The sequence below is a fragment of the Pleurodeles waltl genome, chromosome 7, assembly GCF_031143425.1.
Source record: "Pleurodeles waltl isolate 20211129_DDA chromosome 7, aPleWal1.hap1.20221129, whole genome shotgun sequence".
Lineage (NCBI taxonomy): Eukaryota > Metazoa > Chordata > Amphibia > Caudata > Salamandridae > Pleurodeles > Pleurodeles waltl.
The window spans coordinates 1,121,136,176-1,121,208,264 of NC_090446.1; the positions used below are offsets into that span (position 1 = coordinate 1,121,136,176).

The 72,089-nt window shown below is 44.1% G+C and overlaps 1 protein-coding gene across 2 annotated transcripts; it reads left to right on the forward strand.

The window, feature by feature from the left end:
- Positions 1 to 3,945: 3,945 nt before the first annotated feature.
- On the forward strand, positions 3,946 to 57,770 carry MRPL58 (mitochondrial ribosomal protein L58). 2 transcript variants are annotated; one of them, XM_069200107.1, is made up of 6 exons: positions 3,946 to 4,208; positions 13,194 to 13,227; positions 22,063 to 22,122; positions 41,633 to 41,715; positions 55,499 to 55,668; positions 56,698 to 56,872. In XM_069200107.1, exons 1-6 carry the CDS (start codon positions 3,960 to 3,962, stop codon positions 56,780 to 56,782), a joined length of 681 nt encoding a protein of 226 aa, XP_069056208.1. In that variant the 5' UTR covers positions 3,946 to 3,959; the 3' UTR covers positions 56,783 to 56,872. The 2 variants fall into 2 exon arrangements, with proteins under 2 accessions (XP_069056208.1, XP_069056209.1); XM_069200108.1 differs by having other exon boundaries at positions 3,980 to 4,182; positions 56,698 to 57,770.
- The last annotated feature ends 14,319 nt before the right edge of the window (positions 57,771 to 72,089 follow it).

A 72,089-nucleotide genomic window follows, 5' to 3' on the forward strand; every position in this document is an offset into this window, starting at 1 on the left:
ACTTGGGCAAGGGAGAGGGACTCCTGGGGGTCACTTCTGCAGTGAAAGTCCGGTCCTTCAGGTCCTGGGGGCTGCGGGTGCAGGGTCTTTTCCAGGTGTCGGGACTTAGGTTTCAGAGAGTCGCGGCCAGGGGAAGCCTCGGGATTCCCTCTGCAGGCGGCGCTGTGGGGGCTCAGGGGGGACAGGTTTTGGTACTCACAGTCGTAGAGTAGTCCGGGGGTCCTCCCTGAGGTGTTGGTTCTCCACCAGCCAAGTCGGGGTCGCCGGGTGCAGTGTTGCAAGTCTCACGCTTCTTGCGGGGAGATTGCAGGGTTCTTTAAAGCTGCTTCTTGAAACAAAGTTGCAGTCTTTTTGGAGCAGGTCCGCTGTCCTCGGGAGTTTCTTGTCGTCGTCGAAGCAGGGCAGTCCTCAGAGGATGCAGAGGTCGCTGGTCCCTTTGGAAGGCGTCGCTGGAGCAGAGTTCTTTGGAAGGCAGGAGACAGGCCAGTGAGTTTCTGGAGCCAAGGCAGTTGTTGTCTTCTGGTCTTCCTCTGCAGGGGTTTTCAGCTAGGCAGTCCTTCTTCTTGTTGTTGCAGGAATCTAAATTCTTAGGTTCAGGGAAGCCCTTAAATACTAAATTTAAGGGCGTGTTTAGGTCTGGGGGGTTAGTAGCCAATGGCTACTAGCCCTGAGGGTGGGTACACCCTCTTTGTGCCTCCTCCCAAGGGGAGGGGGTCACATCCCTAATCCTATTGGGGGAATCCTCCATCTGCAAGATGGAGGATTTCTAAAAGTTAGAGTCACCTCAGCTCAGGACACCTTAGGGGCTGTCCTGACTGGCCAGTGACTCCTCCTTGTTGCTTTCTTTCTTCCCTCCAGCCTTGCCGCCAAAAGTGGGGGCCGTGGCCGGAGGGGGCGGGCAACTCCACTAAGCTGGAGTGCCCTGCTGGGCTGTGACAAAGGGGTGAGCCTTTGAGGCTCACCGCCAGGTGTTACAGCTCCTGCCTGGGGGAGGTGTTAGCATCTCCACCCAGTGCAGGCTTTGTTACTGGCCTCAGAGTGACAAAGGCACTCTCCCCATGGGGCCAGCAACATGTCTCTAGTGTGGCAGGCTGCTGGAACTAGTCAGCCTACACAGACAGTCGGTTAAGTTTCAGGGGGCACCTCTAAGGTGCCCTCTGTGGTGTATTTTACAATAAAATGTACACTGGCATCAGTGTGCATTTATTGTGCTGAGAAGTTTGATACCAAACTTCCCAGTTTTCAGTGTAGCCATTATGGTGCTGTGGAGTTCGTGTTTGACAAACTCCCAGACCATATACTCTTATGGCTACCCTGCACTTACAATGTCTAAGGTTTTGTTTAGACACTGTAGGGGTACCATGCTCATGCACTGGTACCCTCACCTATGGTATAGTGCACCCTGCCTTAGGGCTGTAAGGCCTGCTAGAGGGGTGACTGACCTATACTTGCATAGGCAGTGAGAGGCTGGCATGGCACCCTGAGGGGAGTGCCATGTCGACTTACTCGTTTTGTTCTCACTAGCACACACAAGCTGGCAAGCAGGGTGTCTGTGCTGAGTGAGAGGTCTCCAGGGTGGCATAAGACATGCTGCAGCCCTTAGAGACCTTCCTTGGCATCAGGGCCCTTGGTACTAGAAGTACCAGTTACAAGGGACTTATCTGGATGCCAGGGTCTGCCAATTGTGGATACAAAAGTACAGGTTAGGGAAAGAACACTGGTGCTGGGGCCTGGTTAGCAGGCCTCAGCACACTTTCAATTGTAAACATAGCATCAGCAAAGGCAAAAAGTCAGGGGGCAACCATGCCAAGGAGGCATTTCCTTACAGCAGATCTGCAGAAAGGTGGAAAAATAAGGAAATTGCTACAGTAGGGATTGAAACTGCTAGTATTCAAGCCCTACTATGGTAGTAGCCCTGGCATAATCAGAGAGGCTATTATCAGAGCTCTTACATAATGAGATAGCTGCTATAATTTGGCGCCACACTACATGGCACCAAAGGGACAAGTAGATCTTTTTACAGGACAAGTAGATTTGAGAAGCAACCTGTCCCGTGGACAAGTAGATATTTTAATAAATTCCACACCCCTGCAGTGATCGGGAAAATAGGCCACCATAAGTGATTCATACAGACAGACAGACAGTCCAGCCCAACACTGCCATTTTATGAGGCCTCATGCAGCCAGCAATGAAAACGTACAATAGCATTTAACCTGAGATCGCCACCCTGAAAAATGAGTCCACAAATTTCGATAAAAGCATAATTTCCATACACCTGAGTTGCTAGATAACCATTTTAAAATGATATGTTCAAGGTTATTTTGTGTGCAAGGCCATATGAGACAGTGGCAGTGAAAATTGTAGAGGGTGGTATCCAATAAGAAGAAATAAAAAGTCAAAACAGCAATCCAGCAAATGGCCTCCGTGCTTAATATCTGTAATCAGCTTCTTCCTATGAGGGGAAAGGGATATCAAGGACATTGTGTGAGCTACATAACTAAAGAGACATTTTACCTACCTGGGAATTCCAGCCACCTCGCATCCATCTAGTGAAAAGTTTGACAGTTTGGCTTTTGGTGTCTAATATGTGATTTACTGGTTTTAAACCACTGAATCCCAGGCATGTAAATCACTAAGACTTGTATGTTAACTCATACATTTGTCACAAATTTAAAACTTAGTAAATGCACTGCTAAAAAGAGAAAATAATAGATGACCAAAAAAGAGGTTATGGTCCCAGTGGCTTGTGAAACAGGGCAGGAATGAAAAGCTGCAACTTGGTGTCTTTTTCATGCGGCAGACAGATGTACTAAACCAACATTTTGGACAACTACCATAGGTCGTGAACAGCAAGATGACAACAAATTGAACGAAAAAAATGGAAATATGGAAAAATGAACACAACCATGATTTCAGAACCACTCATTTACAGGAGCTTTTCTGGGTTTCAGTACAGATACATACTATATTTAAATGTAGATATGAATGTGCAAATTACTGGGTGAAAAGGATAGTAAAGGGATTTCTATTATCAACTTGTATAACCACTACACATGCTGTTTAAATATTTTAAATCTTTTTAAAAAAAACTTTAAATTGAACAGAATGTTGTTATTTCTGTTTAGCATCTCATTACATAGATATTACTGCCTTTTCTCCTTGAGATAAAGTGTCACTAGAAGTATCATACACAAGATCTTGAAATGTCACACCTAAGGACACTATGAACATGGAACTGTCACACATAAGCATTGATTTAAATGGGTCGATACTGACGGGTACTGAGTACAGGCACTTTTTTATTTTGAGATGGAGAGTATCTGCACTTCTCAAGAAAAACGTAATACTTTTCATTGGAGAGTACCTGCACTTCTCAGAAACAAACAGGTTCTCTGGTACAGAGTACCAGCACTTCTATTTTTCCATTTCAAGCACTGCACGTAAGCAAAATGAAAACATGGAAGCTATTGTCTCCATATTTCTTTTTCAAAATCTTCCACTTTCCTGTTCTACAATGTTGGGATGTATGGTTATGTACGGTGGTATCAATCTCCCTTTGCTGTTTCCCTTTCCCCCCACTTTCCATGTAATGGAATGCTGCGAATGAGGTAGAATGTGAAGAGATGTGACCATTTAACAGCTGTCACTGAGAGGCCTCTCTAATCTGTGGCTGGGGTGTCTTCAATAAAGCCTGAGTTCTCCATTCATTGGGATCTTGTGGTGTTGCCTACTACCTCACATATACATATATACATATCATAAAAAACGACCTGTTGGTATTGCCATTGCTTGCTATTGTTCAATTCGACCGCTGTCTAGGAACAAAGTTCTGGACCGACTTTCATAGTACTCAGGAACATCTCATAGCGTACTGCTACATCCACAAAAAAACGTTTGCTTGCCTGAGACAAGTTAGTTCCGGAAACTACGTAGTTGAGGCTACCAGATCCGTCAGAAGGATGTACGTAAGCACACCGCGCCGTGCACCGGAAGTTATTGCCCAGAGATGTTTCAAACATGGCGACATTGTTAAGGTCTTCTTTTCGACTGGGCCGGGTGTTTGCAGGACCAGCGCGGCTTCCACGAGTTTCTCTGCACAGCACTGGATTTACTGCAGAATACCGCAGCATTTACAGTCTGGAGAGGCTCTATCCGCAGCGAGAAGGCGTGGGGAGAGAGCAGGTGAGGACGGCGTTCAACTCTTACGGGTCAGTGCTTGTTCCGCGAGGTCATACGGCATACAATCAGTGTTCAGTTCGATCACCAATAAAGGTTTTCAATGTGTGGTCCGCCCGGCTTGCCATGTGTTTTGAGTAACTGTCAGAACGATGTACACTGAGAAAATGTTTGTCAACTGGGGCAGAGTTTTGATTACTGGTTAGTGAGAGGTCACCTGCCTGTCTTTGTGCTTGGAAACAGTGTTCACACTTTTACTTAATCTTGAGGTGCGGTGAAATCTGCAAATGTGTATCATCAACCCGAAGTTTCAACAAAGAGTCTTAACGTTGACCTTTCTAGTACGTTTTAAAAAATAAGACTGACTTTCTTTTAGTACTGCCAAGTCAGCGATGCTTGCCAATGGCGAAGAATGATTGCATGCAGTCTAAAATGTAGTTCTTCCACATGTAGTCGAATAATATTGTTTATGTAACTAATATATAACCACCTCGGAAAGTCATTGACAGATCACTATTTTGTGAGTTTATTCCAGATTTTAAGCTTGTGAATAAGCTAAGATATACATACACTTGGCAGGCTTTTTCTGACTGTATCCAAATATTTCAAAGTATCCTCCCCACCCCACCACCACTCATATTCATGTGATCTGGTGGTTGTGAGCACCCGCACTTGTTCACAGCTGATTTTACCCCTGCAAGCACACATCTGATTCCAGTCTGAATTCGCACGTACTGTATTGACTGCCCACAAACCAGCTACATTTCCTATCACTTATTGGTTTTATGATTGTTGTTGACCCTTTACGTCGCTCTGCTGCTTTTTGACTGGGTTTGCACTGTAGTATGCCACATATAAGTATCTGTGGTCCCATACTTTTAACCCACATGGCACGATTTGTTAATAAGGCCATTTATTATGGATCATGCAACTGTAACCAACATATCCATGCTGTCATAATACTCAGGTGTGCCCCGTATACATCTACATTGACCCCCTGAGTCTGCCAGTTGTAGTCGTGCTTAATTCCTCCTCTCCCATATTGTCTCATAAGGTCACTTCATTCTCCTAAGCCTTCCCCCCCCCCCCCAAAAAAAAACACTGACGTCTTGCTCTCGAGCATTCTCTATAGTCAGAGCCTACCAATGTAGGCATGTGCTCTTGAGCCCTCCAACCAGTGTTTTATTTTGAACAGAGACTCGGATCTATTCCCAAATTGTAATTTTACTTCGGACCGGTCACCTGTCTTTAATCAGTTTTGGGATTATGTAATCATTCTTGTATCCTTGCTTCTCGCTCCTTAACCACCATCATCATGAGGCGAGTTATTCTTCGTGAGCATTTTCCTTCTTTCATTTGTTACCACTCAGCTTCTCTGTTTAAGAAAGAAACAACTGATAATGTTGAATGATTGAACGAAACGTGTTTCTTTATTTGCCAACTCTGCCACTCCAATTGTGAGATTTCAACCATTGCCTTTACATGATACCCTGCTAAATTTTCACATTTTGTGATGTTTCTCACTTGCAGCTAGCTAATATGCGCTCATTAAAGGCATTGGAAATTTTGCACTTGTATCGTCCTATACCAGTGTTTCCTCTTTTGTGTGGGTCAAGGCGCCTTTTTTAAGACACGGTTATTTGTTATGTAGCATTAGTGAAGGGCTAAATAATATTTAACAATTCAGTAGCGTGATCGAGTTCTGGTGCAATCAGCCATTCTCAAAAAGTTGAGCTGGGTTATTTGTTAGAAAACATGGAGTCGCCAAGTACTTGTCATGCTGAAGGAGTGTGCATGTCCATGGGTGTCCGAATCGTGCTGCACAATGAGGCAGGATGGCGTGCAACTCCCTTTTTCCCGTGTTTACGATAGTTGAGGAGGTATCTCACCCTGAACTGCTGTGATCTGAGACATTCTGCTACTTTACGAGGACGCTGTACCATAGACTGAAAGGAAGTTGCTGACGGTCATGTACAAGAGTTGGTGCTACTCCTCTACAAACCATTTATTTATGGAGTGTTTTTTTTTTTTTTTATAAAGTGTTTTACATGATGCCAAATGGCCACTTCAGAGCACTATGAAACCAAGAAAAAAGGAACAAAACCAAAAGGAGCGCAATGTGAGGATAATACAGAACCCAGATTGAATAGCATTTTAACTAAAGGAAGCAGATAATGGATTAGCGCATACTTTTTTTTTGTTTGTTTTTTTAACACCAAGAAAGAGGAGGTGACTATTCTTTAAGTGGTGATTTTCACATAGGCTCAGATTTATGTTGGTGGGTATGGCAAAGCAATGGCAGAAGGTAGCTGAAGCAAGATTTGTGAAGGGCTTGCTACATAATACATATCATATTTACTTGAATTCTGTGTCGTATTGGGATCCAGTGGAGTTTCAACAGGGCAGGTGACTTCAAATTTAATGAGGTGAAGTTAGATTCTCACGATGTTACCAATATTCAGCCCAATCATTTAAAAAAAAAAGTCATAAGTCCTGTTGAAGGTACACACAGACTTTATTTAGATTTCTGGGCACCTGCTAACGTTTTTGTGCAGTACTACAGACTATACTTTGCTAGTTCACACTAAATTTCAGGCCGCTGCTGTGATTACTGTCTGGCGTTTATTTTTAAACTTCATTCCTCATTGCTTGAAATAGTCCCATACACAAGATCTGTGAAACGAGGGCTGTGATAAAACACACGAGAGTAATGACCAGATCACATAATTGTAATATTCACTCCTCCAAGATTATACCTTTCCTTCCACAGTCTTCATTAACCTCTATCCCCACTTGGGACCATGGTGCCCTCTGGTATTTATAATGCTTGATTCATACAAAGTGCATCACTACTGATGTAAACATATGTTCGTAGAAATTTAAACAAAAAGAAGGCTGAATTGCTTTCTTTTATAAAAGAGGAAGCAAGAAACGTGCCTGTATTCTAAGTGATGCTGTCCTTCTATGTAACAACTGTGAGGAGGAAGCCATAACTCCTTGTAATAAAGAGTTCCAGTAAGTAGTTTCCATTTAATAGCCATAAAGGAAATGGGTCCAACTAGCATGTGTCCCCTGCACCTGCGTTTTGCTGAGCAAGAAGCCCTTAGAATCTTTAAGATGTTAGCAGAACTACCTTTCCTTAATTTATTCATGGTATCTATTAGCAGGGTCAGCGATTTGAGGATGATAGTGTTCCAACCTGAAATAAAAAGTCACCAAAGGATCCAAATACCAACAAATCCCGCATCTCGAGAACCACCCTAAATACCACCTAGTTCTTGCCTTAGTTGGAAGAAAGTTGGGCTTTCTTAATGTCACACAGACAGACCTAGTCCTATGCAGAAAACATATCATTATTGCAGTAGCTATTGTGATATGTGTACTAAAAAGGAAAATTGTTAAGCCTGTCCAATAAACCTTCCACTGTCTTCCCCCTGGAGCTAATAATCACTTTTAGTGCTCTGCATCGTATAATGAAGATTCTGGGTTAAAGGCCTCCTGAAAATTAGATAGCACTTTTCACCTTAATAGGTGTTTGCAGTCTGCTACCATGAAAGCTACAACAGGCTGTTACAAGTTGTAAGGTCCAGGAATGTTTCTTTGTCCTGAAGGGATGTACCAAGCTGTATTTAATAACATGTGATTACAGACTATTTTCTGGGTTGCTGATTTACAATTGGTGGTAGCAGCGTACTGAACTGCCACCAGTAGTTCAAGGAGCTTTCAGCTGGTTAGCTTTTCTTTAGCCCTGCCGCTTGGTAGATGATGGGAGAGGGACTGAGTCAACAAATTATTTTGTTAATGGTGGGGAAGTTCGTAGGCAGGACCAGCCCTTTTGTCTTTCCCTGATTGTTGCATCAGGAAGGCTGTTGATCGCTACCTGCAGTCTCTTCAAACTTCATTGTGCCAGCATCATCACTACATGCTATGAGAGCAGTCCCCTTGAAGAATGGCTGGCTGTGTGTAGTGAAAATACGTAGTTTGACCACCGACTTTGTATTTCACCACTGTGCATATTAGTTGTTCAATGTTCACCAGTTGCAGATTACGTTTTGTATTCAGTTTAGCTGCCTATTGGCTTTATCATGGTATTAGATATTGCAGTTGAGACATTGCAGTTGAGCTGTGTTTTTCCACATGGTAAACTAAGTTTGTGTTCTTCGTTTTTTCTCTTACCGAACACGATAGCATGATAAGGAAGCACATATTTTTTTGTTTTTCTTCAGAGCAGGGAACAGGTTCCTCTTGGAAGAGGGAGCCTTGAAATCTTGTCCAATTTTCAACATTTTTCCTTCCAACTCTGACCGACAGTAGCCAGCATGTTTTGAATATTTACATCTGAGAGGGAAGGGCCTTTCAGAATGTTTTTTCCATGATTGGTCAAGCTATAAAAAGTGGCCCTGGTCAGTAGCGAGGGGAATTTCCGAGACCTCGGTCAGGATTGGACGTCAAATGCCTGGCACAGACACTTGTCCCATGAGGGTGGATATCTCTTTCTCGCAGTTGAACAGGGGTCATCAGCTTGCTGGCATGAGAAAGATGAAGAGCCTTGGCAGGCCCTACGGTGATTACTTTTGACTTTATCCTTTGTTTTGCATTTATGCTATAATATAATCACACATATTTGCTGTGTACATTGCAGTTGAGTCACTTTGATATATTTTCCTTTCATTGCTGTGACTAATTTTAAACGTGCCTCCAACCTTTTAATCCCTTTTTAGGAACCTCGTGGTGGAATAATAATAAATGTCTTCTTTAAACCAAGAAGTGCATTCCAGAGATTTTTGTCAGCTCGGTCATTAGTGAAAACACCGAGCTACAGACAGTAATACGACTTCTGAAAGAGAACCACCCCCAAACCAATTCTGAAGCCTTTCACGGTGTATCCACATACACCTGTTTAGAAAATTATTGTAAAAGTGGACCCAAATCCTCCCAACCTTCTTGCCCAAAGAAAGAAGTGGTCCACGAGTACTCAGCTGAGGTGAAAATGGGGCTGGTGTCTGCATGCCAGCCAGTCTTCCTGAGGTGAGGGATACATTAAGTCTGCCTAGCACTTAGAATTCTGCTTGCCTGCGCAGAAGAAACGAGCAGCTAATGAAGAGAGAAGCAGGACTGCTGTTGTGAATGAAGACTCCACCCAAGATGCGGACACGCACACTGGCCGCTGCCTGCCTGGCTTTGCCGAGCAGGTAAAAAAGTGATGCGCAGCATTAATACCGAGATAAGGTTAGCGTGAGCAAAGCCAGACCACAAAAAAGATTCAGCTTTCACAGTAGGACAGTTGTTTTTTTTGTGCTGAAGAACTACATGATCCATCTGGGTGGTTGCAGCCGTTTAGTATAAACTAGTGGGGAGAGAACATTTAACCATGAATCTGACACACATACGACTGTGTAGTATCTAGCACTGTTGTTATATTCAAAATACATTCTGAAAAAGGCCAGCTCTTGCCTGAGCAGTGATATACTGGGTCTGCTGTTTGTTGGGGTTTGAGTCTTTGCCCCCATGCTAGCTCCCTTTGACTTCTGACTGGAGTGCTGAAAGGGGGGTACTTGGCCCAATTTGCAAATTCTTTGAAAGACTGACTTCAACCACTGTTGTGCCCCAGTAGCCCCTGTTTGTCCTTTGACCCTGGAAATGGGATCTCACACACTGAACGGTCATCAAAATCTGAACAAAACTGAGGCTTGTCTTGAAAGTAGTCCAAGAGGCCGTCCTTTTCAGGGGTTCTCAGATGTAAGGAACATATGGGCAAATGATCTGGCCACAAGCAGGTTGCAGACATTCTGGTGTGGTTACATCCTGATGCAAGTAATGTGTGACGCCTGTATGGGACCTAGATGTTCTAACCCCATCGGTGGCCCTAAGAGATGCTGATTCTATGGGAAAGATCTGACCTCTCCACTGCTGAGATTCCCTCTGCAGACAGCTGGATTGCACTGTTGGATTGGGCTGTTCCTGAGGCAATGGAGGGACACAATAAAGGCATCAAGGTTCTTAGGATTTCAAGTCACAGTGTTGGTGCAGTCTTGCAGGTATTGTGCAGTTGGGAATAAGTGAACAATGGAGCCAATAAGAGATCTGTAGAGAGACCGTGGTTTCTCGTTTTACACAATTTCTGCATTAGTCTTCAACAGCTGTTAAAATGTTGCCAGGCAGCATGTAGCACACTGGAGGCAATGGTGGACTGTTTCCTCCCCCCTCTCCATCCCCCTCCCCCAAAATGCAGGACAGAACGATCTGCTAAACAGGTGATACCTGCAGTGTTGCAATAACTTGGTCCTACAGTAGGAGTGATGCTTACCTGGCTGGACTGATGGAAAGCATTCTGAAGCTATAAATAAGTATTAAATTTGAAGATGATGCAGGACAGCCACAGATAGTCATAGGCTCAGGCTATACCAATTCATATTTTAAAATGAAGGACATCTGTAGGCATCTTTTTCACCAATCTGTGAGTTCCCTCTCGTGAGAGAACGTATTAAAAATTTGGCTGGAAGGTACCCTGCACAAGTTGCAGTTAGATGGCTTTTGAACATCACTATTACACTGGATACAACAGTGTTAATTAAGGCTCTGAGGCAGTGAGGTGGGCGTACACACTATAATCTGAGAAGAGCTGTGAATCTCTCTGAGGTATGATGTGACGTGAGTGCCGTGAGGGAGGTTGAGGGGGGAGTCTGGCTGCCAAGTTGTGGATGGTTTCTAGTCTTCTTGTGAGTTGCTTGGTGATTATGGTATAGAGAGTATTCCTGTAGCCCCAACTTGCTGGTGACTAGGGCCTGAGTGACAGTTTTTCCTAGTGTAGCCTGGGAGCAATTTGAAGATGTTCCTCAGTCTAGAAGCACGATGCAGTGACTGCGTTGACTTGTGCTGTCATGTCCAGTATGCTGTCAATGACTATTCAGGTGTACTGGTTGTGGGTGCAGGCCAGAGTTCGACTTGTCATCGGTTGGAGTACCATGGTGAAGTGTTGAACTTGACAGTTGGTTTTGATCTAGTTGACGACTTCAGTCATACCAGCGGCAAACTTATTTCTTGTATTGGGAGTTTTGTCCGAGAGGGAGACTGAGTTGCATGTCATCGGTGTAGAGAGGATGTTGATGTCATTCGTGCAGATGAATTTGGCCACAGGGATCGTGTCTGCCATGAAGAGGGTGGGACCAAGCGATGAACAACAAGGCTAATCAGAAGATGAGTTTGAGGGCTGCTGAGAAGTAAAGGGCTAGTCTGACCGCTTGTGTTCTGTCCGTTAAGGAACAGATCCAGCAGGGAGAGTTTTGTGCAGGCACATAATGAGGAGGGGGGTATGAGATACTGTCAAATGCTGCAGAGGGATGCAGGAGAATAGGAGCTTCCATGTCTCCTTTGTAATGGATCATGCAGGTGTCATCTGTAGCAGTGATGATTTCTGTTTCTGTACTCTAGTTCGGCCTGAATCTAGACTCCATAGCATTGAGGAGCTGACAGTTGCTGGGGCAGTAGATGAGGCATTGGGTAATTCGTTTCTCTAAGACCTTTGTTGGGACTCAGTCAGCAGACTTTTTTTTTCATTTTTTTTTTATTTTTATTTTTTTTAAGAAGGGGTGCCACAGTGGCATGTTTCCAGGTGTCCAGGGATACGGCTGAGTCAATGGAGTTGTTGAAGATGGGTATTAGTCCTTCACTAATCAGGAGTCCTTTGGTGAAGGCGTGGTGGGTGCAATGGTGAGATGGATGAACTTCATGGTAGGGGTGATTTGGATGGTAGTAACAGCGGAACACAAGGTCGGGGTTCATTCTTCATCCATGATGGGAAGTTGAGTTGTTACAGTGACGGGTCCGCTTGAAGTCAAAGTTGCCATATATGGAGGTGATTTTGTTGCACAAGAATTCACAGAGCTTGTTGCAAAGGTCTTGTGAGGGGTCGATGTTGCTGTACGTAGCAGAAGGTGCAGCAAAGTCTTTGATGGCAAAGATTTCCTTTCTCCTATTACAGGTGGTGTCAGTGTGATCTGCAGGAGTTGTGCACTTGGTGTCCCGTTTTGCTGGTGGTGGCCTCTTAGGGCTGGGGTGAATATGTCTTTATCTGTGTTGTCTTGACTTGTTCTCCATCTGCTTTCCTGTTGCTTATAGTAGTATTTTGTCAGCTAGAGTTCCTCTGTGTATCAGCTGGCCTGTGGTCTGGTTCTTGCCATTGGGCTGCGCTCGAGGGGAGTCAGGGTGTGTGTGCATGCGGTGATCCTTCTGTTCAGGTTCTTGATGACTTTTGGCAAGTTGCTTGTGTGCCAGGCTGGTGTGCGAAGAAGGCGGAAGCCTACTCTTTCTATGAAGCTTTTCCAGCTGCACCAGGTGTTTCTGGTGGTGTGGGGGGTGGTGGTAGGTCTGTGGTGGTGTGTGTTGGGTACGCTGAAACTGACTAGGACACGGTCTGTCTAGGTAATCTATGCTGGGTTGTCGACTGATGTTGCCGATTGAGGCGAAAATAAGGTCCAATTGGTGTCTGGTGGTGTGGGTGGGTTCCAAATAATGCTAGGTGAGGTAAAGGCTTGGAAGGTTTTCTAGAAGGGTCGTAAAGGTGGGTCAGTGTTGCCTTCTAGGTGAAAATGAAGGTCTCCAAGGAGTATGAAGGTGCTGGTGTTGATGATGAAAAGTGTTAGAATTTTGTTCCTTGTACATTCGTGCTGTTTATCTTTAAGTGGTGCCACAACCAGCAAATGGCCAGCTATAGTTGCATAATGTCACCCAGGTGTCTAAGCATTTATCTGTGAAACTCAATCTAGTGGCCTTTATATAGTGTGAACGAATAGAACACTTGGTTTATGGAATTAGATCACAGCACTGCACTATGCTAGCATTTTAACTCTGCTTGCTGTGTCCCATTGCAGGAGTCTTGGCTGTTAGAAGAAAGGCTTATTGCTTGTTTTTCCCTCATATGTAAATCATTTTGCAAAATATTGTGTGTTGGGGGTGCTTGCTTTATATATTCTCTCTACCCCGTCACTAATCTGTTCGTTTTTGTTATTATCTTACAGGTTGGCCCCAGTTCTGACTTTGAGATTCCAACAGGTGAGTCTTTTGGTATTTAGTTTGAGGATTTTTAACCTATTTTGATTCGTGACTATTACACAGAAAAGATTTTTGGGGGGCCTGGAAAGTTTCAACAATTACATATGTTCCTAACATTCTCTCTGTCAGCCTCAGTTTCCTTCTTTTTCATGAAACTGCCATGCTTCTTTCGACATACTAGGCTGACTCCTTCTGAATGCTTCACCACACGCCTATGCCAACACTGGCTTGCCAGTTTATAAAGTGGCCCTAGCAGTCCAATGGCACAGAGTATTTACCCACTTTAGCCATCAAATTAATTTCTATTCAATCAAATTGTTTTTTGTGAATATAGTTGTATCTAAACAATTGCCACTGCTAGGATCATGTTGTGTTGCTATAATTGACAGCTCAACTTAAAGGTTATGTATCCCTCCAAACTGGTTAACAGTCCATATGTAGCACATTTTGAAGCGATGTAAGGCAATTCTGGTAGAAGTACCAGTTTGAAACTAAAACACCACTCTCCCTTTAGGACCATGACATAATTTATCCTGACTGCTACTGTGATCAGTGGCTTTTCATATGCAGAGGACAACTTTTTCCCTGGAATTGTATTGTTATACTTCTCATCGGTTACGTTTTTTTCACTCAAAGTACAGTTATAGGTGATCTTGGGAGGCATAGCCAAGATGGTTGCAGTATAAGGTTGATTCTTTAGAGCTCTGCTGCACGGAAGGCATATGGGGCAGCCTCTGTAACCACTGCCCGCTCCTTGCACGCTTGCCTCCATCAGAGGCCACCACTGACAGAGGGACACACACCGTGTGCTTGATTTACCTCTGGACCCGCCGGAAGCCAAAAGAGAGCAGCGCTGACAGGCGACCTCATGATTAAGATGGTGGCCACGCTAGAGTGATGAGACATCTGTGATCTGTCATGCCTTGCTGGCACGCAGGCTCAGGTGACCAACTTGGGTGCCCAGAGGAGCACTGCCACCGCTGACCTGCAAAGAAGCCTGGCACTCCCAGCGAACCCTTGCTTGCAGAAGCCACTACTACGAGCACCACAGGGGGACTGAGTTGCTGACCGGATCCTCCGAGCGACTCCTTCAGACCAGACTGCTTTGGCCTGCAGAATCACCCCCACAACGCCTAGCCACATAGGTGTAGAAAACCGCAGACCCTGGACTCTTCAGGCGAATATATGTGGCAGGGCTGATGCTACCTAGTCCCACTTTTGGTACCTTGGCCAGCTGTGCAGGGCTGGCCCTCTCAACACATAGACTCCCCTGTGGTCTGCACACACCCTCCTCTACTGCACATCTGTCTGCACCTCCTTCTACACTGACAGCAGTAGTGGGACCCTGATTGCCCCAGACCATCGGGAGAGCACATGGGTAGCTGAGGGGCCAGAGCGCATGGTGGTGTGGTCTCCAGGGGCCCTCCTGGTGAGACCTACAGCACTTGGAGGCTCCACACTGGCTGGTGGTTCTGCAAGTTGTGATATCCCATCCCCCAATGTAGCAGGATCTGGGCATTTCAAGAACTAGTCGTTGCCACTCAACATATATCATACCTCATCTCATATGTTAACTGCTGACAGTTTCTTCCGGGGGGGTCCTGAACAACCATTCCACTGCACATTCCAAAACCACGTGCCCCTACAGTGGCTCTACACGCATGCTATTCAATGGACTGCCTGATGACCAGTACGGGGAGATAGTTCAGCCTCTACTCATTTGCCTCAAGCCATCATCTGCAGACTCTGGGCCTGACTACCTGCGATCACTGTGGGGTGGCGCAGTCTCCTGATGGCTTTTCCCAACTGTGCCAGGAGAGCGGCTGTCTGGCAATCATACTAGCTTACCATCTCCTACTGCAAACTGGGCCGACAAGCGGGGCTACCATGACTTCACTACGCAGAGCTAAAATGAAGGCAATGCTTAAGGACATCTTTGCCAAACCCTTATCAAAGAAACTGGGCCAGAATGAGGAGAAGCTCTCTCGTGCAACTCTGCCAGTGGAAGTGGCTACGGCTTGCTCCAAGAATGACGAGGCGTCTGTTACAAGACAATTCCTGGAGAGCCTTTTGGGTCCCTCTGGATGACATAGAAGCAATTAAGCAGGACATAGCAGTGGATGTGAAGGACATTTGTCAGGACCTTGGCGAGCTAGGCCAACGGGTCGACTCTCTGGAACAAGCAACCGACTCCTGTGCCACAGAGCTGTAGGAACATCGTCAGGAGATTCTTGAACTTCAGGAAAAGAACTTGGAGCTCCAATATCAGCCAGAGGGCCTCGAAAAATAGATCCTGCCGCTCCACCGTTCTCATCCTGGGAGTCCCACTCAAGCCGTGTTGGGGACCCTGAGGACTTGGTTGCTCATCAGTTTCGACATGTTGCTCTGAAACTCGCAGACCATACAATTCTACTTGACGGCACTCATAGGGCAGGCCGTCCGGCTCTCTCTCCAGGCCAGCTGTAAGATATCCTTACATGTCTCCACTATTATAGACAGAAGGAGACCATCATGCCTACAGCCTGGGGCAGGAATGCCATTGACTTCGAGGGTCTTACGGTCAAACTCTACCAGGACTTTTCTCCCATTACACTACATCACAGCCGATCCCTGCAACCCTTAACTGGCTTCCCCGAGGTAAAAGGATCAAATACTAATGGGGTTCACCCCTTCAGGTTTCAATTTGTCTGAGACATTAAGACTAGGATCACCTGGACCTCAGACGAGGCACGCTCGATCTTAGACATGGCGGCTTTCCCCGGAGAACCCTCTAATCTGTTGCTGTCACACCGTGCATCATCTCCCAACTCAGGGAAATGCAGATCCACCTGTTCGATGAAGAGACCAGTCTGCAAGCCTACAGAGAAAGAAAGTCGTACAGAGCATGCGCCGTTGCTACCCAAACTAACCCAACGCAACAGCGTATCAGATCCTCGTAGTGACCACTGATTACTTTAATATTGTACCTGAAACTCACATCGCTCCATCCAGGGTGTAGGACAGACTGGGGCTCTCTCTGCGTCCTGCAGTCAGTAGCTAGCTGACGTGGGTCTGGTGGATGTGTGGCAACAAAAGAAGCAGATGACACAGGACTATACTTTTTTTTTTTTTTTTTTTTTTTTTTTCTCCACTGCCCACCAGACCCACACCAGAATTTACCTTTTTCTCACACCCCTTGTATTACTGTCATGACTGATCCAGTAAACATTGGAGTAGCCGCTTTTTTGACCATTACCCCATCGCTCTTCGGTCCACCTTCTCTAGCATTACACTTTCTCCTCATTCAGGGCATTTTACTTGCAAGCTCCTTACCTACGACAAGACAGTGACAAAAATCACAACTGCACTTGCCTTGTTTTTAGTTACTAATGACACCCCTGAAATAGCTATAGCTCTCCTGTGGGACACATTAAAGGCAGTGATGCAGAGTCACTTTATTGCGATAGCTGCCTGCGTCAACAAAGAAAGGCGCAACACTTGTGCTAAGCTAGAATCCACCGTAAAGGACCCTGTGGCGGCCCATCAATCAATCATTTGTAAAGTGCGCTACTCGCCCGGTAGGGTCTCAAGGTGCTGAAGGAGAGGGAGAACTGCTACTGCTCGAATAACCAGGTCTTGAGGCATTTCCTGAAGGTCAGGAGGTCCTGGGTCTGTCGTAGGTGGGTGGGGAGGGTGTTCCAGGTCTTGGCTGCAAGGTGGGAAAAAGATCTGCCGCTGGCTGTAGTTCGATGGATGCGGGGCATGGCGGAGCGGAGTTGGCGGGTGGGTGTGAGAAAGGTGAGCTGCTCGCTGGGGTAGGCAGGGCCCGTGTTGTGAAGAGCGCGTGTGGGCATAAACAAACTGGCTGGTACGCGACACAGCGCCAACTTAATGGCACGCAAGAAACGCAAAGCTCTTGATATGGGCATGGAGGAATACGACCTGCCCATACGCACTGCTGCAAATGAAACAAACGTACTATGCCAGCGGAAACAAAGTGGGGCGGTTATTAGCTCACCATCTGCGCACCCAAGCAATGCAACAATATATGGACCCTGACTGGGCCGCAATTCATGAAGATGGGTTAATAACAAAGGAATTTAAATGCTTCCACACCGCCCTCTACACAGCAGAGGAATTAGACATAGGAATGGTCAAATCTTATCTGGTCCAGGTTCCACTGACCTGCAACTCTCAGGGGAGGCCGCCAAGGTGGATGGGGACATTTCCTTTAACGAGGTCCTCATGGCCATAAACCGCCTTCAAACTGGCAAGGCACCTAGACATAATGGCTACATCTCTTGGACCCTTATTGGCCCCTATTTTAACGCACCTTTATAATTCATTCAGTTCCTCTGGTGCCCTTACGGACACTGTGCAACTTGCAACAATAACAGTACTCCCTATGCCTGCTAAAGACCGGGCGCAGTACTCCTTTTATCATCCTATTTCTCAACTTAATCTGGGTGCCAAGATCTTCAGTGGAATTTTGGCTCGGTGTCTCACCCTGTATATGCAAGACCTAGTAGACCCCTACCAGACCTGGTTCCTACCAGAGCGAAGCTGTAGTTACAGTACAAAACACATTAGCTCTTTGCTGGATTAGGAACAATGTTCCTGTATCCTGGCCCTTCTCCTCTCCATAGATGCCAAGAAGGCCTTTGATCAGGTCCATTGGCCGTACTTGCGCTTGGTATTGGAGAAGTTTAGCATTGGTCCACGGTTTCAGCAGTTGATTCAATGTAGTTATGCCTCCCCTAATTCAGTGGTGCGAGTTAATGAACCTCTGTTGCAGCCTTTCCTATTTACCATATATATGGAGCCCTTTGCAGAGTTGAGTACAAAGCAATCGAGACATCACAGGCATACTCATGGATGACATGGAACATAAGGCTGCATTATATGCCTGATGATGCCTTGTTGGTCCTATCCAACCCACAAACTTCATTACCAGCAGTGATGCATGAACTAACTGCCTTCGGCTTGGCTTCGGGCTTCAAAACAAATTTACTGAAACAATTGGTGCTCAACCACTCCATTCCAAAGGCCGACCAAGCATTACTTGAAATACAGTTCCCATTTGTCTATGCCCTACTTAAAACCTACAACTCTACCGCACATGCTGCTGATCTTAATTATGCTGCACTGTTGGTGACTACCCACTCCGACCTTTCCTGGTGGAAGGAACAGGGTCTCTTTTGGCTGGGGTGACTGGCTGCTGTTAAGATGACCTTACTACCTAAGATTCTTGGTTATGCAGACACTACCACTCCAACTGCCCCCACATGTACTCTATAAACTACAACCCCTAGTTGAGGACTTTATTTGGGAAGGGAAAAAGGCATGTATAAGGAGAAAACGGGCATATGTGTGCTAGTCTGAAGCGGCCTGGGCATACATACTTGCGCTATTGTTATTGTTAGAAATTGGGTTTTTGGTTGGCAGTCAGGTTACCCTCTGTCCGTGCAAGAACCCTCACTCTAGTCAGGGTAAGTCACACACAGTCCAAAATCAGCCTGTGCCCACCCTCTGGTAGCTTGGCACGAGCAGTCAGGCTGAACTTAGAAGGCAATGTGTAAAGCATTTGTGCAATAAATCATACAAATACCATAATCTAACACCACAAAAATACACCACACAGTGTTTAGAAAAATATATAATATTTATCTGGGTATTAGCAGGTCAAAACGATCCAAGATGCAATATGAATTTGTAAAAGATATCACTGAAAAGTGATCTAAAGTGTCTTAAGTCTTTAAAAAGCAAACAAAGTCTCTTTCAAGCACAAAGTACCTGGTTTGGAGTGGAAAATCTCCGCAAAGGGCCGCAGAAGAAGAGATACGTGGAAAAATAGTGTGTGTGTGTCGATTTCTCCCCAGCACACGCGGACTTGCGTCGTTATTTTTCACGCGGGGAAGTCGTTCGTCGTTTTCTGTCGCGCGGGCCGTCTTTCTATGGGTCGCGTGGATTACCAGATGTCCCGGGTCTGTGCGTGGATTCTCCTGCTTGTTTTTTGGCTGCGCGTCGTTCCGCGGGCTGTGCGTCGAAGTTTCGATCTCACGGCAGGCGTTGCGTCGATTTCTCCTCTGGAAGTCGGGCGGCGTTGTCCTTGTGAGGCCGCGCATCGAAGTTCCGGTTGTCCCGAAGGCGTCGCGTCGGTGTGCGATGTTTTTCTCGCCACGGAACAAGCTGTGCGTCGCAAATTAGGGGGTGTGGCAGTCCTTTGTGTGAGAGCAGGCCCTCCACCCTCCCAGCCCAGGAAGACCCATTCAAAATGCAGATGTATGCAAGTGAGGCTGAATACCCTGTGTTTGGGGTGTGTCTGAGTGAATGCACAAGGAGCTGTCAACTAAACCTAGCCAGACGTGGATTGAAGGGCACAGAAAGATTTAAGTGCAAAGAAATGCTCACTTTCTAAAAGTGGCATTTCTAGAATAGTAATATTAAATCCGACTTCACCAGTCAGCAGGATTTTGTATTGCCATTCTGGCCATACTAAATATGACCTTCCTGCTCCTTTCAGATCAGCAGCTGCCACTTCAACAGTGTATTAGGGCAGCCCCAATGTTAGCCTATGAAGGGAGCAGGCCTCACAGTAGTGTAAAAACGAATTTAGGAGTTTTACACTAGCAGGACATATAACTACACAGGTACATGTCCTGCCTTTTACCCACACAACACCCTGCTCTAGGGGTTACCTAGGGCACACATTAGGGGTGACTTTTATGTAGAAAAAGGGGAGTTCAAGGCTTGGCAAGTACTTTTAAGTGCCAAGTCGAAGTGGCAGTGAAACTGTACACACAGGCCTTGCAATGGCAGGCCTGAGATAAGGTTAAGGGGCTACTGAAGTGGGTGGCACAACCAGTGCTGCAGGCCCACTAGTAGCATTTAATCTATAGGCCATAGGCACATATAGTGCACTCTACGAGGGACTTATAAGTAAATTAAATAGCCAATCATGGATAAACCAATCAATAGTACAATTTACACAGAGAGCATATGCACTTTAGCACTGGTTAGCAGTGGTAAAGTGCCCAGAGGTCAAAAGCCAACAACAACAGGTCAGAAAAAATAGGAGGAAGGAGGCAAAAAGTTTGGGGATGACCCTGTCAAAAAAGCCAGGTCCAACAGTTCTGCATTTCATGGTAGAATGGTTAAGATTTAGCACAGAAAAGCACTGGTGCTTCATTGACCAAGCAGTTGCTGGCATCCATATTTGGAAGGTGCCATGGCTTCCAAAATGGCACCAACCAGTCGGGGTGTATATCTTACCAATATAATTATATAATGAAATACACTGTTCCAAAAAGAAAGACAGGGTGAATACTATGGAGTCCTAATTGTTGGGAGCAAGAGTCCTCACACACTGTATTGGGTGTCATGCTTCATCATCGGACGTGCTCCTTGTCAGACCGGCGCTGCAATGTCTGACGGGCACCCCCTGTAGGGGGGCTCTTTGCCGGAGATCTTTTCTCGATGATGCCACAAACCCCAAATGTGAGTAAGGAGAAAAAGCGGAGAGAACAACAGAAAAACTCAAATTAGCTCAAGACCCTCTGAATACTAAATTTATTTGTCTGTGTAGGGTGATGGCCAAGATTAAAAACGTAACAAGGGAGTGGAATAGAGATAATGCTCAACCACTCTGTATCAGCTTGTTGAGGAAGGGAGGAGGCCAGGAACTACCAGACCTACCTCAAAATGAGGTCGACATGTTTTGTGTCTCTATAGTCCAAAAGGATCCTATGACGCTTCTTCAGGACCTAGTGTATCTTAAACCTTTCCTACTATAAACTAAATAGACTCCTGCAATCTGCAAAGGGTTGCGCTATCACACTGCTACTCGGAGCAGCCAAGCAACTATTGCTCTCCCGGTGGGGCGCGCACAAGATTCTGACGAGACTCGTTTGGCTCCATAAAGCGTGGGTACTATTGGGTATGGAGAAGTTGATGGCGGTCGTGACGGCGATGCTACGACAGTTCCACAAGGTGTGGGCGGCATGCTTTTGCTACCTGTCCAATTAATTTAGGGAACTTACCTGTCCAAAATACCTACACGTTATCTGACTGACAAATCCTGGTCATGACCACAATTGACCCACTACTTGACACAACATTTATCATCTTATTGGCACTACCTCTTTTTTTATTTTATAGCCCTTATTAGTGTGCTCCAACAAGACTTCAATTACCCTTCCTTGATGCTCCCTTTGTCAAGTCTGTCTGTTTCCCACCGGTCAGTGTATGTAGATAGGTTGAATGTTCTACTCTTTGATTGAAATCTTTTCTTATTTATTAAGTTTAATCATAAGTGATACTAATTTTATTATTTGTGATTACTTATCAGTTACTTTGTAAGAGTGCCCAAGAAAGGACCAGCAAACTCTGTGATGTGACCATTTAGAGCTTATTCATATCTCTGCTGTTAAATGCTTTGTGGCTCCAGATTTTAACACTTGGACAACCATCCCCATCCAAGAGGAAACTTCAGAGTTCCTATAAAACTTCCTGCAGACATGTCTCTGTGCTTGCACATCTGCAAACTTCTTAGCATAGAATCTCTGCTTCTTGGAGGTGAATAAATGTGACATTTGTGCACTCAGTAATTAAAATGAGGCTGAGTCACCAAAGTAACTTAAAATAGCTTTACTTTACCATCTTACCCTTATTTGCGCATGAAGTAATGTCTTATGCAGAGAAATTAAAATAAATATGAAATGAACCAGATACACAAATGACTAAATAAATTATAAAAAAAACAATTTCTGGATGGCCACAGCAAGCGGCTGAGCTGCACATTAGAAGTTTGTGCGCCTGTTGTCCGTGATTTTCACATGCATTTTTCTCTTGTTCCAGACCGTCTAAGAATCTCCTACAGCCGCAGCAGTGGGCCTGGTGGGCAGAATGTTAATAAAGGTATGAATATATGCTTTTGTAGGGTCATGGAAGAAATGTTACTGCTAGATGCATGAGAGCAAGGTTCAGGTAAAAATGACTTCACTGAAGGTAAGGGACATTAATACTGATTCCATGGAATGAAATGTAGGTAAACAATTGATTGCCTGGGATGGGCATAATTTCTGTAGGTTTTTGAGTATTGTGGCTTATCAGTTTTGAGACCATATCGGATTCACTCATTTTGCTTGATCAAGTGTTAAGTGTTTTAATATAATCTCCTCATTTCCCAGACTGTTTAGTATTACGGTTTATTTTGACTGTGTAGTTCCTTTAAGTCTGGATAGTTTTACTAAATTGTGTGTGTATATGTATGTATATGTTTTTTTTCACGTAAAAAAAAAAGTTTACAAGGACGTTATTGTTAGGCACGTATTTCGAAACTACAAAACGTATAACTTGTGCCCTAAGATAACTATAACTCGCACCCCGCAATGCACAATTTCCTCATCAATAATTCTATTACAAATGTTGCAGTGATAATTTCAATGATGCCATAGAAGATGTCATGACAGATGGGATAATTACCAGTACATGCTCAGGGAGCAAGGTATAGTAACCTTGGGGCACGAGTTAGTTACTTGAAGTAACTCTTAACTATGCTAATTTTTGTGTTTGAAATGTGCTCCTAACTATAACATCCCAGCGACATAATGGTAACTCCGAACCTGGGCATGTTTGGTATCGGACATGTTGGAATCACACCCCAATACTTTTGTCGCTATTGGTTGTATGATTCCAGGCATTCTGGGGGCTCCTTAGAGGACTTCTTAGTATTGCTCCTACCATTCTTCTGGTGTTTTCCCGGCAGCCCGTGCTGCTGCCACCCCTCAGACATCTTTCTGTCCTCCTACTGCTTGACCAGCTAAGGCAGAGGAAGGCAACTCCCTCTCTCTTGGAAATAGTTGTCGCAAGGCTTGGGAGTGGTAGCCTCCAGAAGCCACCGGTTTGCTTTGAAGGGCACATTTGGTACCCTCCTTGCATAAACCAGTTTGCACCAGTCCAGGGACCTCCGGCCCCTGCTCTGGTGCGAAACTGGACAAAGGAAAGGGGTGTGACCACTCCCCTGTCCATTACCATCCCAGGGGTGGTGCCCAGAGTCCCCTTGATTTTGTCATTTTGAAACCCCTGGGAGCATCTAAGTGGCCAGATCAGGCAGCTGATGTCACAGATTACTCCTGATAGGTGGTCACCTTACTAGGTGACCAAACACCCTTTTAGGGTTTTTTAGTGACTCACTTGAGGGTGTCACCAGATTCGACGTGCAAGATTCCACCAGGACTCCTCTGCATAGTTTATTTCATCTTCTGGCCACTGGAACTGCAACTGGACTCTTCAAGAACCGATAATCTGCAACTCCAGTGATGACTCCGCTTTGCAAAAATTGTTTCTCTGACTCCTTCCAGCACCTGCAACATTTTCCTGGCTGTGCATCCTCTGAGATCAGCAAGACTTCAGCTGCACCAAAAAGCAAGACGGAATCTCCTGTGGAGTATAGGAGTCACTCCCCAGCATCTGCAGGCACCAACTGCAACGACGTCCGGCTGCGTGGATCTCCTCTGGAACTGCATGGATCCTGCATTACAGGTGGTGGTCTGGAGTGGTCTCTTTGGTCCGCTCTGCCAGCTGTCCAATTTGGGAGGCAGTAAGCTCTTGCCTTTCCTTGCAGGACAGTACCCCTGTGCAACGTGACTCTTGATCCCTGGTCAAAAAGCAACCACAATCCTAGTCAGGGTATGCATCCGGCAAACCCTAAATTAATCTGTGCTCACACTCTTGTAGCTTGGCACAGCACCATCTAAAACAAGACTAAAATGACCAAAATCCAGTTAGTGGAACTTGAGTTATGACGTTTTAAAGAATAAAGAACTGTAAAATAGCGCTTAGAGACAAGAAGCGCCATCAGGGGATGCCTGGTCACACCAGACCGGGACAAAATCAAAACTTCAGCTGACTGCGATGGAGGGCAGGCCGGCTACAGAGACCCATTTGGGCCTGAAAGTACCTTAAATCCTGGTTGCGAACCTTTGTCAGTTATGAACCACGCAGTAGAGAGCAGGCATCTTTTCTCCACACAACAGCAGCGATCTATCGGTTCCGAGATGTGGCAGAGTTTAGTGTGCAAGTTCCTGCTGCCCTGACATCAAGGACCCCGGTGCCGGGGCTGTGTTGAGGATGCATTATGCATTTGAGTCTATGCATCTGTCCCAAGGAGCGCAGAGGCTGCTATGCGGGGATTTGGCATTGTCTAGGCTTCCAGCAACGGGTATGCAAGGACCACGCAGCTGTTCTGTTCCACACAACAGTAGTGATGGGTTGATTCTGCTCCGGCAACATAGGATGCATCAGTTCTGCTGGAGCAAACACGTTAGGCTCATCTCTAAGGATCCAGGACTGGGGTGGCACCACTCGGTAGGACAAACTCGCAGATAGCAGAGTCCAGGTGCAGGAGAAGGGTGGTTGGAAATCTTTTATGTCCATGAAATGTAAGATCAGGAGGCCAGCCAAGTAGCCCATGGAGACACTGGATTCAAGTGATGCATGTCCTGTCCTTTTTACCCAGACAAGAGACCATCAGGGCAGCACAGCAAAAAGTAAAACAATATGCTGATTGTGTATAAGCCATATTTTACAGAGGGAGCACAGGCACTTTACCACTGGTTAGCAGTAGTGAAGTGCAGAGTCCTAAGCCAACAAAAACAAAGTCAGAAACAATAGGAGGAGGAAGCAAACTGTTTGGGGATGACCCTGTAGAAAGGGCAATTTTCCAACATTAATGCTCTGCGTTTACATTGTTTAAGTGATGTAATATAATATGAAAATGGTACAAACATAGCATCGTAAAGGCCCAGTTATAGTCAATGTAGTGTGGCTCTGATGACCTGTAACATAACTTGGTGCTAAGTGTTTTTTCCTATTTAGGCTGGACTGAGGTGCAGGTGTGCGCTTGATCTTTTCAAGACAAAAGTTTCCAGCAAAGCCAGCTTCATTTTTCTGCATTATTGTGGTTGTGTAACCAGCATTGTTTTTTTTTTTTTCTCTCTATCAGGCTGCAGTACTTTTTTTCTTTACGGTAAATAGTGTGGTTGAGGCAGAAAGCATTTGGTTTTATACTTAAGAGTTGAGTCTCTTCCACCTAGTTGGTCTGTTTGGTTTAAATATAGCAGTGACCATTTCGAGAGGAACTGAAACAGTCTAGTTTTGGAGTCAGGAAAGCGCACATGCAAGAGTCATTGAAGTAGGAGCTGGACATGGGTGGGCACGCTGCTGGTACAGCACAAGCAGGCCTGTCTGCACCCAGCTAAGTTTTAGCTGCTTGTTTTGAGGAAGACCTTCCTTGCAAACTATGATCTTGACAGGAACAACTGGATTGCAGTTCTGCAATCTACATACAAGTCAGAAAGTCACCCACTTATGTCTAAGGCACGAATTTCATTAGTAGAGAAAAGGGCAACCGTAAAGAATGCTTTGCTTAACACATACGTTTTTTGCCAAAACATAAAATTGAGATCCATTGCTTAATCCTGAACTATAATAGTGGTAAGCTGTGTCTTGCTGAAACTTGACTTCATGGTGCTTAGCTTGGATTTTCTATCTTCAGATTTTCTCCAGTCTGCTAATTTTGTCATGCTTGAGAAATAAAATATTTGGGTGGGGGGGGGGTCACTGTCCTGGTAGGTTTTAACAAACCTGGTCTTACTGACAACTGTGCCTTGCTGAGCTTCACCTAATTTATGATTTGTCTCACTCATGAAGTTGGGCATACCTTAGAGGAAACCTTTTCCTGCTATAATGGCATCCATTTCATAAAGCTATGGCCTGTAGTCTAGCCAAACCAGGAATTAATATTTTTTAATAGGTTCCGGTTCTTTCATAGACCAGTCAACCATGATGTTAGGTACATAGAGAGCGAGCTAGAAGTCAGATCATACAAGAGAAGCTGGATTAGATTTTTACCCTGCTGCCTTCCTTTAAGAAAAACAGTGATCCCAATTTCCTATATTTACAGTACAAACTTTGAGTGGAACTACCATGTCAACTTTGTTGCAAAAACACAATCCGCACCCTGGTTCACAGACTGAGAAGTCAAACAAAGGAAACAAAAACATGGTAGAGAAGCTATGATTCTGAATCAAAACTGATTCATCACTTTGAATTCCTAACCGTTAAGACCAATAGAAAAATAAAATAACAAGTATGGTAAATTTTAAGAAGTCTTTATTGTTGTTGAGTCGCTGGCAAATCACATCTGCAAGCTGATTTCAAGCCTCCGACCACGCCAGTTTTGGGAAGGATAATACAGTGCTATAGCAGATTTTTTCTGAATAAAGTTGTTTATATTCGTCAGACTATCACATTAAACCCTCTGCTACCTATTATTCTGATTCAGAGGGACTGTCCATCTATTTGGGCCTATTGAAGGCTGTCTTTCGGAGTTGGACTCTCTGACAGTGGATAATGCTGGAGTACTGGTTTTCCCAGTTAAATCTTGTTCTCCCTTGGGAAACTCATGTGCAGATTCTACATCAAGCATCAGATATGTTTGCCTCTATACTGAACCCTTTCTGCAGTCCATCTTTTCCCTCACCAGCTGTCCTGGGAAGCAAGTTGTGATTACTCCTTTATTAAAAAAAATAAAGAAGTCTGCTGCCCGTAAGGGTTTGAGCTATTTCAGTCTTAATGCTCTTTGCCTAGTTCCCACCAAAATCCTTGAAAAACATGTGCAACCAAACTGTCAGCGTTCATAAATAAGTAATCTTGCCCCAACTTAGTCAGGATTTAGCCAGTCACACATCACCAAATCTGCATTTCTGTCAATTATTGAAATACGCTGGATGCTAGACAAAGGCATCAGAGTGGCTCTTAATTTATCGGACCTCCTTGCAGCCTTAAATACATCTTCATATGAAATCTTGATAAGGCTGCAGGAGGCAGGGATCAGGAGCAGGGCACTTACAAGGATTAAATCCTCTGTGTAGGACAGAAATTTAGCGATCAGAATGTCCAAGTTTTTTTTCAAGCCTGAGACATTGAGTGCGGTGTTGATCATCTTTAAGCCCTACACTATTTGACATGTACATAGCCCCTCTTGCTCAGGTGGTCAGTTCATTCGGTTTCACCTTTATGACTTATGACAAACAGCTGGCTTTTTACCTGGAACATGTAGGGAGTCTCATGAATGAGCTGTTTATAGCTTCTTTGACTTAAGCTAAACTCTTAAAAATAGTAATATTATTTTGGGGTGGATTACTTGAGGTTTGGCCCATGCGATGGGGACCCATGCAGCTTGGAGCATTACCCACCCCAGTCAAGGTGATAAAATATCTGGTAGTCTGTGTACAATTCACTTTCATTCAAGGTACACATTAACGGAATCACATTTTCCTGTTTGTCATACAAGGCTGCTCCCCAAACTTTGGCTGCTCCTAACTGTTGCCTATCAATGAGAAGAGGTACAACTTACTATTCATGCAAAGCTTTACTATTGGAGTGCTCTATTTGTAGGTCTTCCAAAGTATTTGTTGGCAAAACTGCTGTTACAGAGCTTGATAGCATGAACTTTCCTATCCCTGACTAGAAGGACTCTGACTTCTTCAGTTTTTAGCTTGTTGAGCTCCTTAACATTGCCATTAATTAACAGATCATATTCGAAAGTATGCATTACTTATTGGGGTCTCACAGCACACACAACCTGAATACTTACAAGCAAAACATTGGTGCTGTTCTTCACCAGTGAGCCTCCATCTTTCGCTTTGCCAGAGCTTCCAGTTTTAAAAAATGCAGAGAAGGTGGGCGCTCATTCTTCCTTAAGACCCTTCACATTCCCAGTTGTTGATTTACTATAATTGTGCTTTAAAATACCAGTGTTAACCAACCTGTTACCCAACATGTCATGTAACTTTTAGATGCTAACTTTACCATCCTTCACCAATTACAAGCAGATGACTGCCTTGTAGTAAAAGGCAGCATGGAATGTGTCAAATATGTGAATGAAACAATAATGTAAGACTGTACCTTAGAACGTGTACCCCCTTTTAACTGGGAGAAGAAATAGGGACCATCTGGTGCTTGGTTTTACCACAAGAATCAAGATACACAGTGTTAAAAAAAAAAAAAAATCATATACAGGAGAGTTTTAAAGTAGCAGTCCAAACTGTGCTTTTGACTTCTAGATTCTGTTGGTGATCTCACACAGAAACGTGGAAATATGCCAAAAGACTGCAAGACACGTTGACAGCCTGAGAAAATAATCTGGAATCTTCATTGGTGGCATGGATGCACTCCAAATCCACAGCCAATATATTGAAACATGATAAAAAGTCAGATATTGAAGGGGGAAAAAAGGTAGAATTATTTGTTTTTAGGAGTTAATTTATTTGGGTTTGCACAATACAAGACCAATATCTGGGAGGGGGGGGGGGGGCTTCTGAAATCTGAACATGGGTGGGCATTTGCTGAAATGTGTGCCAGTAAATTTAACTTGGCAGAAAATCCTAAAAGAATGCCTAATAATACATTTTGTTCTCATTTTAATTTGTTGAAACATCTTGAATGAAACTGAGTGAAGTTCAGGATATTTTTTTGCAAAGTCTATAGAAATAAGATGGCCATTGTGTGTGCACTTTTTTTCTCTACACAGAATAAAAGTGCATTTTTCTAGCTACAGGATAGCGGTTTACGTTTTCATATTTTTTTTTTTAACCTGATTGGATTGTTTTCCCCTCATGAACTTTAAGAGAAGTTACAAGTTTTCGGTAGATTTAGCGGTTAGCCAAGAATAAGATGCCAGTGGCAGAACAGTAATATATTAAGGTTTGTTGGATCCCCGGAGACTCGTTGGCTGTTGTCCTCTTACACTATTTGAGAATCACACTTTTAAAGTTTTGCCTGCGTAGCACTTGCACTGTGCTAGCAAAGTTTTTTATTTGCAAATAAAAACAAAACCGTAAAAGGGGCTTAGAACCCCCCCTTACTTAAACTTACCATTGGTTTAGTCCAACATTCTAATTTACGTGCTTCTCATTGTCCCGCACGTCGTTCTCTTTCTATTCCGCTTTTGCCATCCTTGCCTAGCTTGTACCAAGTACAGCTTCTGGGCACTGGCCACTGGCTAGTGGTCAGTGTTCTTCCACTGCCTACATACCCTACACACCCTAAAGTTCTTTTTTTGTTATGTACCTTTGAGTACTCCATGCAAGTGCATCTTTAGGCAGTCTTCTCTTCACCCCGCTGCTCTTCCCACATCGTTCCTTTCAGATCTGATGTCCTTGTTAATTCTCGTTTTATTTTGTGCCTTAAAATGTGCATATCTGAGCACAAACTACCTGGACTAAGTTCCCTGTTCATGACCTGTTAGACTATGCTTTGGTACTATCAAACTAATAATCAATGTATGCCTCAATTGGCTTTCCCAATGCCTTTTTATGTCCAGTATAGTCACACAAGTTAAACCTGTGACTTCTGATGCACATATACAGCAACTCAAACAATGAGGGTTTGCTTGGTGCACGAGTGGTGGCCTGACTTTGGTTTAGGGTGCCATTTTAGCAGCTTCAGCCCTCACTTTAAGACCTGTGCTCAAAATAACTGCCCAACACCAACGAAGAAGGAAAACCAGTGCTGCTGGCATTGCCACAAAACAGGAAAAAAAGGGCCTTAAAGGTACCCTTTTTCCCGTTTGCTAAATGTTGTCATAGTACATTAATATTTACGTAATGCGCACAATAGTTGTTCCATTCCCTGTTGTGCAAAAAACATTCAAATGTTTAGTACCAGAGCAAACTTTGCATAATCGAAGCCCCAGCTCGCGCAGAGCATGCAGCCACTTTTCATTGACTTAGATGCAAATGTTCCTACAAGTGTGACACACACACCCTGTGAACATTCCCCTCTTGCTGAGGTTATCTTTACATAAAATGACACCCTAATTGATATTGGAACCTGTTATACCGAGAACAGGCCAGTCTGTATGTATCTGCTCATGTTATTGCTGTAATGAGTATTCTTGCCTCCTTGCCCAACGCTGTGGCCCTCTTTCTTTTCTCACAAGGTCATAGAATCTGTCAGGGTCCGCATACACCCCAAACCTAAACTTTGCCTTCCGTGATGCCTCTCAGTGTCCTGTCTGCAGCGAATGTCACATCCACAACATACACTTGGGCATGTGATACTAGGACACACATTGAGCATGAACATTGATGAGGCTGGCTGTTCCTGATGGTGTTGGGCCGGGCCTGCATGTGGGGTGGGTAACCGCAGAGAGGGGTCCTTGCATTCCAAATAAAGTTAAGAGCATTATGGAGGTTGTCCAGGTTTCTGTCATTGGTGCCAGATTAACATTTGAAAAAGACTCTCATGGGAAGTTGATGTAATCTCAGTAAAATGTAGGAGGTAGACAAAGAGCAAGAATACAGCAATATCCTGGCTGATATCCATCTTCTGTGTTTTGGGGGGAGCAATGTTTTTGCTCCAGATGTTTTCATTTGTTATGCTTCCATTTCCTTATAGATAGGCATTCATTTTCTCTTACCAGTTGCAGGACCCGATTTAAAAAAAAAAAAATAATAATAATAAAAAAATAGGAAAACAATAACTCACTTGTGACTGCAGTTATCCAGGATTGGTATCTTTCATAGATTCACATGTTTGAATCATTCTACATCGATGAAGGGGATTCCCACGGTACCTTAGAAAGCAGTATGTAAAATTCACATGGGCTATAATGGCAGCAGTCATCCATTAAATAACCTACCTGTGTCCTTTTGAAAAAAGAACCAAACTTGACCCATGACCAATCAGGCACCAGCACCCTCTAGAATAATCCAGAGAGAGGCTCTCTCCCTCAGATTTTTGAGCACAAGAGTGAAGTACACACTGAGGTAAAAGGTGAGTCTCGAAGGTAGGTAACTTGTTTTCTTATCCAGTATTGGATCTTTCATAGATTCACGTGCTTTAATCAGAATAGCAAGCAGTACTTAAAGCAAGTATTGAAACCTTAGTTGAATGGTGGGTGAATAGAAAAAAAATCAGTTCATAGTAGTCTCTAAGAGGAATACAATAACTATGCACTATTGTATAGCTGTGTGTGTGTGTGTGTATATATATAACACATACACACATACCATGTTGAACCACAGAAGTACAAGAAGCACTAGAGCAGCATGATAACCGGTTACATAAAAAAAATAACAAAACTCACCTTACTGAAATAGATAGCGCAGCAACCACTGTCCTACTGCTGAATCGCTGCTGTGTGCAGACTCCAAAAGTAGTGCTGCGTGAAGGAATGGGTAGTCTTCCATGTCGCAGCCTGACCTATTGTATCCAATGATATGCCTGCAAAAAGAGCAGCTGAGGTTGACACTGCCCTCATGGGATGCACCTTAGGTTTCTTGGTCAGTGGTTTGCCAGCTTCAGTGTGGTAGAACTGAATAGTTTGTGAAATCCACCTTGCTATTGTTAGTTTCCTTACAGGAGCTCCACTAGCTACTTGATGTAGGAGACTAATAATTCATCTGTTAGCTGCTTCATGCAGTGGAGATAAAACTTGAGTCCTTGTTTTATGTCTAGAGAATGTAGAGCTCTTTCAGCCAGTGTAGTTGGGTTTAGAAAGAATGTTCGCAGGATGATGGGTTCGTTAAGATGGAACTGAGATGGAACCTTCGGGATGTATTTTGGATTTGTTCTGAGAAGTACAAAGTCAGTTGTGAAATGCAGGAATGCTTCCTGAATCGTTAAAGCTTGTATGTCACTAACTCTTCTGATAGAGGTGAGCGAAAGAACAGTAGCGACCTTCCATTTGAGATATTTTAGCTCAGCTTTATGTATTGGCTTGAATAGAGATTTCATTAGCTAAGCGAGAACAATTTTGAGATAACACTCCGGAGGAGGTGGTCGCACAGGAGGGAAAATATGAAATAACCCTTTCATAGACTATTTGATGAGCCTGACAGAACAAAGAAGTCTTACTTGCACCACTTCAGTATCTTAAGATTGCCGCCAGGTGGGCTTTCACGGAAACAGACCAGCCTGGATTTGGTAAGTGAGAGGAGATAAGGCATGATTTGCTCAGGCAAAGCATGGAATGGATGCACCAAGCACAGAATCTCTTCCACTTCAGCCTGTAAGTCTTGTTAGTACTTTCGGCTGTTGCTCTGGAGAGTATCTCTCTACATTCGTGATCGATATTCATGTTTTCGAATTCATTGAACTCAGGAGCCATACATGCAACGGGAGAGAGAAGCTGGTTTCGGATGCAATATCTGCCCTTGGTTTTTCGACAATAGTGTTCACTTCTAGGAAAGTGGAATGGGTTTGGTCACAGACATGAAAATCATCTCCATGAACCAGTGTTGTCTGGGCAATTTGGGAGCTATTAAAATGAGTTGACAGTGTTCCATTTTCATTTCCCTGGTTTTCAGTGGAAAAGGGGGGAAAAGTATGGAAAGATCCCAAACCATCGCATCAAAAGGGCATTACCCATGATCCCGGGAGTGGGTATCGACTGGCGTAAAACTGGCATTTGACGTTCTCTCTTCTAACAAAGATCTAGAGCTGGTTGACCCCAACACGAGAATATCTTGCTCACCTCCTGTTGATCCAGCTCCCACTTGTGGCAAATGTTTGTCCTGCTGAGCATGTCTGCGAGAAGATTGTTGATGCCAGACATGTCTTCTGCCCTGAGAGAAATGTTGTTCAATGTTAGCTAGTCCCAGAGAAGTTGAACTTCTTGTCGACAGGATAGAGATCATGTTCCTCCCTGTTTGTTTATATAGTACATGATGGTCATGTTGTCCGTGCGGACCAGCACTGACAAACCTAAGATCCATGGAAGAAAGACTTTTATTGTGAGAAAAACTGCTTTCAGTCCTGTAAATGACCACCCTAGCCCGCGACAGAAGCGTCCGTAGTAATGATTAAGTCTGTGACTGTGTAAGGAAATGCCTCCTAGGCATGGTTACCCCCTGACTTTTTGCCTTTGCTGATGCTATGTTTTGAATTGAAAGTGTGCTGAGGCCTGCTAACCAGGCCCCAGCACCAGTGTTCTTTCCCTAACCTGTACTTTTGTATCCACAATTGGCACACCCTGGCATCCATGTAAGTCCCTTGTAACTGGTACCTCTGGTACCAAGGGCCCTGCTGCCAGGGAAGGTCTCTAATGGCTGCAGCATGTCTTATGCCACCCTGGAGACCCCTCACTCAGCACAGACACACTGCTTGCCAGCTTGTGTGTGCTGGTGAGAACAAAATGAGTAAGTCGACATGGCACTCCCCTCAGGGTGCCATGCCAGCCTCTCACTGCCTATGCAAGTATAGATAAGTCACCCCTCTAGCAGGCCTTACAGCCCTAAGGTAGGGTGCACTATACCATAGGTGAGGGCACCAGTGCATGAGCACTGTGCCCCTACAGTGTCTAAACAAAACCTTAGACATTGTAAGTGCAGGGTAGCCATAAGAGTATATGGTCTGGGAGTTTGTCAAACACGAACTCCACAGCACCATAATGGCTACACTGAAAACTGGGAAGTTTGGTATCAAACTTCTCAGCACAATAAATGCACACTGATGCCAGTGTACATTTTATTGTGAAATACACCCCAGAGGGCACCTTAGAGGTGCCCCCTGAAACCTTAACCGACTATCTATGTAGGCTGACTGGTTCTAGCAGCCTGCCACAACCGAGGCATGTTGCTGGCCCCATGGGGAGAGTGCCTTTGTCACTCTGAGGCCAGTAACAAAGCCTGCACTGGGTGGAGATGCTAACACCTCCCCCAGGCAGGAGCTGTAACACCTGGCGGTGAGCATCAAAGGCTCACCCCCTTTGTTCCAGCACCACAGGGCACTCCAGCTAGTGGAGTTGCCCGCCCCCTCCGGCCACGGCCCCACTTTTGGCGGCAAGGCCGGAGGAAATAACGAGGATAACAAGGAGGAGTCACTGGCCAGTCAGGACAGCCCCTAAGGTGTCTTGAGCTGAAGTGACTCTAACTTTTAGAAATCCTCCATCTTGCAGATGGAAGATTCCCCCCAATAGGGGTAGGAATGTGACCCCCTCCCCTTGGGAGGAGGCACAAAGAGGGTGTACCCACCCTCAGGGCTAGTAGCCATTGGCTACTAACCCCCCAGACCTAAACACGCCCTTAAATTTAGTATTTAAGGGCTCCCCTGAACCTAAGAATTTTGATTCCTGCAACTACAAGAAGAAGAGGACTGCTGAGCTGAAAGACCCCTGCAGAAGAAGAAAAGAAGACACCAACTGCTTTGGCCCCAGACCTACCGGCCTGTCTCCTGCCTTCTAAAGAAACCTGCTCCAGCGACGCTTTCCCCAGGACCAGCGACCTCTGAATCCTCAGAGGACTGCCCTGCTTCAAGAGGAACAAGAAACTCCTGAGGACAGCGGCCCTGTTCCAAAAAGACTGCAACTTTGTTACAAAGGAGCAGATTTAAAGGCCCCTGCAAATCCCTGCAAATCCCCGCAAGAAGCGTGAGACTTGCAACACTGCACCCGGCGACCCCGACTCGACTGGTGGAGAAACAACGCTACAGGGAGGACCCCCGGCGACTCAAAGACTGTGAGTAACCAAAGTTGTCCCCCCTAAGCCCCCACAGCGACGCCTGCAGAGGGAATCCCGAGGCTCCCCCTGACCGCGACTGCCTGACTCTAAAATCCTGACGGCTGGAAAAGACCCTGCACCCGCAGCACCTGAAGGATCGGAACTCCAGTGCAGGAGCGACCCCCAGGAGGCCCTCTCCCTTGCCCAGGTGGTGGCTACCCCGAGGAGCCCCCCCCCCTTGCCTGCCTGCACCGCGGAAGAGACCCCTTGGTCTCTCATTGAAAACAATTGGAAACCCGACGCGTGTTTGCACACTGCACCCGGCCACCCCCACGCTGCTGAGGGTGTACTTTTTGTGCTGACCTGTGTCCCCCCCCCCCCCCCCCCCCCCCCCCGGTGCCCTACAAAACCCCCCTGGTCTGCCCTTTGAAGACGCGGGTACTTACCTGCAGGCAGACTGGAACCGGGGCACCCCCTTACCTCCATTGAAGCTTATGTGTTTTGGGCACCTCTTTGACCTCTGCACCTGACCGGCCCTGAGCTGCTGGTGTGGTGACTTTGGGGTTGCTCTGAACCCCCAACGGTGGGCTACCTTGGACCCCAATTTGAACCCCGTAGGTGGTTTGCAAGAACTAACAATAACTTACCTCCCCAGGAACTGTTGAAAATTGCACTAAGTGTCCACTTTTAAAACCGCTAAATGTGTTCTATGTAAAAAGTATATATGCTATTGTGATTATTAGTTCCTAGAGTACTTACCTGCAATACCTTTCAAATGAGATATTACGTGTAGAATTTGAACCTGTGGTTCTTAAAATAAACTAAGAAAATATATTTTTCTATACAAAAACCTATTGGCTGGAATTGTCTCTGAGTATGTGTTCCACATTTATTGCCTGTGTGTATGTACAACAAATGCTTAACACTACTCCTTTGATAAGCCTACTGCTCGACCACACTACCACAAAATAGAGCATTAGTATTATCTCTTTTTGCCACTATCTTACCTCTAAGGGGAACCCTTGGACTCTGTGCATGCTATTTCTTACTTTGAAATAGCACATACAGAGCCAACTTCCTACAGACTGTGACCAGGAATGTTGAACTCTGGGAAACGTGATTGCTGTGAGACCACCACTGCAATGCCTTTATTATTCTTGGTGTAACAGTGATTAATTTCTTGAAGGATCCTTGATACTGAGTTCACTGGAGCTGGAGTTCTTCCTGAAGTGGTCTCATTTTTAGCTATGTGAGAGGCATTATGTTTATTGATGAGGAAATCATCCCTAGCAGCAACATGAAGAGCCTCACAGAAACAGACTGTTTTTTGGGGTTCATTAAAGCCATGGTGGCTAATCTTTGCTGTCTATCTTTTGAGAGATAGGCTTTGTTTTTGACTATCAATCTTTGCATCCATAACTATCATCTTGTGTGATGGAGAGAGAGCTGATTTTTGGTGATTCACTACTCCAGATTGTGGAATAACGTCAAACAGGCGTTGGTGGCCTGAGAACCCTGCTGTGATGTTGGCACTTTGAGCAGCCAATCGTCCAGATAAGGGAAAGACTTAGAAGCCTTGCTTGTGAAGTTGCGCTGGCACTGGTGCAAGGCATTTCGTAAAGATACAGGGTGCTGATTTCAACCTGAAAGGTAGAACCCCAAACTGATAATGGATACTGGCAATGGTAAAGGAGAGGTACTTGAGATGCGAGGGATGAACCTGAATGTTAAAGTAGACATCTTGGAGATCTAGTGATGTCATTCAATCTCTGCTGTCGAAGGTGTAGGATGTCTGAGAGGGTTATCATCCGGAAGTATTGTTTGCGCAGAAACTTGTTTAACTGTGTAAAATCTAAAATTGGCCTCCATTCTCCTGCATTTATTTCTCACCAAAAAGTCAGGAGTAAAAACCTAGGCCTTTCTGATGAGCAGGAACCCTTCTCTGTTACCCCTTTGGAAAAAATTAGAGTAACTTCCCGTTTCATTAAGTGAAGGTGAGGTGGATGTGCTCCTTTCAGAGGATGATTTAGAGGTTTCTGCTCCAGTGTGTGAACGGAAGACACTATGTCCAACACCCATCTGTCTGATGTTTTCTTCCATGAATGCAAGTAATGGGAGATGTTTGCACCAACTTGTTTGCGGTGAGGGGAAGAAATTGAAGCCAGTACCCAATGGAAATTATAGTTTGCGCCCAGTGTCTCAACCTCGGGAGGGCTGTTTCTGCCTGCCTTCTTGTCTGTTGTATGCTGCAGTTGACGATAGGTCTGATGATTTGTAGACCTGAACTGCGCTGGAAGCTGCTGTTGTCTGTGGTAACCACCTCCGTCGGACCCCTGCCCCAGCTCTTCGAAAGTGCACTCTTGTATATTGCAGAGAACCGAGAAATTTAGCAGTATCCGTGTCCGTTCTAATTGCACATCTATGTGCTTGCCAAACAAACTCTGTTATAGGCCTAAAATTCTGGACTGTACCTCTGGTTCAAACGGGGTGGACTACTGCCATTTCTGACGGCTAATACTGCTGCTTCAGCAAGCTGTCGAAAACCTGTAGACGCAATGCCTTCAGTGCAGTCAGTTATTTCTGCGGAAGTCCGTTCTCCCTCCTGTTATATCTTCTTAGAATCCAGTTGTTTATCTTCCGGAATGAGGTCAAGGTAAGCACTCCCATCAGACCACATTTGTTGGTCACAGCAACCTAAAATTGCAAAGGTATTCGCTTCCCGGACAGTAATGGCTGACATAAGGGAGAATCTCTTTCCAGTATTGTCCAAATGTCTCCCTTATCCGGTGGGGCTGTGAATGGGTGGACAGACTTCTGGAGCACCTTTAAGCAACTTGCGAAACCACCGAGTCCTGTTTTGGATGACCTATCAAGCATGCTGGAGAGTCCTCCGTAGCCTTTTTTTTTTTTTTTTTTTTTTTTTGAGACGAGGTGCAACTGGTGACACTGTTGCTGGGATTTTCATTATTTTCAGTCCCTCATTCCATATATAGTCAATAATACGGATGGATCTTGCAAATGTTCCGGCCTGTTCTTTGAAATCATGCAAAAAACAATCTGAATGTGAGACAGATGTTGGTAGATGGAAGTGCGTGACAGCTCTGTCCATGAGATTGTGGAACCTTCCGAAATCCTCAGGTGGAGAATCTGATGGATGAGGAAGGGGTGGCAATGGTGTAGGTGCCAGATAATTATCCCACTCATCTTGAACATGCTGAGGAGTAATAATCTTTCCCTCTTCTCTCTCTTCTCCAGGGGCGGTATCGCCATCTCTGGAATGAATGGCTATTGCAAATGTTGATGTTAGCCTAGGACTTATAGGAGGTGGAGGCAAACTTCTAAGGGTAGCTGGAGCAGGTAGGTGTGGTTGCGCAGGTTGGTGTGTTGTGTCCGAGGTAGGATCGGGAAACCTTTGTTTATAGTCTTGCAGCATGTCTTGAAGGTCTTGAATGAGAGACACAGCATCTGAATGGTATTGAGTGGCTGGGGGCATGGTTCATAATGCCTGCCGTGGGGAGTATAATAAGCTTCATAATCCTGTTGATCATATTCATCGTCGTCATCCTGGTATTTAACATACAACTCTGATGGATTGTACGCCCCCCCAAATAGACCCTCTTCTTCAGAGTCTTCCCAGTCCAAGAGGTGGCTTGCTTGTAGATGTATGCTCAGGATGCAATGTAGGCCTTGTCACTTTCGTAACTTTTGTGGTGGTACTAGGATCAGTGTGATCTGAATTGGTGGAGGCAGTAGTGTATTATGGCATCGGTATTTCTTTTACCAGTGCCGTCGTTGTTGACATTGTCTGGTATAGTGGTTGACAGTGGCTCAGTTGACGATGGTGGCGCCGTCGTCGATGCAGTTGGCGGCGGCAAAGTAGTTGATGGTGTTGTCAACAATGATTTTGTTGACAGAGGTCTCATCAACTGTATCTTGGGGGATGAGCGTGACTCATCAGACTGCAGCCAGTGAAGCTGTTTTCATAGACGCTTCAGACATCCGCTTCGTCGACAGAGGTTTTTTCTTCATTAGTGGCGATGTCAAATCCACTGTTTCAGAATGACCTGACCCACCAATCGTCGTCGCTGGTATTGATATCCATATAGCCATCATTGATGATGTGAGCAACGACGATAGTCTCACTGACGAAGTGGTGCCTACCGTCCCTGTGGTGGTTGTCACCGACGGTGGTGTCTTTGTCTGGACCGTTGCTTTTTTTTTTTTTTTTTTGGTGCGTTGACGGCTCAGAAGAAGAATGATGATGATGAGTCTCCTTTTTCTTAGAATAAGGGCTAGAGGTCTGTCTGGAGGCTTACCCAGTGGAGAGTAGATGTGATTTCTCGTTTGAGGGATCTTCATGGTGACTTTTAGTAGTCTCCCTGCTCTCCTCAGAATGCCCCAGGTCAGCAGAGCTTGACCTTTTCTGGGATCTTGAAGGATTCACGGTCTTCACCTGAGGAACTGGTCTTTGCCTGTAGCCACAAAATAAGTCTGCTTTATCTGCCCCTCAGTCTTGGATGAAAAAGTACGACAGATTTTACAGCCTTTTGCTTGATGTTTAGGATATTGGCAGTCCTTATGAGGGTCATTAATATGAAGTCTTTTCCTGCCACAGGATCTACAAGGGGGAAAAGGGCCTTTTTTTAGAATGGTCGGACATCTCTTTGGATTGAAGGAAAGATTTCCACAGGAAAACACTGAGCAGAGCTCAGAGACTTCCTTCACATGACGTGTGGTAGGGTGCTGGCGTCTGGATAGCCTATGTCCTTTTGAAAAAAAGGAACCAAACTTGACCCATGACCAATTAATCGAAAACTGTCGCCATTATAGCCTATGTGATTCTTACATACTGCTTTCTAAGGTACAGTGAGAATCCTAATTATACGATGGGGAATGATTCAAGCATGTGAATCTATGAAAAATCCAAAACTGGATATATAAAAAAGAATCCCTTGTTCCTTTAATGTGCCTAGCAAAGTCAATAAGTTTTGCTTATGTGTGATCTATTGGCTTTGTCAATGTTTTTAAAACGTGTTGCACAGCAATGTGGGCTGATGTGCAACATGGCTTAAAATACAGGAAAAAACACCATTGCGAGGCCAGTGTCGACCACGTCATAGCAATATTATTGTTTTTGCTTTAAATCATGTTGCACAGCAATGTGATTGCTGCTGTGCAGCATGGCTAAAAAGTAGAGCTGTGTCACAGCACTTTTTTTCTGTTCCTGAAGCGCTGTTGAAAAGCAGCCTGCACTGCTGTGGAACATGTCTAAAATAATATTGACAAAGTCACATAAGCAAAACCTATTGGCTTTGCCAGTGCTTGTTTTAGAGAGATTTTAGTGATGTTGAGCAAGCAGGAGTCCAGTTTTTCAGAAATTTTATTGAAAATGTGTACCATGGTTTCATCAGTGTAGAGTGCAGATTATAGCAATGCAGTAGTCTTTTGGATGTATTCATATGTGTGTGAGCACAACCCAGTTCCATTTTTGAGAAGTTATTCATTGTATATGTTGATTAGGAAACAAAGATTTGCTGTATGATTTGTGGAGTTTTCTGGCAAAAATTCTACAATTTGTGTGCTTTTCATCTAGATGTGGAATAGTGACTATCTAGTCTGAAGTGTTTTTGCTATATGGACAGGTCATTTCTTTGCTTATTTCGTTTGGGCCTTGACAGAATTGGATATTGTTCACTGATATCTCAAGACACCTGGTGCATTTTTCAGACTGATTTTGTCAGAGTTGGGTTTCCAGAGCTTATAAGGTGTCGTTCTCAGCTGAGTCCTGCAGATAACCACTGTGCGTCCAAATGTTTGGAATGGATTGTTAAAGCTTTGGCCTCCTCATTACTCCCTCTACGTGTTAAGACATTATTTGGTTTTACTCACAGAAGTAATGTAAATTGGTTTAAGAAAAATAGCACATATAATGATAGAGTAAACATCACTACAATACCCTAAGGTCTGGGAGAGAGTTGGTAAGGTGGAAGTTGTTTGACTGTCTTTCGTAGTTTTAAATCCACATTTGGCCTTTGTTTCAAAGAGGTAGCTTTAGAGGTTTTGTTTGAAGATGTTGATTGAGTTGGCTACTCTCAGCTGAAAGGTTAGGATATTCCAATGAAACAGGAGAGCTATTTTTAACAGGTTGTAGTAGCTAGGAACCCGAAATATATTTTTGGTGACTTTTAGAGAATGTGATAAACTGGCATAAATAAAGAGTGAGTCAAATGTTTGACTCGTGCATTAATCAAAACGTACATATGTTGAGTAGATTTTGGTGGACTGTGAAGGTGGTGTAAAAAAAATGGTTCTATTTTTAAATATAAAAGCAAGGCAATAATGGTTTCCTAATAATTTTGACTAATACGTTTATTTTGGAAACATTTAACTACTAGTGTACCTTCAGCCATTTTTACATTGTTAAATTGTGACCACTGTAGATGAACGGAGACCGTTTTGGCACTTTTATTCTTACTCTGTAACAGTAACCAGCTGTTGTAATCTTGGGTATCTGTTCTATTTGGTAGCCAAAGGTTTATCAAGTGGGCTCAGTTTGGCAAGAAGTAAGTTAAGGCATATTTTGAGCACATATTTTCCATGTGACGAGCTGTAGAAATATGTTTTAAATGAGTTGTAATGTAAAGCGTATTTGTACTGGTTTTAGGAAATGACTCCTTGGGATGTCTGTAATGCACATTTAGGGAGAGAAGTTGTTTGCGGGGAAGTTTCCTACTTCAAAAATAGGAAAATAGAGTGTAATCTTGCCCACTTGACAACTCAAATATTTGTACGTAGCTAGTTTTTCACTCTCAAATGCATTGTGTTTTAATTAGTAAAACATAAACTTGTTTTCAAGCATAACCATGACTGCTACTGAGAAGTCTCGCAAGACCTAGACCTTTTTTTTTTCTTTTTTGCAGTTAATACAAAGGCAGAAATTCGCTTCCATCTGGCATCAGCAGACTGGATCTCTGAAGATGTGCGACTGAAAATAGCTGAAAAGGTATTGGTTAGCAAATCTAATAAGTTGTAACTTGAGGGGGTTAGAATGTGTATTTAAATTTGTGTTTAAGTAGAACTGTTTAGCAAAGCTCAGCTCTTTGAGCTACTTTTTTAATTTCCATATATTCCTCTTGCCATAACATTTCTTTGCTGCAGGAGTCACGAATGGCTGATTAGATATGTTCCTCTCTAGGCCATTACACTTGAAAAGCATTATCACACAGTAAGGTCCTCATCCATCATCACGGCGCAGGCTGCTGCTGCTTTTTTTCTTCTTTTTTTTTTTTTTTTACTTTGTTCCTATATTCATTACCTTGCTGCGGTTTACTCTGCTGAGCCTCATCCTCTGCTTTCCCTGGACTATGAAGTATGCAATGTGTGGAGGTAAAGGTATTTTTAAAGAACCTTACCTCAGCTCATTCTGTCACCACGTGTCATTTTCGCTCCTGGACTGATGTTTTGTTAGTAACTAGAAATCAGAGTGGTAATGTCCCAACACACACATCAAGTGTGCCATTCTGATGACTTAGCAGGCATTAGTTATCGTGGCATCTTGTTACTTAGTGTAGAAGGTTGTTGTGGGTTGGATGAGACTACTTCATTTATGAACCCTGAGTATCCTTTAGTGCACTTGTCTCTTGCACACACGATATAAGGGCTGGTATACCATGGTCCATACATTGTGTGTAGTATGCGTTATCTCCAAAAGTACTACGTTTGCCTTTGGTTAACAGCCTGTCTCCAAGATTTAAGAGGCTTTTCTTTTAACCTGGGTAGGATGGTATGAACTGAGATTCACCATATTATACAAGTGTTTACTAAGGGTGGCTAAGGCTCACATTTAAAAACACTGTTACATTTTCTTCACTGTATAACTTCTTTCACTGGCTATACCACACCCTACCAGTCCTCCCTTGACTCACCATTTCTCTTCTCCTTTTTCTGTTCTGTCTGTCTCCTTTGGTCTTCCAGGATGTACTCATTAAGTGGTCTGAGGCTGAGTATAAACTGTGCTGTTGTCAAGGGTGCTGTCTGCGCGGAAGAAGCTTATGGTTTGTGCAGCTATTTCAGTGCCAGGAGTTGGCTGGGTATCGGCTCTAAGGCCTTCTGTCTGTGCTGATCACGGCCCGCAGGCATTGGTGGACCAGAAGCCTGAAGCTGGGCTTCAGCTGCTTGATGTTTATCACCAGCTAGGACTGTGCTCGGATTATGCATGTTGTGATTATTCGGCTGGTGGAAGAGTGAGTGTAGTCATGCTCAAAGACTTGCTACCTTGATGTGCTTTCAGGACGTGCTGCTCCTCTGCCAAAGAATGGGAGCTCTGTTCTGAGCTGAACTGGAGAGATGGCCTCTGGCTCCTTCCAGATCAGGTGTCTCCAACCAGTCGATCGCGAGCTACTAGTAGCTCCCAGACTTGATTTCATTTATTTATTTTTTTAAATATAAAAAGAACAGGGTCAAATATTTCCTTAAAGGGGAAGGCTGTGTCTATTTAACATTATAATCATCCGGCTGCAGATAGCAGAGCCTGATAAGGAGCAGTGCTAGAGTCAGATTTATGACACGGGTCACAGAGCTGAAGAACAGAAGCCCTCAGCTATTTAATTCTTAAATAAAAGTCCTTGCCAGCTCAACATAGGAGGTGGGAACAAAATGAGACTCTTAAATCGGAGGGGAAAAAAAATGAAAAAAAGTTACCTTATGACTAAGTTAACTTTTCATTTTCTCAAATTGTTTTCAAAGTGTTCCATTTGCAAACTGCAGCTCTCTTGTTCCCAGTGGCCTGTTAAGCACTATCTCATATTTTAACTGAAAAATTGTCATTTTTTTAAATGGAGAAAATTTAAGTGCAGAAAAATGTTCCTCATTATGAATATTTTTGCACTTAAAATGTTTCCAATTTAAAAAAATGGTTGTATGTTTGTGTTGTACATGTAGCGGTGCCACATATGGTGAAAGGTATGTCATGTGCCACAAGTACATGCCACACAGTCTCTCAATTACTCATACGCATGTATCCCATTCATATGCACACATGTGCATACATTCTAAAAGACCACTCTCTTACTGACACACATGGCAACCCCTAGTCAAAGTATTTTGTTGAAGCCATAGTATCTGGCTTAATGGCCATGAAGCTTATAGTCAAGGAAGCTGGGCGTGAGGGTGTCTGGTAATAAGGCATGACTGATCTTTCTGTAGCTCATGTTGATTTTCACTAATCAGGATTAGCTCTTGCTACAGAAAATGTTGGAGACCCCTCTTCTAGATGTTTTGTTTATCAGAAGTGTCAGGAGTATCACCTTCCTGTTGGTGGTTTTGCATACAGTGAGCTACTGACACCTTAAGGTAGTCTTTGAATGGAAATCAAGGCGGTTGAACAGTCAGCCCTGCTGTGCTTCAGAGAAAAGCTCCAGCTACACATTCCACAAACCTGATATTACAAGGTTGCCTCTGGGCAAGACACTCAGTTACTTCTTCTCTCCCATATAGCGAATTGCTATCAGAAGTGGCACATCAAACACGGTCACCCAACTTTTGGGTATTGGCTAGTATCATCTTTTTGTAATGGCTTGGTAGTGTTTGAGGACCACAGAAATGCACCAGCTGTGTTGCAGTTCATTTGGTGCAGCATATTGCATTGATAATGCTTGAAAAGTAGTGGTAAGATCTTTTTGGCCAGAGGCAAACAGGCTCTACAAGGAGAATGCTAGGTATGTTAGGGCACCAAACCTCTCCTGAGGAAAGGTGCGGCCATAGTAACAGGGATCCATCATAGCCATAGGGATTAATGAGTAGGATCAGTTAGTAGTGGTGACGTAGTGAAGAAGTAGATGGAAGTCTGTAGGGTAATAGCCGAAAGCTGGAAGTTGAGTTCAACAGAAAGTAGAGTAAAAGAGAGATGGAAAAGACCAGGTGTGCGGGAAGCATGAAGAAACATCTATGTGTTGATTTAAGTGTAACATTTTACTGAATAGCTCATAGTGGAGCTGCAAGGACCACTGACCTCTGACTGATGGAGGTCATAGTCTTGGAAGAATGCAGGCCACAGCATGTGAAAAATCTACAAACCGCATACGTGATTACGAATTGTTATAGTGACCCGAGCCTGTTATGAGATAACAGCTGTGCCGAGTCTTAAGAGAGGGTTTGGCTATCCTTGTAGAGCATATGCCTCTGTCATACAAGGCAAACACAAAACTGTTACACAAATACATGCTTTGGATTTGTGAATACAATTCCGTCATTTTTAACTTTGCAATTGATGACCGTTACTTTGTAGGTGAAATAGTAAAACTAAGATCGTAGAAGGAGATGCTGTTGCCCTGTATCATATTAGAGAAATGGATTAGGACGACTTGCTTTAGCGTGCACTGAATTAAAAATGAGTGCTTTGATTACACAACCATGTGTTTTATTGCAGACGATTAGATAGAATGTTCTACTCTGGACTGGGTTATATGAGGGCCTCTTGGCGATGCTGTGTAACACAGGACTAATGTAAAAGAAGGTTGACTGTCCAAATGCACTTTGGATATAGCTATGTTTTGTGCTGTTTGAGAACAGTTTGATAATTCTTTAGGGTCTGAGAGCAGCAAGCATACATTTCCTTTCAGGGGCGGTCAGAACCACAAATTATAATCACTTGATGTAGAAACATTAAGGAATAATTGCATTATGACAGACCACCAGTTGAGAAGCAGATGACCCAGATGACTGGGGCATGTTATCTGACAAACCTTTGACAGTATTACTGTCCTGAATAACACAAAGTGCTTTCAAATTTGTGCTTGTAGGGAATGTGCATTGTTAAGGACTCTCGAGATTGCAGAAACTAAAACTTTCTTGTCACCGTTGGACTGATGTGTTATGAAGTGCTACGTTTGCTGGATTAAGTCTATGACAGACCCAAATGGAATCCATTTCAGTAGTACACCGAAGTGAATATGGCCTCAATAGTTTTTTTTGTTTTTTTTTTGGGTGCCTAGTCAATACATTTGAAGGGGCTGTAGTAGAAAGGGGTGTAATTCATTTGGTTTAGAAAGACTATTTCAGTTCCAATGTTTTTGAAAGGACCATGCGTGGCACTTTTTCAAGAGAAATAGGATTGCACTAATTTATTTTTACCCTTTATTGCATTAGATTTAAGAAGCAGATGTATTACTTTACCCCACAAATTGCAATAAAGAAAGAAATTACTCTGGCTACTTTACCTTGTGCTGTATTGCGTAATGTTGTTTTTCACAATATTTCTTTGTATGTAATTACAAGAGTACTCAAATTACTTTGCTCCGTATTGGATCATAAGATATTACATCTGGCTTTATTTTATAACAATTGTTTGAATTACTACTCGCTGCAATATATAACTTAAGCTGGTTGCATTGAAAACATACCCTGCATTCTGTCAGAGACCTATTCCTATGATTATTTTATCAAAATTTAGATAAGGAATTTGATTTGATCTGATTACTTTTCCCTTTGCCTGATAGAATGGAAAGGAGAAGATTGCCGAGATAATTCTACAGTACGCTATAGAAGAATGTCCTAAAGCTTTAGCCTGAATTAGGTTCCAGAAAAATTACCTCTTTTGATGGGTATAAAACAAAAGAGATACTTGGAAATGTGGTTATTTTACTGCGTTATTCTGCACAGCACGAGTGTCATTTAGCTACACTGTCCTGCATTAAATTTAAGATAAGTTTATATTCCCTGCAATTACTCTAATTAAACCACCTGCGGGATTACTGCAATTGTATTGCCCTGTTTTAGATTGTACAGTGGCAGTGCTCGTATTTCTTGCTATTCACTGGAATGCAAAAAGATTACTTTGATTTATGATTTTGTATTGGTTAGATAACATTTCAATTACTTTGTAAATGCTGAATTACAGCCCTGTCAATTATACCTTTCTAGACAATGCTGACATCTTCCTTTGTGTTGATTTCACTATCAGCAAGGTTTTTACCTAACATGCTGGTAGCAAAGTTCCTTCAACGTTGCAACTGTCTCTTCCTCAGGAAGTCTGCTTCTGTGAGGTAGTGAAAGTAATTCCCTCTAATGGAACATAGGTCCTCGGGGCTTATTCTGAAACATGTTTGTCTTAAATGGTCCTCTGGTTCTTAGAATTGGTAATTGACCAGAGAATTCTTTTACCTCTGTACTGGAAAGGTTCTCAGACTCCTGCCACTTGCACTCTTACGAGCTTTCTCTCTCTGAAGTGATAGCCTAACTTGTTGTCCGATCAATGGGTGAGACCTACACTAAATTGCTAATATGTTGCTTCTATTCACTTTGGGTTTCTTTGTGGAAACATATATTTGCTTTCTATTTTACATGAATAGTCCTTGCTTTAGGATCTTCTGGTGCATACTTTGATCATTGACATAATTGTGACTGTTAGCAGATGATTCCATCTGTATGTATCATTGGCCATGTTCCTTTGGCTTAATAAGGACAATTTCAACAATTTTTTTAGCAGTTATTTTCCTTTGTACCTTTCTCATCCAGACTTCAGCAAGAGAGTATTCTTTGAATTATGTAAATCAGTTGGCTGCTATGTAATTAAAAGTGGAAGTTACAAGCAAATGGAGTGGCTGAGAAAAGCGAGTGTAGGAAGCTGGCCTGATGTGCGGAGGGTACCTTTTATTATTTGAACCTTATACTGGGTCCAGGTATCCCTATGAATGAAGTGTAGACAGTGTCTAGAAGACAGGCTCTCTGCAGCCAAGGCTTACCTAGGAGACCTGCAAAGCTCATGCAATACCACTGTAGTCACACAGCACTTACACACATGAAAGAAAACAATTGTACAAAAATAAAGATACTTTATTTTTGGAACAAATTACCACAAAATACTCTAAGGTTAACCCACCGATTGAAGATAAGTAATACACTATATATATATACACTAGTAATCAGAAACAGGCATAGAAAAGGTTAGAAAACAGTGCAAATAGCAATAAACAATAGTAACCTTAGGGGAGCACAAACCATACACCGAAACAAATGGAATGCAAATAAGGCTCCCCCACCTAGGTAAGTAAAATGTGTAGAGGGGAGCTGGGGGTATCAGAAAACCATAGAGGTAAGTAGCACAGTACCCTTAGCGACCAGGAATGCAGGAGTAAAATACTGGATTTTGTTGACTGTTTTTCTGGTTTACCGTTCAGATGCATGAGCATGCTATTCTAATACTTATAAAAATCAAAGAATGATGATAGGATTTGTTCTTGTTCTGCATTGTAGGTGCCTTTGATGGCATAAACAATTCATTCTTTCCTGTAGTGTAGTTGGAAATTTAGCTTCATTGAATCCTTATTCCCTTAATGTGAGTATGATCATGCTTATTGTAAGGCATTCTGTTGCAGTGGAACTGTTTGATTCCTAAACGGTTCAGACGCTCTTCTACCTGCTTTTTCGGTTTCGCCTGCATGCGCGCTTGCATGTTGCTTGCAAAATCTATTGCTAGTTAAAAAAAAAAAAATTTAAACTTGAAAGGGACTTAGAACTATCCCCTTACTTACCTGAACTTGCCATTGGCTTAGTCCAACTACGTTCTGATTTACGTGCGTATGATTGGCCAGCTCATTGTCTGCACGTCGTCCTGCTTCACTTCCTGTTGTCTTCTTTGCCTTTCTTGCTGTCAGGTTGCCTCTGGCCCAAGTACTTCTTTAGGTCACTTCCTATTGGGCACTGGCCTTCCTCTCGGCTACATAGCCGTCTTTACCGCCTGCCGTCTTCTCTCTTCTTTCTTTACTGCCGTCTTCTCTCTTCTTTCTTTACTGCCGTCTTCTCTCTTCTTTCTTTACTGCCGTCTTCTCTCTTCTTTCTTTACTGCCGTCTTCTCTCTTCTTTCTTTACTGCCGTCTTCTCTCTTCTTTCTTTACTGCCGTCTTTACCGCCTGCCGTCTTCACTGCATTTTGTTTTTCGTGTTTGCATTTGTGTTTGTATCATGGGCAAACTTGTTATGTGCTACTCTACTGCTTATGAGGTATGTACTTTTGGTGTCTATTATATGTAAAATGAATAAATACAAGAGTAAAGCTGATGATTTGACTACAACATGTAGTTTGTAAGAAGTTGGTTCACAGTCCTAAGGTTCTGCTGTCCCTAGCAAATTTGAGAAATTAGTAAGTTATCCTATTCGTCTGAGTTTTCAGTGAACAGTGGTCTGATTTCCATCCAGCATTGCTACTTAAATCCCAGTCTTCTAGTTCAGCTGCTTCTTCGGGCATTTAACATTTCACTCTACCAGCTTAGTTTTAAGGGCTGAAGATACATAGGGATGTAATGCTTTAAAGGCAATAGGTCAATATGACCTCTGTGCTTCTAAACTCGACGCTTCTAGGTCATGTCACAGGAGTTACTTCTGTTTCATATGTAGTGATTATGCATTCTTCATGTATCTTGAGTGGTTAGACTTCGTCTGAGTACTGAGCATCAGAAGTAAGTCCTTATGCCATAGTCTTTTTTTTCCCCACAATATATCCTCTGGCTTATGCTTCCTCAAGATGACCCAGGGCTTGTATTCCCTGGGTAAGCAAGAAATATGAGCCCTGGGTGAGACATGGGGGTGATTGCTCATAGGCTAGGAGTTTGAGCTTTGTGTAAAAACTTGAAACCTACGTCTCCTGCTCACTTTCCATATCAGCCTGACTTTAGTTTCTCTAAACAAAATTCATGTGCTCTTGACAAATCAGGGGGCATCCCAGATTTAAATTCACTGCCTGGGCACTGAACCGCAGTTTTCGCAATCCCATCCCCTTTTCCACCTTTTATCACATTTTTATTAATGTTTTTGCATTATTGACCTTCTTCCTGACCTTTAACTTTAGCCAGTTTGATCTGGTAGGAGCCAGGCTGTGCTTCTCATTAACGGCACTCCTACTTGGTGCTGTTGGAAATTTGCCCTGTCAGCAGTGTCTCACCCAAGATTTTTTGCTGAACTTTGTGTTGGCATTCGGACTCTGCGTATTTACCACTGGTCAGCAGGAGTAAATTGCATGTGCTGTCCATTCCAAACATGGTAAAACTGGTATGCGCCTGCTTGGTATATTTAATTTACTTATATGTCCCTAGGAGATGTTACTACGTGTTAAATACACTAGTGGGCTGCAGCACTCATTGTTTGAGGCAGTGTAACACATGCTTCAGACCTGCCGTTGTGTCCTATGTGTGCAGCTTTAATGCCACTTCGACTTGGCAAAATAAACCTTTTTGCCAGGCTTGGTATTCCTTTTTAATACCCCTAAGTCACTCTGAAATAAGCACTGAATGCTTGTAGGGTAGGTGGCATGGTATTTAAAAAGTAGTACATGTATCTTGTTTTTTACTGTGACAAGGCTAGACCTCCATAGACTAACACTGGTTTACCTTACTACATTTAATAAGTTATTAATTCACTTTGGGAGCAGGAAGAGAAATACTACTTCCACTCATTTTAATAATATTTAAAATAATACATTCTCTTTGGTAAAGTTGAATTTTATACTATATTGTGGAAATGCCATGTTTAGAAAGGTGGCATTTAATTACCTAAACTTTGAGGCTTTTCTATGAGTTGCCAGCTACACCTTGGCTGCTGATAGCTCCCCAATTGGGAAATGTGTATTGGAGCTAGACAGTGAACACTGGGCGTGGGTGAAGAGGATAGTAGGTCTTCCTGAAAGGGTGGATGGGAAGGAGATGTGTCCTGCCCTGATTACAATTCAAAGGGGTCTGGCCCAGCACACACAAAGGAACCTGACACCAGACCTGCCTTGTGTTTCACAATCCATGCTGGAGCCAAACCCGGGGAAGAGGGGATATATGACTAGAGCAAGATTTGGATTTAAAGAATTGTGCCCCACCTGCAAGCTGGATCTGGGTGTAAAAAGTTGCACCATCAGAACCTGAAATCGAAGCCCTCCTGGACCTGAGAAGGTTCGGAAGTCTTGCCTTGCTGTCTGAAGAAGGAAGACTGGACATGCTTGCCTTGATCCCAGACGTGACAAGGGTCAGTTGGCTGACTTGCTGTTAAAGCTACAGGGACACAACAAGCTGAAAGAGGCCTTTTCTTGCAGCTGACCAGGAGTGGGCCCTACTGTAGCCTCTACCTGTCACCCTGCGAGTACTCCCCGAGGAGACTTTAGACGCTTACTCCTTTGGTGGATTGAGAGTTGAAAGGAAGAAGGGTAAAATCTTTGACCAGGATGAACCTGGTTGGTGTATCTGACAGTCACTCCTTCATGGTCTGCGTTAAATTGTGTCTACAACCTGTTCTAACCGGGCTATTTACTACTATTGGCATGTTGTGCTTCTTGGTGCTATTTCTTCTTGAACCTTAAAAATTCATAATGCTGGTTCCTCGTATTTGATTTTTGCCATTTTGTTGCCCCCCCCCCTCAACTAATACCCTAACTTCTTGCAGTGTACCTGTGTTTTGACATTTAATTGGCACTCCTCTCTGGCAGGGCAGTTGCTGCAGCAAGCCCACCAGAGACCATGGAAGACCCCCACCCCCAAATAAATGGGGCCAAAGTTGTTCTGCCCACCAGGGGGCAGATTGGGCAATTACCCCCGATCTACACACCGGGGGGACAGAAAGTCTACTAGATGCCAGGGAATAAAAACAATAAAAGAAAATAGTGGGGTGGTGGCTACCAACCAGTATGGGCCTGGTAATGCCCCCACCCAAACTGAAGGGGCTAACAGTCATTCAGCTCTCCCCCGCACACTAAAACTTCTTATCCCATGGCAAGCAAGAGGACATTTGATTATTTTTGTTTTTTGTTTTACATTTGGGCCATGAGACCTTGGTAACTCTCAAAATCGTCCCACTTGGAATGGTGAGGGCTGCACTTTTTTTTACTTTGGGAAGCTGCCATGTAGAAAAATCCACAAGACCTAGACACATCTGAAAACTAAACGTCTAGTTGATTCCAGGGTGGTGTGCTTCACATGCACCCCGCACCATTTCCTTACCCAAAATGCCCTGCAAACCTTCAACTTTGCTGGAAAGCACACATTTTCCCACATTTTTGTGATGGAACCTTCCGGAATCTGTAGGAATCCACAAAATTCCTACCACCCAGCATTGTCTCATCTATACCAATAACATTTCTGCTGCGCTTGTCAGCCTAAAAATGTTTTTTTTTTCAAACTGCCCTTTTGGACCCACTTTGGTTCCCCCTCAATTTCGACGTGTTTTTGGCTCTTCCCTGTCACAAACACTTGGCCCACCCACACAAGTGAGGTACCATTTTTATCGGGAGACTTGGAGGAACTCTGGGTGGAAGGAAATTTGTGGCTCCTATCAGATTCCAGAACTTTCTGTCACCAAAATGTGAGGAAAAAGTGTGTTTTTTTTTTTTTTGTTTGTTTTGCCACATTTTGAGGTTTGAAAAGGATTCTGGGTAACAGAACCTGGTGAGAGCCCCACAAGTCACCCCGTCTTGGATTCCCCTAGGTCTCTAGGTTTCAAAAAGGCACACATTTGGTAGGTTTCCCTAGGTGGCGGCTGAGCTAGACGCCAAAATCCACAGGTAAGCACTTTGCAAAAAGCACCTCTCTTTTCTTTGAGAAAATGTGATGTGTCAACTTTGTGTTTTGGGGCATTTCCTGTCGTGGGCACTAGGCCTACCCACACAAGTTAGGTACCATTTTTATCGGGAGACTTGGGGGAACATAGAATGCCAAAACAAGTGTTATTGCCCCTTTTCTTTCTCTACATTTTTTCCTTCCAAATACAGGGAGTGCAGAATTATTAGGCAAGTTGTATTTTTGAGGATTAATTTTATTATTGAACAACAACCATGGTCTCAATGAACCCAAAAAACTCATTAATATCAAAGCTGAATATTTTTGGAAGTAGTTTTTAGTTTGTTTTTAGTTTTAGCTATGTTAGGGGGATATCTGTGTGTGCAGGTGACTATTACTGTGCATAATTATTAGGCAACTTAACAAAAAAAAATATATACCCATTTCAATTATTTATTATTACCAGTGAAACCAATATAACATCTCAACATTCACAAATATACATTTCTGACATTCAAAAACAAAACAAAAACAAATCAGTGACCAATATAGCCACCTTTCTTTGCAAGGACACTCAAAAGCCTGCCATCCATGGATTCTGTCAGTGTTTTGATCTGTTCACCATCAACATTGCGTGCAGCAGCAACCACAGCCTCCCAGACACTGTTCAGAGAGGTGTACTGTTTTCCCTCCTTGTAAATCTCACATTTGATGATGGACCACAGGTTCTCAATGGGGTTCAGATCAGGTGAACAAGGATGCCATGTCATTAGATTTCCTTCTTTTACACCCTTTCTTGCCAGCCACGCTGTGGAGTACTTGGACGCGTGTGATGGAGCATTGTCCTGCATGAAAATCATGTTTTTCTTGAAGGATGCAGACTTCTTCCTGTACCACTGCTTGAAGAAGGTGTCTTCCAGGAACTGGCAGTAGGACTGGGAGTTGAGCTTGACTCCATCCTCAACCCGAAAAGGCCCCACAAGCTCATCTTTGATGATACCAGCCCAAACCAGTACTCCACCTCCACCTTGCTGGCGTCTGAGTCGGACTGGAGCTCTCTGCCCTTTACCAATCCAGCCACGGGCCCATCCATCTGGCCCATCAAGACTCACTCTCATTTCATCAGTCCATAAAACCTTAGAAAAATCAGTCTTGAGATATTTCTTGGCCCAGTCTTGACGTTTCAGCTTGTGTGTCTTGTTCAGTGGTGGTCGTCTTTCAGCCTTTCTTACCTTGGCCATGTCTCTGAGTATTGCACACCTTGTGCTTTTGGGCACTCCAGTGATGTTGCAGCTCTGAAATATGGCCAAACTGGTGGCAAGTGGCATTGTGGCAGCTGCACGCTTGACTTTTCTCAGTTCATGGGCAGTTATTTTGCGCCTTGGTTTTTCCACACGCTTCTTGCGACCCTGTTGACTATTTTGAATGAAACGCTTGATTGTTCGATGATCACGCTTCAGAAGCTTTGCAATTTTAAGAGTGCTGCATCCCTCTGCAAGATATCTCACTATTTTTGACTTTTCTGAGCCTGTCAAGTCCTTCTTTTGACCCATTTTGCCAAAGGAAAGGAAGTTGCCTAATAATTATGCACACCTGATATAGGGTGTTGATGTCATTAGACCACACCCCTTCTCATTACAGAGATGCACATCACCTAATATGCTTAATTGGTAGTAGGCTTTCGAGCCTATACAGCTTGGAGTCAGACAACATGCATAAAGAGGATGATGTGGTCAAAATACTCATTTGCCTAATAATTCTGCACTCCCTGTATAAGACAGTGTGTAAAAAGGACATCTGTTTGAGAAATGCCCTATAATTCACATGCTAGTATGGGCACCCCAGAATTCAGAGATGTGCTCCTCAACACCTTATCTTGTGCCCATTTTGGAAATACAAAGGTTTTCTTGATACCTATTTTTGACTCTTTATATTTCAGCAAATGAATTGCTGTTTACCCGGTATAGAATGAAAACCTACTGCAAGGTGCAGCTCATTTATTGGCTCTGGGTACCTAGGGTTCTTGATGAACCTACAAGCCCTATATATACCCACAACCAGAAGAGTCCAGCAGACGTAACGGTATATTGCTTTCAAAAATCTGACATTGCAGGAAAAAGTTACAGAGTAAAATGTTGAGAAAAATGGCTGTTTTTTTTTTTTTTCCTCAATTTCAATTTCTTTTTTTTTTTTCAGTTATTTTCTGTAGGAAACCCTTGTAGGATCTACACAAATTACCTATTGCTGAATTCAGAATTTTGTCTACTTTTCAGAAATGTTTTGGTTTCTGTGATCCAGCATTGGTTTCATACCCATTTCTGTCACTGGCTGGAAAGAAGCTGAAAGCACAAAAATCGTAAAAATGGGGTATGTCCCAGTAAAATGCCAAAATTGTGTTGAAAAATTGGGTTTTCTGATTCAAGTCTGCCTGTTCCTGAAAGCTGGGAAGCTGGTGATTTTAGCACTGCAAACCCTTTGTTGATGCCAATTTTAGGGAAAAAAACACAAGCCTTCTTCTGCAGCCCTTTTTCCAATTTTCTTTTTTTTAAGAAAAACGACATTTTCACTGTATTTTTGACAATTTCTTCGTCTACCTCAGGGGAACCCACAAAGTCTGGGTACCTCTAGAATCCCTAGGATGTTGGGGAAAAAAGTGCATAAATTTGGCGTGGGAAGCTTATGTGGGCAAAAAGTTATGAGGGCCTAAGCACGCCCTGCCCCAAATAGCCAAAAAAAGGCCTGGCACCTGAGGGGGAAAAGGCCTGGCAACGAAGGGGTTAATCGCAGGCCATTTCCGTTGTTTATGTAAGATGTCCGTTACATGTGTGTACGCAGTGTTGATTTGGACAAGCATGTGTATTTTGAGCAACAATGCGTTTGTTAGCGAGATGTATTATAATAAACTGTTTTAATTGCAGACTCCACGTGCTGGGTACATGTTGTGATGTGTGCTGTATACGTTTCTCTGCTAATAATGGCTGTTTCGAATGCGCACGCTACATATTATGTGCCAGCATAATGGTATTTCCTCTTTGGGGGTAATAGCAGATATGTTTCCATCTCTGACCCGGGTTGGCATGTTTGTGTGTAAGCTGTAACTTTTAAACTGCAAATCTTGCCTCATCATTGTAACTAGTGCAGTGTCGAGTAATGCTTTATTTATAGTCGTTGTTTTCAAACTCAGTTGCTTTCATTTAACCTAACGCATTCATCAAAGCTCAAACAGCCATTCTGTAGTAATTTGTGTTTTCTTCTCACTCAGCACAAGAATAAAATAAATAAATCTGGAGAGCTTATCCTCACTTCGGAAGTGAGCAGGTACCAAATGAGGAACTTGGCAGATTGCCTTCAGAAACTTCGCGACATGGTAACCGAATCTAGCACAAAGCCGAAAGTTGCAAGCAAGGAGGAAGCAGAGGTCCGGCGAATGAGGTAAGAGCTGGTGGAAGAGTTGGCATAGGTAGCAGAGCATCTTCCATGTGTAGCCAGTGTGAGTGTGCAGTGTTAATATGTCACAGGCGGCACACAGGTCACACTCTTATAAAACCGTATGCAGCCTGTTATAAATGCGTGTCTGTATAAAATAATTCTGTATTTCAAATTTCTGATGTGATTTTTAGATTGTCAGACCTTTCCATTTTTAACCTTTCTGGTGTTAAGATATCATTGCTTATGCATTTCCCCTTTCTCTCATTCTCAGTTTTTCAATCCTACTTACGTTGTTTTCTGCCTTTTGACCCTTTTTTCTCATTTTGCCTGCCTTCATTTAACTGAATGCATTTCTCCCTCACCCACCATTTCTGTTTTCTTTTCATTTGTATGCACTGCTTGCTCTGTGCCCACCGATTTTTATTATTCCTCATTTCTTCATACAATTTCCGTCTCCTTTGTTGCTTTAACTTTGGTGTCGGTGACCTTTTTGGTGTTCTGACGTCAGTTGCTTTCTCTCTCTGCTCGCTCTTTCTGCCTTCCCCTTTCTCTCTTCCCTGTGGCCTCTGTCCCTGCCTTGTTTCATTCTTTTAACTTGCCCGTTAATCTCTTATTCTGTCCGTCTCTGGCATTAATGGCTACCTTACTTTTTCTGCTCATCCTCAATCCTCTGGCTGCTGCTGCCCTGTACATAACTCTCCTCCGTCCACCATTTTCCGCCTTATCTGTATCTCGGTCTTCCTTGTCCCTCCTTTCTTTTCGCCATGTTTAACACTCACTTAATTATCTGTGCTCTTTTTGTCCCCGTCTTTTTGTCCTCCTTAACAATCACTTCACCGCCTTCTCTATCGACCTGTGTTATCATTATACTTCCTCTCCTCCCCCACTCTCTACGTTCCTTATCACCGCAGCTTTCCTTTCTTACATTTCCATATTTCCCTCTCTTATCTCACTTTCTGCTGTCACCCGTTCCCGCACCCCCTTTCATCCCTGCCTGACTCCGCGTCATTCTCTTTCCTGCTCTCCCTTCAGGGTACTGGCCATGAATCGCGAGAGGCTGCAGCAGAAGAAAATTCACTCAACAGTGAAGCAGAGTCGAAGGGTTGATGTGGACTAACCAGGAGAGACCGACTTTGTCATCGGGACTGAACCTTTACAGTAGTGTTAGACCTTTGTAAAAATGTGAATAAATAACAGAAATACCCCAGCTTTGCTGAACACCGACAGAGTTACTAACAGCTGGTTTATATCAGCAGCCTCTTCTATTCCCAAAACCAGAAACATTACAGAATAATACGGGAATTGCTTAGCGGTGGGACTTTCATATTAATAGGAATTGTGAACATTACCTCTCTCCCCATAGGGGACACAAATTAACTTTAAACCACCTTTTTTGTTTTATTTATAGATTTATCTCAGAATGTGATTCTTCCTCATTTGCCGCAAATCTTCTGCAGCAAGATCCCCGATATCTGCTCATAGAAGTCTCTTGCTAGATTTGTGTGATGATTTAACCTGAGGGGGAAATGTCTCACTTTGCTAATATTCCACCTTTACCCAATTTTTAATTCGGTGTGTGTACTCATTGGAGAACTGACCAGCATAGAGAAACAATGAGAGGAAGATGCTAGACCCAGAATGTAGACTGAGCCATTCTCCATCGGAACTAACCTAGCTCTGTCAGTGCTTGTAGGAGGGTAAAGACCCATCCATGAATGTCCATCGTGCACATTGCCTCTCTTTTGTCTTTCCCTCCATCCTTCTCTTTCAGAGGTACAAGACTCCAAGTGGCATTTAGTAGTCAGAATTGTTGTTTCCCAGGATTCCTTTGTCTACGATAGTGGTTAAAATTGTTCTGCTTGTAGGCCCACTTTGATGCAAACTAGTCTATTTAACCTTCAAGACGGCATGGAAACCATTTTAAAAGGAATTAAGAGAAGCCTTTTTACTTACACATATTCTTTAGCTCACATCCTGGTGACTACTGTGCAAGCCAGACCCCCCTTTGCTTAGGTAGAGTTTCTGGATAGGATGAATATATACAATGTCCATGCTTATATCTGTTAATAGGGAATTTGTCTTACTATTAAATCTGTACAGTCAGACCTAAGTGTTCTTTATATTTGAACTGTCAGTTTGTTGTTGCAGACCGTCCACTGTTGAATTTAACAGAAGTTTCACACCTCAGTTTTTTTAGGGTGAAAGGTGCAGGCTTTAATGTGTATGTATTTTCTGTGACTCATTTTGTTAACATCAAATGTAGGAGAAGTGTTGACTGCGAGATCAGTTTTTTCATGTCTGTGGGATGTTCGCAGGTTGGACCCCGGAGGTGTCTGAAAGATGTGCGAAAGCAGATGCGATTGTTGAGGTATGCTGGGCTAGTGTTATGAAGTGCCTTGAAAGTGTGGGTGGGACGTCCAAATTGTGCTTTATGTATAGGGAGCCAGTAGAGCTACTTCAGGTGTGTTGCTGTGTGATGTGAGTGCTGCATGGGAGATTGAGTGATTCTGACTGCCGAGTTCTGAATGGTCTGTATCCTTCGTGTGAGTGTGTGGCTTTCATTTTTGCTGATCTAAGCATAGAGGGTTTGTCCATAGTCCAGCTTGTGGAATGTGACCTGTGTGTGTGAGACCTCTGCAGACGTTGGACACAGGGCCAGGCCCTGTGTCCAGCAGGCTGTGTGATGCCAACCCCTGTTGCAAAAGTCCTCTTAACTCTGTGGAGCAGGGTTTGACAACAGGATGCTGTCCTGCTGCAAGTGGCCAACCACTCACTGCGCAGTCTCTTTGGTTGGCTGCCCACATTTGAGGATGGTAGCAGAGACTGGACTGCAGCCTGGTCCTGTTCCCAACCTGCCACATGTGGCCAAGGCCCTTGTGTGGCTGTTGGTCAAACGCCGCATTAGTGCATTCAACACTTGTCCTTTTTTCATTTATAGAATTCAAACTACTGGAACCTCTGCAGATCCATTATTCATGAGTGCAGCACAGGATTTCCAATCCTGTGAAGAAAAGAATGAATATATATATATTCGATAGCATGTGTAGCTGCAGATACACATGCTGTGCATATCCCGCCCTCTAGTGTTGGGCTCGGAGTGTTACAAGTTGTTTTTCTTCGAAGAAGTCTTTTCGAGTCGCGAGATCGAGGGACTCCTCCCATTTCGGCTCCATTGCGCATGGGCGTCGAGTCCATCTTAGATTGTTTTCTTTCCGCCATCGGGTTCGGACGTGTTCCTCTACGCTCCGTGTTTCGGTTCGGAAAATTAGTTAGATATCGGAAAAATTTGTCAGTATTGTTTGCGTTCGGTATCGGGTTAGTTAACACAGATCAACACCGAATTTGGAAGAGCTCCGGTGGCCCTTCGGGGTTTCGGTTCCCCGGCGGGGCCTGGTTGGCCCGACCATGTGTGTCGACAAGACTAATGGAACGGACCCCATTCCGCTTCTGCCCCAAATGCCACAACAAGTATCCTTACACAGATCAACATTTGGTCTGTAACTTGTGTTTGTCTCCAGAACACAAAGAGGATACCTGTGAAGCCTGTCGAGCGTTTCGATCGAGGAAAACGCTGAGGGACCGGAGAGTGAGAAGACTTCAAATGGCGTCGGCGCCGTCAGGACACCAAGACTCGGAGGAAGAAGAAACCTTCTCCATTGCCGACTCGGACGAGGCTGAAACAGAACAGACGCCGAAAACCGTGATTAAAACCGCCCCAGCCAAAACTCACGGAAAATTCATCAGAGCCCAGGGGATGCCACCGCCGGCAGGCCATGGCTTAACCCAAAAACTCGGTGACCGTCCATTGGCACCAAAAAAGGGCAGGCATGTGTCGAAGTCACCTGACTCCGGTCGAGATACCGGCACAGAAAAGATTCGACCCCGGGTCAGAACAATCTCGACATCGAGGATACCGGCACCGAGAGATCGGAACACCGAAACATAAAAAAGTGGCTTCTGAGCCGAAAAAGATGGTGGAAAAGGTTTCGATCCCGAAACATCCGGCTTCGGAGCCGAAAACAAGTTCATACACACAAATGCAAAGCCATAGATTCGGACAGGAACTAGAGGCAGGGGAGCCAGATAATACACTGAGAAGGCTCCATATCCAAAAGGAGACAGGGAAGATAAGAACTCTACCTCCTATAAGGATGAAAAGGAAACTGGCTTTCCAAGAGAAGGATAAACCACCACAAGCAAAGGTGGCAAAACAAGTAACTCACCTCAACGCTCACCGCAATCATCACCAGTCGCTAGCCCACCGATGGTGCAATCTCCAACACATACAACCATGAGCCAAGATGACCCAGATGCATGGGATCTTTATGATGCGCCTGTGTCAGATAACAGTCCTGACTGTTACCTAGCAAGACCATCACCACCTGAAGACAGTACTGCTTACACGCAGGTGGTGTCCAGAGCAGCTGCCTTTCACAACGTCACACTCCACGCTGAACCAATCGAGGATTACTTTTTATTTAATACTCTGTCATCCACACATAGTCAGTACCAGAGTCTTCCAATGCTACCGGGAATGTTAAAGTACGCAAAGGAAATATTTCAAGAACCTGTGAAAGGCAGGGCTGTTACTCCTAGGGTGGAGAAAAAGTACAAGCCTCCACCAACAGACCCTATGTACATTACGGAGCAACTGACACCGGACTCTGTAGTAGTTGGCACAGAAAAGGCCAAATTCACACACCTCTGGGGATGCACCACCACCCGATAAAGAGAGTCGCAAGTTTGACGCAGTGGGGAAAAGAGTGGCAGCACAAGCAGCCAATCAATGGCGCATTGCAAATTCACAGGCTTTGCTGTCAAGATACGACAGAGCCCACTGGGACGAAATGCAACACTTTATTGAACATTTGCCCAAAGAATTCCAAAAACTTGCACAACAGGTGGTAGAAGAAGGCCAAAGTATCTCAAATAACCAGATACGTTCAGCAATGGACGCAACAGACACAGCTGCAAGAACTGTTAATACAGCGGTGACAATTCGGAGACATGCATGGCTGCGCCCCTCCGGATTCAAGCCCGAAATCCAACAGGTTGTGCTTAATATGCCTTTTAATGGACAGCAGTTGTTTGGGCCGGAAGTGGACACTGCTATCGAGAAGTTGAAAAAAGATACAGATACGGCCAAGGCCATGGGCACACTCTACTCCCCACAGAGCAGAGGCACTTTTAGGAAGACGCAATTTAGAGGGGGGTTTCGGGCTCAAACAACAGAACCCTCAACTTCACAAACCAGGCCCACATACCAAATCCAGTATCCGAGAGGAGGCTTTCGGGGACAGTACAGAGGGGGAAAGTTCCCTAAAACTAGAGGGAAGTTCCCAAGACCCCTCATAACACAGTGACTTCAGTGTCACAAATCTCCAACACGTAACACCGGGGGGGGGAAGACTAACTGATTTTTACCAAAATTGGGAGGAAATAACAACGGACTCCTGGGTCCTAGCCATCATCCAACATGGCTATTGCATAGAATTCCTACAATTACCACCAAATGGGCCACCAAAAATACACAACATGACTAAACAACACATGGATCTATTACAAATAGAAGTCCAAGCGTTGTTACAAAAGGAGACAATAGAACTAGTACCCAGTCAGCAAAAAGGGACAGGGGTTTACTCCCTGTACTTTCTCATACCCAAAAAGGACAAAACTCGAAGACCTATATTAGATCTCAGAACACTAAATCTTTACATCAAATCAGATCACTTTCACATGGTAACACTTCAAGACGTAATCCCTTTGCTCAAACAACAAAATTACATGACAACATTAGGTCTCAAAGATGCGTACTTCCATATACCCATACGTCCTTCACACAGAAAATACTTAAGGTTTGTATTCCAAGGAGTACATTACCAGTTCAAAGTGTTACCATTCGGAGTAACCGCAGCACCAAGGGTATTTACAAAATGCCTTGCAGTAGTAGAGGCACATATCAGAAGACAGCACATACACGTATTCCCGTATCTAGAGGATTGGTTAATCAACACCAACACCCAGAAACAGTGTCTTCAACACACAAAATACATCATAGAAACCCTTCACAAACTAGGGTTCTCACTAAACTACCAAAAATCACACTTACAGCCGTGTCAAATACAACAATACTTAGGAGCAACAATCAACACAAAAAAAGGGATTGCCACTCCAAGTCCACAAAGGGTACAAGCATTCCAAAACGTACTACAAAGCATGCACCCAAACCAAAAGTATCAGGTAAAATTGGTGATGAAACTGCTAGGCATGATGTCCTCATGCATAGCCATTGTCCCAAACGCAAGATTACACATGTGGCCCTTACAACAGTGCCTAGCAACACAATGGACACAAGCACAGGGTCAACTTCAAGATCTAGTGTTGATAGACCGCCAAACACACACCTCGCTTCAATGGTGTAATCCTGTAAATTTAAACCAAGGGCGGACATTCCAAGACCCAGTGCCTCAATACGTAATCAAAACAGATGCTTCCCTGGTAGGGTGGGGAGCACATCTCAACCAACACAGCATCCAGGGACAATGGGACACTCAGCAGAAACAACTTCACATAAATCAGCTAGAACTACCAGCAGTGTTTCTAGCGTTGAAAGCATTTCAACCGATAATAACCCACAAACACATTCTTGTCAAAACAGACATGACAACAATGCATTACTTAAACAAGGAGGCACACACTCATCACAACTGTGTCTCAGCACAGAAGATTTGGCATTGGGCAATTCACAATCACATTCGCCTAATAGCGCAATACATCCCAGGAATTCAAAACCAATTGGCAGACAATCTCAGTCGAGATCACCAACAGATCCACGAATGGGAGATTCATCCACAGATTACTACAAGCCTACTTCCAAAAGTGGGGAACACCGCAAATAGACCTATTCGCAACAAAGTAAAACGCAAAATGCCAAAAATTTGCATCCAGGTACCCACAGCCTCACTCCAAAGGCAATGCATTATGGATGAGTTGGTCAGGGATATTTGCGTACGCTTTTCCCCCTCTCCTTCCGTATCTTGTAAACAAACTGAGCCAAAACAAACTCAAACTAATACTAATAGCACCAACTTGGGCACGACAACCTTGGTACACAACATTACTAGACCTGTCAGTAGTACCTCATATCAAACTACCAAACAGACCAGATCTGTTAACTCAACACAAACAGCAGATCAGACACCCAAGTCCAGCATCGCTCAATCTAGCGATCTGGCTCCTGAAGTCTTAGAATTCGGACACCTAGACCTTACACAAGAATGTATGGAGGTCATCAAACAGGCAAGAAAACCTACTACAATACATTGCTACACAAATAAATGGAAACAATTTGTTTATTTCTGTCAAAATAATCAAATTCAACCATTACACGCGTCCGCAAGAGACATTGTAAGCTACTTACTACACTTACAAAAATCGAATTTAGCTTTTTCGTTCATTAAAATACATCTCAAAGCAATTTCAGCATATTTGCAAATTACACATTCAACTTCACTATTTAGAATCCCAGTCATAAAAGCATTTATGGAGGGTCTAAAAAGGATTATTCCACCAAGAACACCACCAGTTCCTTCGTGGAACCTCAATATTGTATTAACGCGACTCATGGGTCCACCATTCAAACCCATGCACTCTTGCAAAATGCAGTACTTAACCTGGAAAGTAGCCTTTCTAATAGCTATCACATCCCTCAGAAGAGTGAGTGAAATACAAGCCTTTACCATACAAGAACCCTTTATACAAATACGCAAACCAAGTGGTTCTACGCACAAATCCAAATTTGTTGCCAAAAGTTATATCACCGTTCCACTTAAACCAAACTGTGGAACTCCCAGTGTTTTTTCCACAACCAGACTCTGACGCTGAAAGAGCATTACATACATTAGACATAAAAAGAGCTCTAATGTACTACATTGATAGAACTAAACAGTTACGCAAAACAATTGTTTGTAGCTTACCAAAAACCTCATACAGGGAATCCAATATCCAAACAGGGCATTGCCAGATGGATAGTTAAATGTATTCAAACCTGTTATGTTAAAGCTAAAAGAGAACTGCCTATTACACCAAAGGCACACTCCACTAGAAAGAAAGGCGCCACAATGGACTTTCTAGGAAATACACCAATGACAGAAATATGTAAGGCAGCCACATGGTCTACGCCTCATACGTTTACTAAACATTACTGCGTGGATGTGTTAACAACACAATAAGCCACAGTAGGACAAGCAGTACTAAGAACATTATTTCAGACAGCTTCAACTCCTACAGGCTAAACCACCGCTTTGGGGGAGATAACTGCTTACTAGTCTATGCACAGCATGTGTATCTGCAGCTACACATGCCATCGAACGGAAAATGTCACTTACCCAGTGTACATCTGTTCGTGGCATGAGATGCTGCAGATTCACATGCGCCCGCCCACCTCCCTGGGAGCCTGTGGCCGTTTTAAGTTGACTGAAATTAAACTTGTACATTTAAATTTTTTTAAATATATTATGTACATACTTACTCCATTGCATGGGCATTATTACTATATACACAACTCCTACTTCACCCTCTGCTGGGAAAACAATCTAAGATGGAGTCGACGCCCATGCGCAATGGAGCCGAAATGGGAGGAGTCCCTCGATCTCGCGACTCGAAAAGACTTCTTCGAAGAAAAACAACTTGTAACACTCCGAGCCCAACACTAGATGGCGGGATATGCACAGCATGTGAATCTGCAGCGTCTCATGCCACGAACAGGTGTACACTGGGTAAGTGACATTTTCCATATATATATATATATATATATATATATATATATATATATATATAATTTCAAAATAAATCCCTTTCAGGGTTATAGTGACACATAAATTATGCAAAAAGAAAGAACTCTGTCTGGGTAGTTCCCAATTTTAGGTGGAGAGCAGCTCCAGTAAGGAGCACCCTGCAACACCATTGACACTTTAGATTTGCTCACATTAAATGTCTGTTTATATAGCAAAGTTTTTAAGCATAGGACAAGTACAGTGCTATCCACGCCAAGCTAGATAGTGACAAAGTCTTATGCCATTTGTACAGCAAAGTCTTTAAGCATAGGTTTGACACAATATCAACCTTGCTGAGCTGTAAAATGACAAAAGCATGGTGCCGGGTGCTCCTTACTGGAGCTGCTCTCCACCTAAACTTGGGAACTACCCAGAGTTGTCTTTCTTTTTGCATATATATATTTTTATATGTACGTATTGTTTTGCTGCTGGGGGAGTGGGGGTCAGGGTAAGTTAGCACTGCCCTCCTACTCCATATTCCTTTTCTGTTTTGCTTTTTTCTTTTCCCTGCAGTGTTCACCTCACTGCGTTGGGTAATGGCGGCTGCCAGAGAAATTTTTCCATGATTGCCAGCCATTCGGAATGCAATGGATTTGCAAATCCGCAATGGCTAACTGGAGAAAGATTTACAGCAAACCAACCAAAGGCAAGTTGTTAAAGATCTATTTATCTGCTTAGTTTGCCTTTTTCAGCCACAAATAACATTGGACTGTACAACCGGAGCGGTTGGCTGGCATCACCATATGCCTCTTGCCCCCAAATCAGTGGGTAAGGCATAGATGCTGGAGCTTGGTGCAGTTGAGCTAGGCTGTTGGGCGGAGCAGCGGGCTGCAACAGTTATCCAGGGCCTGGTTAGTGATCACCCTAGGTACTGACCAGAAAAGGTTCGTATCACGGATCTGGGCTAGGCATGACTACTTTGACTCCAATCTGGAATATCTGCACGAAAGGGGGACCCTGATTATCCTATAATTTCTCACAGTGAATCAGGTGAAGATACCACTGGAATTATAGTACTGCCTGGATGAAGCCAACTCCCGCTGAGTGGTAAATGTGTTGGTTTGAGCAACTACCACACCAAGGCAGAACAGCGAGGATCTAATGTGAGGTGCGGGGTGACCTCTTTAAAATAGCTTGAAGGTAGTGGGCATCTACATAAACTGCAATAAGGAGATCTGACATACTGCTTTGGGTAAAAAGCTACTTGGAGAAACGATAGTAGGCATATGTGGGGAAACTGGCACCCTGTTGCAGCACTCCCCTTCTATATGTGTGCCTGGTTTCTGGATGCAACTTGAATTTGAGTGCAGTGGGATCCTGCTAATCAGGTCCCCAGTGCCAGTGTTCTTTCCCTAAAAATTGCAAAGGTATTGATACAATTGACAACACCTTTAGCTGCCACTGTAAGTCCCTAGTAAATGGTACTTGGATACCCAGGGCAAGGGGTACTAAGAGTAGGCCCTTGGTAGGGTAGGCCCCTGAGGGCAGCATCACAGATTGTGCCACCCACTAGTGTTCTGATGCAGTCCTAAAATGCAAGATTGACATGCCACACAGCTTGTGTGCCCTGTCCACTATACACTGCATGCAAAATAGGTAAGTCACCCCTCTGGCAGGCCTACTAGCCCTAAGCCAGGGTGCCCTATATTATATGTGTGGGCATAGATGCATGATCAATATGCCCCTACTGTGTCCTTGTCAAACCTGGCAGATAGTAAGGGAACAGAGCATCCACTTTAAAATGCATGTGCCGGACACTGACCAATATGTGTTTCACTGCTACATGATGGCTAGTCTTAACTCTGGGTTGTCTTGTATCAAACAACTCAGAATGATAAATCCAAACTGGTACCAGTGTTGTATTTCTTAAAAAATGTATCCAGGGGTCACCATAGAGGTGCACCCTGCAAAAGCTACCTACCCTAGCATGGTTGCTGGCTGGTCACAACCAACTTGCCCTCACCAGACAAGATTCTGGAACCCTGGAGTGAGAGATCCTGCTCTCTGGGTTCCAGAGCAAAACCCTTCCTGGGTGGAGGTGTCACACCTCCTCCAGGAATGTGCTTTCCCTGCTAGCATGCTTAAAAGGGCTTACCGCCCTTAAAACTTGACCGCCAAGCCTACTGCTAGCAGCAGAGGGCTGCCTCTGTTGCAAACCCCCACCTTTGCCAGGAGCAACAGCAGGAAAACACACAAAGGACAGGAGGATTGGTCAGCCTCAGCTTGCACAACCCCTAAGGTGTTGCATTCAAGATGACCCCTCCATTTCATTTTCCTCTTTCTTACATGGAAGGAAAATAGCCAATCAGGTGTAGGGAAGTGACCTCTGCCTACAGGAAGTGGTCACTTAGTGGGTGTACCCACCCTGAAGATAGAGGATGCCTTGGTCACTACTAGGTACTCCCCTAAACGCCCTCTAAATACAGTATTTAGTGGGCACCCCTAGACCAGAGATTCAGATTCCCAGGACAAAAGAAGACCCAAGGCTTGAGAACTGAAGTCCTGCTGCATCAAAAAAAGGTGTCAAACCCTGCTTGCTGCACCCAGGGCTTGACAGTCGCCAGTGAGGGGTTGCTTGGACACTGGTTGGACTCCACAAACCCCCAGAGGACATCCACACTTTGGAAATCACTGAAGATTTCCCCCTCCAGAGTAAAGGCATCACTCTTCTGCAACAAAGACCCAGTGAAGTCCACTTCACTGACCGGTTGCTGACCAAGGAACCGGACACAGCAGCCAGACCAAACCCCACCCGATCAACCTTGAGGATAAACCCTGTAAGTGTGCCAAGTTTGGTGGCACTGCAACCTCTATTGGCCAAACCTGGACTATCCCCAGGGAGTGGTCACCTCACATCAGACATCCTGAAGAACAGTCCGTTCCAGACTGTAAAAGGCCCAGGCGGAATTCCCAATCAAGGGACTTCAGAAAATATCTGGACCTCCCACCAGAGTGCCTCTGCTCATCTGCATGCGACCCTCAAAGTGACCTACTTCTTGCTTCCAAGGGCACCTTTGCGCACTGCTCCTGACCCATTTGCTCTACACCTGGCTGCCCTGTACCAAAGAGCCAGCTGTGCCCTAAGGGCCCCACACTCCTTTTGACCATGACACTCCAAAGGGGACCCCACAGACTTACATTTGAGTCCACCTGTCGCGTAAGCTGTCATTAATCTAATGAAACTACTGAATTTAGAGCGGCAGAATCGCTGAGAATTTTGAGACTAAGTCTGACCCACTGCGGGTAACACCTGTCATTACAATCCGGGTTTTGCTCCGGCGAACTAGCAGCGCCTCATCTCGACCCGAGGACAGGGATGACTGGCCAGCTGAGCGCATGACATAATTGGTTTCTCAGGGAAGCCATGGTCACTCAGGTCTCATCTGTTTCTCTCAGTTACCTTAGTCTCATATATAAATAACAAACAGAGGCAGTATATGTTTCAATAATTATTTTAATAAAACGACTGCATCTTAGATAGCAAATCATGAGCTGCAATAACCAGGGCGACACAGCAAGACTGTATTAAAATTGTGATGAGGAGAGTGAAGCATAGAAATAGTGCTATCATATTGTCACTATGGTCCATAGACTAACTCCTACCTTGGCTATAATCGAGCACAGCATGTTAAGCTCTAATTCTGCCCTTCAGGTTCCCCCAGGGAAGATATCCCGCATACCTGAGCAAAGGCCTGCGATCTGCGTTAGCATTGGTAGCCAAGCATTCGGCAATCAGCATACAGTCGTGGTTCTCTGGCTGGAATCTCCCTCTAACGTGTAAGGGACAAGGAAGTGTTTTTTTATAACACAGCTGATGTTCTGAGAAAAGGTCCCTACGTAAGGATGTGTGTTTTCTACGAATATCGGAGACTAAACTTCTACCACGTTCACCGGCAATGTACTGTGCTGTAGCCTTGGATGAAGCTTAGTCTGAGCAAGAATGTCTTGTTTGAGAACAGAGGGCTGGCCTAGGCAAAAACAGTTAGATAAACAAAAAATAAAACAAGACCGTAAAAGTGGCTATTGTAACAATAATAAAGTAAATATAATAAAATATAAAATATTTCTAGGTTAGAGTGCACAGTGGCTTGGCCGAGTGTGTTAAAATAACATGCATGGAGCTATAGCTACACTACACACCTGTGCAGTGCTCTTCCACGTGGTCCCCCGCTGTGGCCTGGCACCTGCACCAACGATTTTCAACAGCTACTCCTGACGCAACTGGGAGCCGCCTGATCTTCACAGCTGGTCCGTAGTGCCCACCGTGACCTCGGCATACCTGCAAAAGGAGACATTGCTAAATGCACAGAACTGAGACATTTTTCTAAACTTTAAAAATTCATAACTTAAAAAGTACTTACCTGATTTTGATGATCTTGGACTTAAAAATGTTATAAAAATCAGAAGTATTTTTATAAATTGGTCTCCGCTTATTCTTTTGAGTGTGTGGTCTCATTTATTGATACTGAGTCCAGCAAGTGCTTTGCCCTTCTCCAAGACTGGCCTATCTGCTCGTCCAAGCTACCATAAAATTTAGAGCATTAAGTTGTCTAGTTTTTACCTGTGTAAACCAGTGTGGTTGCCCGTACCCCCTACACAGTGTGCCTGGATTTGCACACTACCTAGAGGGCCAGCCTCCTACAGCATAGGATACACTTATGTTTGATACACGGAAGACGACTTCCTGTACCAAGATGCCATAACGCACCACTGATTACCTCACTGGATTTGGAGACCCATGATCACAGCAGCAGCCATTTTGCTTGACAGAACCAGTCTGCAATCAATTGACACAAAAACTGACTTAATGGTGAATTGCCTTCACCACTTGGTGAAAAGACTGTTTAGACAAACAGTCTGAATGGATTGATCAGAAAGCGAGATCTCAGATCTGGAAGATAGTGTGACAGACTTTAGAGATAAAGTTGCTGGTTGGAAAAACCAATCCGCTGGTAATAGATCGGGTGGGAAAAATATATATATATTTTTTCCTAATCTCTCTGAGGCAGATAAATTCTGTGAAATTCTTGGGAGTTCCAAGAAAATGTTACAACCCACTGAAAGGTCCCCAAGCGGGTATAGTCCACATGAGTCAGAATGTGAGTCTGTGGGGGAGGAATGACTTAATACAGTTGTGTGATTCTAAAATATCTACTAGAAGACAAACACAGACTTTAAAAACACAGTTAAATGTAATTGGGGAACAGTCCATACTACTACATTCCCCGTTATGATTGATCATTAAACATAGAGGCAACCGTATACCACACTGAATGTGATGTAATAGATAAGGCTGCAGGGTGATGCTATACCTCATGGTGTGAATTGCCTTTCATCTGCTTTTTTTTTTTTTAATGGGTATGCAGATTCTTGGGTTACATCACTGACAGTTGGGAGCATCATTGTGGGAGAGGAGTTGTGGTTTGGGACACTATTGGTTGTTGAATTGTGGTCCTACACGTTGCTATGACTTTACTCTGGACCACTGACTAGCAACAAATGCATCCACAGCACTTTCAGAACATAACTGAACTGGTTCTACTGCATCACATAAAGTGATCACATGGCTCATGTGGAATATTATGGGTCTTAATGACCGCTGTAAGGCGATTCGAGTACTGACATATCTAGACAGACATGCGGTTGACACGGCATTCCAACAAGAGATGTACTTGGCTGTGTGGGCGCCGACACTGTTCTGCTTTAGAACGGTTTCCACACACGTACTTTCCGTCATATAGTTCATACTCCCAAGCGGTTTGTATCCTGATCAGAGACTGTAGGAAAGTACCATCTTGCCTGGCATGTAATCCCCATATTTCACTGTATATATGTTGTTTTAGTCTGTGTCACTGGGACCCTGCCAGGCAGGGCCCCAGTGCTCATAAGTATGTGCCCTGTATGTGTTCCCTGTGTGATGCCTAATTGTCTCACTGAGGCTCTGCTAACCAGAACCTCAGTGGTTATGCTCTCTCTGCTTTCCAAATTTGTCACTAACAGGCTAGTGACTAAATTTACCAATTCACATTGGCATACTGGTACACCCATATAATTCCCTAGTATATGGTACTGAGGTACCCAGGGTATTGGGGTTCCAGGAGATCCCTATGGGCTGCTGCATTTCTTTTGCCACCCATAGGGAGCTCTGACAATTCTTACACAGGCCTGCCATTGCAGCCTGCGTGAAATAACGTCCACGTTATTTCACAGCCATTTACCACTGCACTTAAGTAACTTATAAGTCACCTATATGTCTAACCTTCACCTGGTGAAGGTTGGGTGCAAAGTTACTTAGTGTGTGGGCACCCTGGCACTAGCCAAGGTGCCCCCACATCATTCATGGCAAATTCCCCGGACTTTGTGAGTGCGGGGACACCATTACATGTGTGCACTGTACATAGGTCACTCCCTATGTACAGCGTCACAATGGTAATGCCGTACATGGCCATGTAACATGTCTAAGATCATGGAATTGTCCCCCCAGTGACAATTCCATGATCCCCCGGGTCTCTAGCACAGAACCCGGGTACTGCCAAACTGTAGCTGCTGCTGCTGCCAACCCCTCAGACAGGTTTCTGCCCTCCTGGCCCAGAAAGGCAGAACAAAGGACTTCCTCTGAGAGAGGGTGGAAATCGGTGTGAAGGCTGGGGAGGAGTAGCCTCCCCCAGCCTCTGGAAATGCTTTGATGGGCACAGATGGTGCCCATCTCTGCATAAGCCAGTCTACACTGGTTCAGGGATCCTCCAGCCCTGCTCTGGCGCAAAACTGGATAAAGGAAAGGGGAGCGACCACTCCCCTGACCTGCACCTCCTAGGGGAGGTGCCCAGAGCTCCTCCAGTGTGTCCCAGACCTCTGCCATCTTGGAAACAGAGGTGCTGCTGGCACACTGGATTGCTCTGAGTGGTGACTTCAGAGGCTCCTTCTGATAGGCTCTTACCTCTCTTGGTAGCCAATCCTCCTTCCTAGGTAGCCAAGCCTCCATTTCTGGCTATTTAGGGTCTCTGCTTTGGGGATCTCACCAGATAACGAATGCAAGAGCTCATCAGAGTTCCTCTGCATCTCCCTCTTCACCTTCTACCAAAGGATTGACCGCTGACTGCTCAGGACACCTGCAAAATAGCAACAAAGTAGCAAGATGACTACTAGCAACCTTGTATCGCTTCATCCTGCCGGCTTGCTCGACTGTTTCCAGTTGGTGCATGCTCTGGGGTTAGCCTGCCGCCTCTCTGCACCAGGAGCTCTGAAGAAATCTCTTGTGGGTCGACGGAATCTTCGACCTGCAACCACAGGCACCAAAAGACTGCGTCACTGGTCCTCTGGGTCCCCTCTCAGCACGACGAGCATGGTCCCTGAACACAGCAACTCTGTCCAAGTGACTCCCACAGTCCAGTGATTCTTCAGTACACGTTTGGTGGAGGTAAGTCCTTGCCTTCCCACGCTAGACTGAATTGCTGGGTACCGCATGATTTGCAGCTGCTCCGGCTCCTGTGCACTCTTCCAGAATTTCCTTCATGCACAGCCAAGCCTGGGTCCCCGACACACTAACCTGCAGTGCACAACCTTCTGAGTTGTCCTACGGCGTCGTGGGAC

Coding starts and splice junctions, on each gene's coding strand:
- MRPL58 (XM_069200107.1), top strand. CDS start 3,960: ATGTACGTAAGCACACCGCGCCGTGCACCGGAAGTTATTGCCCAGAGA. Junction 4,209..13,193: donor ACGGCGTTCAACTCTTACGG/GTCAGTGCTTGT, acceptor ATTATCTTACAG/GTTGGCCCCAGTTCTGACTT. Junction 41,716..55,498: donor GACTGAAAATAGCTGAAAAG/GTATTGGTTAGC, acceptor CTTCTCACTCAG/CACAAGAATAAAATAAATAA.